General features: G+C 50.7%; 2 protein-coding genes and 1 long non-coding RNA gene across 4 annotated transcripts; 2 read left to right on the top strand and 1 right to left on the bottom strand.

Moving 5' to 3' along the window:
• Nucleotides 1–27288: 27288 nt before the first annotated feature.
• Nucleotides 27289–32860, top strand: LOC119093564 (dnaJ-like protein 60). 2 transcript variants are annotated; one of them, XM_037216533.1, is made up of 6 exons: nt 27289–27321; nt 28506–28605; nt 28938–29031; nt 29452–29645; nt 30063–30233; nt 31907–32860. In XM_037216533.1, the coding sequence occupies exons 2-6, from the start codon at nt 28532–28534 to the stop codon at nt 32058–32060; spliced, it is 687 nt and encodes a 228-aa protein (XP_037072428.1). In that variant the 5' UTR covers nt 27289–27321; nt 28506–28531; the 3' UTR covers nt 32061–32860. The 2 variants fall into 2 exon arrangements, with proteins under 2 accessions (XP_037072428.1, XP_037072427.1); XM_037216532.1 differs by having other exon boundaries at nt 27321–27430.
• Nucleotides 32861–33318: 458 nt separating this feature from the next.
• On the top strand, nt 33319–50586 carry LOC119094505 (Golgi resident protein GCP60). Its single transcript, XM_037217562.1, has 12 exons — nt 33319–33409; nt 35761–35933; nt 36289–36430; nt 38009–38149; nt 39119–39229; nt 44012–44099; nt 44419–44505; nt 46243–46282; nt 46755–46879; nt 47286–47451; nt 48835–48962; nt 49362–50586. The coding sequence occupies exons 2-12, from the start codon at nt 35795–35797 to the stop codon at nt 49443–49445; spliced, it is 1251 nt and encodes a 416-aa protein (XP_037073457.1). The 5' UTR covers nt 33319–33409; nt 35761–35794; the 3' UTR covers nt 49446–50586.
• Nucleotides 50587–64939: 14353 nt separating this feature from the next.
• LOC119093700 (uncharacterized) lies at nt 64940–66454 on the bottom strand. Its single transcript, XR_005093662.1, has 3 exons — nt 66303–66454; nt 65838–65933; nt 64940–65377 (listed from the first exon to the last, which is right to left on the bottom strand). It is a non-coding gene; the product is annotated as an uncharacterized LOC119093700 (long non-coding RNA).
• Nucleotides 66455–71291: the final 4837 nt, after the last annotated feature.

Here is a 71291-nt window from a genome sequence, read left to right as displayed (position 1 = left end):
GTGTCATACGTCAGAACCGAAGGGAACTGGCTATTGAGTGGCACCACGTTTTCAGTTACATGGGCCACATGTAGCCCTCACACGAACTGGCAAGGTGGACTTCGCCCTTTTCGAAAAGTTTACACGTCTTTTTGCCAATGTGTGTACCCAGAGCACGGACGAACTCGAGAATGGCATGCATTGGTAGAGAGTCGACAGACCATCACGTGGTGTAGATTGCAATGTAGCATGTGCCGCGTGCGACGTGTGTACTAGCCAGCGGGATGGATTTGTCCGTTACCGGTCGTTATTCACATTTTGCGCCATATCTAGGCCCATAGACCAGGTAGAGGTATAAATCTAGCTGCAAAAGATGCATAATTAAAATTTGTGCATTTTTCATTGGCGCAGCGAAGCAAGCGCTAAAACGCTAATAGTTACTCCCAAAATATAAGATATGTTTTAGTTAATGTCTCGAGGTAGTGGAGTAGGGGCGCCGTGCAAGTTTAACATTTTGCACATCTTTCATTCTTTATCTTTTGATAATCTTTCCAAGAAAACATCTGTTTCATTTTTGCTGTGGTATGTGTAAAAGGGACCATTTCACAGTTGATCTATCGACGTAACCCTCGGCCCGGTTCGTTGTTTTTCATCACACCGTTTTAAAAGGGGAGCGACGTCGATCGACCCCCTCCCCCCTCCCCGTTTCCCTACACGTTTTTTGAGGTACGAGGGTAGGGCGTAGTGGAAAGGAAACGGGTGGGTGGTCTCACGAGACTACACGATTGGTAACAAGCTTTACGCTGCGTCAATAATTGACCCTACGAGGTGAGGTTAAAGATGAATGCTTCACAAAAAGCAATTTCCAGTTTGATTCAAACCTTTACCCGAAGATCGAACTACTTCAGTGTTACATGCCCATCTTTACAAACCAATGCCACAAACAACATAGAACTTAAAAAGACGCATCTTTGTAATTTTCAACACCGCAACATACCTATGAAGCATAGCTCCATTAATGTAACAGCATAGGCCCACCGCGCGTAATTGGCGGATTCGTCGGCTGCCGCCCGCGCCTGTGCATGCCGTGGGTTGCTGCGCAGTGTTCCTAAAAAACTGTCGCTTCCCATAATCCTGAAAAGCTAGAGGCGTGCTTTGGATATCAAAACACGCACAAAAAATTCACCGGAGGCCAACAAAAATTCAGGCGCGACCGCAGAACATGCCGGAAAGGCATCCTTAAAAAGCCTTACGGGGTCTCATCGACCTTTCCATTACCAAGTGCGGGGGTCATCTGCTTACTGCTTACAGCTGGTTTATTAGCTCGCTACCGCCCAGGCCTGGACAAAAACACCATGGTGTACTCAAACGTGCACCGATAAGTGTGGTGGATGCATGTCGTCTTTTGCATGCAATTGGAAACGCTCTTTCATGAGCATTTGCTGTGTCCTTGCATAATGAGTCTTCTAGATGATTCAAGGTGATGTTGACTTTTGCAGTTCCTTTTATTGAAGCTGGATAACTCCTTGGAATGCAAATTCCAATGCAAATTCCACAAAGCACCAATTTATCTAGCTTTACCACCCCTGGCAATGTTGCTGATGTCTATCATACCTAACTATCCCTTTCTTGTCTATACCACGGGGAAGTGTTGAGCCGTTCTGACTAGTTTTCTGATGCCAGAAATGCACCTCCAGGTACAGTTGCAGTGCAATTTTACCTTCACACGTGTTTCAGAGAGAAGCAGACCAAACCAGGACTTTATTGCGGATGTACAGACAAAGATGAGGACCCAATAAGGTGGGTCTGACAGACTATGAAGTATCGTGTTCGTGTTAAATACTGTGTCATGGGCGCCCAACAGAATCCCATGGCTTACACTCACAATTGACCTCTCCCACACCTTGACAGAATGCAGAATGGTTTCTTGACGTGTTAATGCAAATTTCCCAAATATTGAGATGAAACGGAGGACATGTGCTCTTGACCGCCATTGGTGATTAAGAGCCAATATCAATATCCAAAGTGTCCCGCAAGCTTGTCACAGTCAAATGTCAAGCATTTGCAGGCACACATACACACACCAGCAAACCTTGTTGTGGGCACCAGCAAACGGAGCTATTCCACTTAATGCGTAAGAAATTCGTGACGCGTTGGGCCACATTGAGCAGGAAAACAACCTTAGCTTATGAACGGTAAATCTGTTGAAACCGTGGGGGTTGCTGAACCGCCTCAGCGCGAGCCTCTGAAACGAGCCTCTGTGCACCCCACTTTTATTTGGGAATAAAAACCAGTGGCGCAGCGCGGGCTTGCTACGCGCCGGACTCATAGTGAATTGGTGTCGGGCGCGTGCCCCGGAGCGCGCCTCGGTTTTGCCTGACTCTTAAAAAATGCCCACTGAAAACCGGATATGTTGGCAGCTGGCCAGACTGAGGCCATCCTGACCCGTGCGGCCGTGCCGAATCGCTGTGCGGCGCGTCAAATCTTTTGCAGTCATGTCTGGAAAGGTCATACCGAAAGCTCTTTCATGAGCATGACGGGATAACTTCGGCTGGTGAGATCAAGGAGCAGGCTACAAGCCCAGCTTGGTATGTGCTTTGAGCATAAAACCGTCCATGCAAAACCTTCCATACAGGAATGCTTATCCGAGACGCTGATCTGTTCGGATGAATGCGTCCCAGTTAGGTGTACCTGGGCACATCTCTGCACGCTCCGTGCGCTAGTTCTGTTCCGAGCCAGTGGTGGCGCTGGGGTCAGTGTGTATCTCGTGCCCGGCAGTTTGATTTGGTCTCAAATGTTACAGAGGCGCGGAACAGCGGGGCGAATTACCAGAGCATGCAAGAAGGAAACCGCGTGTTACAGTTGTCATTGTTGGTTCAGGGAACTACACCACGGAAACGGGCAATTGTAATGGGTGTCTCCTTATTCCTCGACGCCTCGACGACTCGGACGTGGCTGCCAGATGCGTGGCCGTCTTAATGCGAGCGTCTCGCGCTTCGGCGGGGGGCCGGGAGACGCGCGGTGGGACAGGGAATGGGGTTTCAGCTGGAGACGGCGGGCGGGGCGAGCGTCTCCGCCTCGACGGAGGGCCGGGGGACGCGCAATGGGACAGGGGGTGGGGTCCAGCTGAAGACGGGCGGGCGGGGCGAGGTCTCCCGCCTCGACGGAGGGCCGGGGGACGCGCAATGGGACAGGGGGTGGGGTTCAGCTGAAGACGGGCGGGGCGGGGCGAGCGTCTCCCGCCTCGACGGAGGGCCGGGGGACGCGGCGGTGGGCAAGGGCGTGGGGTCTGATTATCGGTCAGCTCATCCACAAGCGTGACCCTGTGTCGTGGGCAAGGAGGGGTGGTTTGAGGGGTCAGCGTGAAAGGGCATGACAGCTGGGCCATCGGCGTGGAGCGTGCAGGCGCCAGCGGGCGGAACGAGCGAACGAGGCGGCGGTTATACCAGTAGGTGCGGTAACTGGGGAACTCCACGAGACAAGGTATATGTGTTTATCTGGACATAACGAATGTCTACCGATGTCTCTGTAATGAATCAGGCGGGGTACAGGCTCAACACTTCTTGGTAGCTACAGATACAGAGCACTTTTAAAAAGCTTGCATTGTATATTCAGTATCAAATTCAAAACCCTGACAAAAGGCAGGTGTGCAAAAAGACTGGTTTCACCAGTCCAGCATAGCAGCAGCATTACTACAATAATTTCAGCATGCATACATCATAAAGGCACTCATAGTTTGGTGCATAATTATCACTGGCTGCCATCAGTTTCAGTCAGTAGATAGCTACTATTTTATAGAATTACCATGTTGGAATGGTATTTTTCAGGCAAATGTATCACAAAAACCTTTTGACACCAACAGAATCTGAAACCTCAGCTCAGTTTGGCCTGGCCTGAGCTTAGCACATGCGAGTATGTGGTCCACCGCACCAACTACTTGTAGGTGTCCAAAAAAGTGGATACATTCATAACAGACTAAACACAAAGTGAAATCATCAGGAGGGTCATTTCACTAAGCTGGGAGTTAGGGAGTTCGGGAGATACTAGCAAGATATGGTTTAACTTGCGGTCTTCTTTTAGCTTCTCCTGGGATTGAACCAGTACCCCGAGAGCAGAGGGACTAGAGTCTCCAAACTGACTCTACGCCCATCTACCCTGCATGCTTCAGGTCTTCCATAGTTAGTTTTAGCAGTGGATCAGGGCCTCGGATGACATGTTAACTGGGGGAGGGGGGGGGGGGAGTGCCCCCGCAGTGACCGAAATTGCCTCCCCCCCCCCCCCCCCCGATGCCAACTATTGAGTCTATGGGGATGTACTGAAGTTGGCCAGCCTTCAGCTGCTTAAATGCAGGCTGGCCAGCCTGCCCAAGGTCCAGCCACTGTCAAAGGAGGAAATGACCGGCATCAGGATCATCATCCGAACTGTCGCGCTGAACCTCAGCACTATATATCATGACACGCCGGGTTGCACTGGTGTGTGACGGAGGCATTTTGAGACGACGGAAGTGATGTGCTGCCTAGTAGAACATAGGACATTGTGGATATTGCACATTGCATCAGCTATGACACGAAACCTGCGAAGGTCGTGGCGCGTGGCGTTGATAAAAAATATCCGTCACGCCGTGCAGCCAGTTCATCGAACACACGTATGACTCATAATTCACCGTATTCTACTAAAACGATTCTTGCGCCCAGCATACACTTCATTGTGCACACTTGGCGAGGACACAAAGCTAACAGGTAGGGGGGGGGGAGGGGCGGAGAACACAAGTATACATTTTCATCTTAAATCTAGAGTTATGCGACATGATAACCAGTCTGAAATAATCCAAACGTTTATCTGACAAGGAACCGTCTATGCCTCACACAGACACACAAGCATACAAGACAAAGAAGGGTGAGGATACTCACTTATGGTCACTTACGTATGCTCACATAAGCACAGAGATGTTCACCTAACGCTGTCCACCTGATGTCGCACCTGTTTGGCTGCGCGCCTGGCAGCAGCTCGCTCAGCCCCAGCCTGATTAAGTCATCCGAGGCGCAGATGGATGCGCGTCGTCATCAGCTTCCCAGCAATCCGCTTGTCCATCCAGCGCAGAACTTTCTCAGCAGGAGCTTTGTGAGGCGGTCGACGATACCAATGTCTCGATCCATGCCTCGGCCCATCCCCAGCTGGAACACGATCTCGAAAGCCTTGACAACGCTCGTCCAGGCCGGCAACAGTACCATCCGACCACCTTGGCTAATCGCGTGTATCCAGCTGTCTGGCACACCGCTGGGTGGTGCTTCTCGGGTCGTCAGCCCCATACTTGGATCGAGGTATTTGCACTTGGCCGCCACGAAGCTGGCAACGAGGGTCAGCGCCCCGTGCTCGATGTTGACCTCGTCCATCTCGTCGCCGTGGCGGGGGCCATTTTCGGTCCTCTCGCCGTCACCGATATGGAGCTTGCTTCGCCCGACTCATTGACCCCGTCGTCCTTGCCGAATTCGTTCAGGGCGTGCACCGGACACCTCGCGACTGTTTGCTGGTAGGCGGCCTCCACGTCGTCCGCATGCCCTGCCACTTCCACCACAGCTGGATCTTAGATCTGCGACACAACGGAGCACAGTCATTTCCACGTACCTAACAGGCGCAATAATTAGACCCTAGTACAAGTCACCAGTGTTGTTTCTCATTGCGACAGCAAAACGTGTTGGACCCGGACATGCTTTTTCTTTCGTTGCCACATGCTTGTTTTTATACCCAGACACTTTTTGTGGTCCAGCGTGACATAATCCGAGCGGGTAAGAGGGACGGTGAATGGTCGACGAGTACTGCAGTGCGTGCACCGTTCTGATATCTACCGTTCCTGGCTATAACCACGGATTTGTCTGGATGGCCCCATTTCATGGTCCCATTTCAGTGCATCGGCTGCGCCAGGGGGGGGGGGGGAGGGCGGCGCCGCGATTACTGTTTTCCGACACAAAAATCACGAGAACAACGCGAATCTCCGAGCCCCCCCCCCCCCCCTCCATTCGTTTCTGCTCGTGAGGTTGAAGATCTATGGCTTAGGCACAGCAGCAGTTTTTTACCACGATATTACTGTATGCAATCCTGAACTTTGGCGACCAGGCAAATAGCTTTTATTTGAAATCTCAGACACTAGCATGGACAGTAACACGAAGAGGCCAAAAGTGGTTCATGAGTAGCAAAACTCGCATATAGGCGGGCGAACATGTACGGCACACAGCTGAAAGAACTGTTTACGGCACCAGAGCAGACCAATTTTGGTAGCTCATTGATGCGGTAGGTACTGTACCTATTAGCGGTTGTGGGGTTTGTTAGTCAATTCACAGTGCTTAGATGTGTTGTCAATGGGGCTGGGACTAGCTCGTGCAAACTTGCTCTCCCAAGTCGCAAACCCTGGCTACGCCCCTGACAATCACCCCTTCGCCCGTGTAGCACAGATGGCTGTGCCACTTGTGTAGTAGTCAGGCCCCACTTTGTTAACAAGATTATGGTTGGAAGAATCTCGTACTGTAGTCTACAAACTGCACAGAGCGGCATAGATTATGCATGCATTGGACTGTGAATTGGGTTGAAAGATCTCTGCATGAAACAGACCGTAATTTTCCTTTTAAGCACACGCATACTCACTTCGGCGTGCCGGCGACGTCCAGTTGCATAGAAGGAACTGCACTTGGTGGAAGGCATGGTTTAACATTGGGTGCGGGGCTGGTCTTAACCAGATGGCCAGGACTAGTCATGATCTTGAAAATGATCAGATCAGATTGCCGCATTCTCCACATTTATAGTTAGTCCAAGGGCAACGGTGCACTCATGATTTCAGGACAGTTGGGTCGTTTTTTAGAAACATAAAAAACTTAAGTGCCTTCATTGCGCTGTTTAATATTCTTGCAAGAGGTCGACTCACGGGATGGCATCTCGCTGCCAAAAAAACCGCCTTTGATGCTCACTCTTGTCCAACGCTCGCACACCACTTCGAATTTCTCCCACCTGCGACATAATAGCACGCACCAAGGCCACAAACAATACAAACTTGATGCCACGCTGCACGATAATAGACAGGACCGACCACAGCATTTCTGCGTGACTACTGGTTTCCAAACGACGCAGCCGACGTTGCCATGCAACGCCGCTGCTCAAGCCAGTGCGGCTTTGTGACGTCGCCGCCTAACGTTAAGGAGTCGTCCGCCCGACCAATTTCTCAAGCTGTGATGATGGCCCCCTGCTATAAGCATTAATTCAGTTGCCTGCAGCGGGTCCGTTGTCGATTGGCAACCGATTGGTGTTCTCGTTCAGGTCGCTGTGTTCCGCAATGGACATATGGTGGTTCTCTGCGAAGAAGGTAGCTATTTGATTGGTCACGGTACACATTGCTACCTCATGTTAAAAAAGAGCATTGTACACCAATCGCCGCTTTTAAGGCAGAACATATTGTAATTAATCGCTAAACAGGTCGTCTAAACGCTTACCGTGGAACTTAAATAACTACGATAGCAAACATCCGGGCGCCGCACACACGCGGCAACCGCGACCCCGGCGCCATTGCTACGCGTGATCACATTACTGCGCACCAAGAACCACAAAAATGTACGGGGCCAAGGTAACAAGAATCCAATGAAATATGTTTCTTGCGTATCCAAGCAGTCTTCCGTACTGATTGTAGATTGATCGACATGGTGGGCAAATATGACGTCTTTGAGTGGGGAATGAAGAGCAAAATGAGAATATGGTGCCTAAACAAAACTTCTTTATACGGTACATATATATGGGATGGAGCATGGGTGCCAATGGGACACTGGGTTGAAGGGCATAGGGTGGGGAGGTTAGGTTAGGTTAAGTGAGGTGAGGTGAGGTGAGGTGAGGTGAGGTGAGGTGAGGTGAGGTGAGGTAAGGTTAGGCTAGGCTAGGCTAGGCTAGGCTGGGCTAGGCTATGCTAGGGCAGGCCAGGCTGGGCTAGGCTGGGCTAGGTTAGGTTAGGTTAGGTTAGGTTAGGTTAGGTTAGGTTAGGTTAGGTGAGGTTAGGTTGGGCTAGTCTAGGCTATGTTCGGACTATTCTGGCCTGTCTGTTTCAAAAACGTACCTACACGCGATAAGAAACGCATTTCATTGCATTATTATTGTTAACCTTGGCCCGTACATTTTTTATAGTTCTTGATTAGCAAAAATATTGTAGCCACGCAGATAGCGCAGAAACGGCGCTGGAGAGTCAAGGCGGTGCAGTGTGCGTGGCGCTCGGGGGCTCGCTATCGTAGTTATTAAAATTCGAAGGTAGGAACATGAATCTACCTGTTTTATGATTATTTATGATATGTCCCGCCTTAAACACGACGAATGATCTAAAATGTTTTTTAACATTAGGTTCCAATGTATACCTACACTGTTTATTGCAAACTATTTAAAGACAGGTGTTCCATTCATTCCTTAGCCCGAATTTCAGTTGGTATGACCGATAGAAATATACAATTTCCTTGAAAACGGCATTCAGCCAGCTTTCGAAAGCTTGTGCTAATATATTTGATTTCATTCATTATGTTGTCCAGGCTCATTGACCCTGTTCCCTTGTTGAACCTCCAGTCTTCACTGCCAGAAAGAGCTGGTCCCCGACCCAGGGGAATGTTCATCGTTCAGCACGGCCACGTAGAGGCAAGGGGCTGGGACTGGATAAATGGCCGCAAAACAACTCCCGATTCTCATTACCCCTTCCTCCCCTCCCCCCCCCCCCTCCCCTAGTAGGCATGATAGGACCAGTTGCACGGATCCTGGAAGGCACAAGTATTACCAAAATCTCAGCGGGTATTGCCACTCCAGAAAAAGGCTGTCTTCCGTTGCTGAAGTTACACGACACTCAGAATTTTTCAACGGCGGTGGCAACCTATACAACGTACGATGGATCAGCATTGAACTTGTTTAGACTTACAATGAAACTTACCAGAAACCGTTACCATAGCTTACACTTACCAGAAACCGTTACCAGAAAGGCACGATTTGAATGGGGGATGGGGTGGGGGTAGGAGGAGGGTCGTCCCCGTTTCCGCCTTTTTCGTGAGTTGTACACGGAAAGACTAAATGTAAGAGGAGGTACCGCCACTCACCAACCGCCCCCCCCCCCCCTTCTTCCCTCACACACACTCGCCCATTTGGGCGTACGTACATCCTTGCTAATGTAGGGTGGCTTGCGCTGGGTGTTCTGGGGATCAGGTGCTGGTAAATAAATACCAGTTCAAGTGAAACATGCCGAGTCCGGTTAGCATTATATGTGGATTTTAGGATGGCGCTGATGTCGGATCAGTATCACCGTCGAATGTTTGCAATACCTCTCAGTACGGTTTTCGTTAGCTCCTGTATCCATGTTTCCAGCCTCCATCTGAGCCCATTCCCGTTCCCGATTCCCACACGACGGTCGCTGATGATGGCGAAGGGGACGTTGACGAAGGACAACCTGCTGCAGAAAGATGGCTGTGCTCGGTTAGTTAGGACAACATTTTGTTTCTATTGTTTTGCGTTTCTACCCATCAAAGTATTTCAGACCAAAACAGCTGGGCATTTGTTGCAAGCCATCTTTTCCCGACACGTGATCACCACCCATTTTTTGTTCCTGTGTAAATGTTGCGTTCCCGATCATGTCATCACGTGAACCAGCAGCAAAGCGCCACTAGGATTTGATTCCGGTGATCATTGGCACGTCCCGCCGGGCCTCAGATGGCCCTTCGCCCGGCCGAAGAAAGGGGGGGGATTTCCGCCCCCACTCGCCATGACCTCGGCTCCTTCCATGGCATGGAAAAGGCACCGGCGGAAAGGTATCGGCGATGTAAGGCGAAAATACGTTATTTTCTACCCAGGTCAATGTTGAGGTCACCATAGGTCACGGATAGATCAAGATGCGTGAGTGGCATTCAATGAGCATATGCCATATTCTAACCGGGAAAACTGATGCTGAACAGTAACTACTGAATCTTGAGGCTATGGAGAGTCAAATGAAACAATCTTCAGGTGGGTCAAGTCAAGCATGTGATTGTTCCGAAACGGCCCACATGGACTGGGAAAACATATTTTCTTTCTTTTTGCCCGTGACCAAGCTTTTCTGGCTGAACTATGTTTATGACTATCTGAGGTAACAAAGCACCGAGGTGAGGAAGTAACAAAGCGCAGAGTGCCGTTTTAGGTGACGCAAGAGTCAAGCTAAAGGTCAACTGAGGTCAAAATTGCAAATGCTCAGAATGGAAGAGCTCGGTGTTTTAACAGGGGTATTATAAAAATGTTTTTTTTCAGTTAAGAGCACGGCCAGTGATGACTGTGAGAGGTCAAGAGATGCATTTTACGTGTCTTGCACTTCAACGACCTCCGGTTCCCAGGACTACTTTTGCTGCCCACGGCATGCGCAAGGAAGTTCTTATGTCCATCTAGCATCTAATTTAGCATCTTAGTTTGCTTCTAACATTGTTTTTACGTACTACAACTGCCCATTTACGACCGAAAGATATTTCGCGCACACATGATGTCAATACAGGTCATCGACCTCGGATGACCTCTGATAACGATTATTTGATCTCCACTGTCATTAAGGGCTATTTTGACCGTGAATTCGAATTCAGCGTCAGTTTTACCTTGCAGTCTAACAAACTGCCGGTTATGGACGAACAGGCCATGTTTTACGGCATGTACCCATATCGTTGAGTTGTGACCTTACCTAGGGTTACGGTGCTCTGACGACGATGGTGGTAAATGTTGGTGCCATACTGTTGATAACATATCAGCATCAGCAGGCCGTATAAATTTAATAGTGACTTGTGGAGCTTTGAGCGGCTGTATTCTTAGTTTACATCTCACTGATGTTAGGTGCATTGCAAAACAAGTCGATAGCTCATTAAGTTGCGCTTCGTGTCGTTTTACTGTAACCTGCCATAAAGTCCACATTTTGAATTAATACAATACAAAGCATATCCCATTGATCTACCACTGAAGATAGCGTACAAAACGCGTAATCATGTTAAGTGGCTCTTGTGGTGATAACCCTGGCGTAACTGACCTGCGGCGAGATATTTATGCCCTGAAAACCTGACGTTTATGTAGAATGTATACGAGCGTTGTCGTGCTTTATTATCAGGGTGTTTGGCTAAACATGACGCGACACACGATTGGACCTCAAACTCCCTACAAAGGAGCAAACCACTTGCTCAGTATTTGCATTACTGCCATGCCATGATATCTCCGAAAATGATATCCCGGTCTTCATAAACAGAAACAAAAGGTTGGTAACTTGATACATACAGTCAGAAAATGTCTGCCTTAATATCCTTGTGCCTTCTGGTGATAATTGTCTCCTGTTCGGTGGTCAGTTCTAATCCTTGCAACTTCCCTGCTCCTGGATTCCATCCGGTGAACTCAACCCGCTTCTTCTGGAACGCTTCTCGCCGTTTCGACGATCTACCCTACTGCTTCGGAGACGCACTATGCCACTCCAGCGGAACCGAGCCAGAGCAGTGCGACAACTGACGAGTGGTACAAGGGAGCCAAACTGAATGTTCAGTGGTTGTTGAACGCTCTGCACGAGCAGCGAGTCTGGACAGCTACAAGCGAGGACAGTTGGGCAGTGGATCTGCAGCCAACAGAGCCTCCTGTAGCTCTTCACTACGGAGATCTGAATATGTACCGGGAGATGCTTAACGTCGTCGCCAAGTTAGAGCGGGCCAAGATCGGCGCCAAGATTGCCGCTGAGTTTTGTACAGCGTACAGGTCGACGGAAGTATGGACCGTCAGCAGCAAGACAACAAATTCGTCGCTGCCAGAGTAATCGATGTTGACGCTGAGCTGCAGATCTACATTCCAAGCGCGGTGGAACCGGAAGAAGATGGCGCAAAAGGCCTGCTAGAGGCGGTCAAAACTGCTGTTGAAGGGCTAGATCTCCCTCTCGACAAGCTGGCTTGCTTGACCACGGGTGGAGAGAGCGCCGACAACGGGTCGCAGCAGTGGTCTCTGGAAAAGGCTCAATGACCTTCTGGGACGTGACCTGATCACCATCTGGTGTGTGTGTCACAGGAGTGACCTAGTTCTCGAGAGTGTGGAGAGGACGGTATCGGAGATCCTGCACTGGAAGACGGACCTGTGTGCTCTGGTAACGCACTTCAGAACATCGAAGTCCAGGAACAAAAAGCTCCGTGAGAGCAGCGAGAAGGTGGTTACTTCCCCCAGCACTTCGAGGTCCGTTTCGCCGAACACCTGCTGTCGTCAATCAACGGTGTCCTGACGAACCTAGCGGCCTGTAGAGAAGTATGGCGGGAGACGGTAGCAACCGGCAGAAAGAAAGAGAAGGCTGAAGCCGAGGGCTTCATCAAGAAATGGGCCGCGGGCGCCTGCGCAGTCCGTGTGACGAGCGTCATGGCCGACATCTGCGGAATTTTCCGCCACCTGCCGAAAAAAAATCAAATGCGGGGACCTGGTGCTACCAGATGTGCCGGAGACCCGCAATGCTACGCTGCTGCAGCTGGACGTAATGAAAGAGGAGCCTCGGCCTGGTCGACAGGAAGAAAAGTTCGTCGCAGCTGCAGACGTACAAGCCGTCAGAGCGCACAACAGCCTCGTTTTGACGAAGAGGACGTTTGAACCTATGCGTAATGAAATCCTTCAGGCCGCGACGAACTTCCTGGGCGACAGGCTGGATGTCGAGCAGGAGGAAGGTGTGCAGGGCATGGTCGCTATGATTGAGTCCAGGTCAGCGAAACAGTTCATCGCTGCCGGCCGCAACTTGGCATCCGGCTGTTCGGCAGAGATAGCGTGGCCCAGTTCACGAGAGACGCCTGTGACCAGTGGCGCAAGATGAGCGACGCCAGAGACCGGCATCCTGACATGAAAGGCAAGCTGGTGGCGATGACGAAAAACGCTACAGGCGTCTGCAAGCAACTCTTGTCGTCGCTCTTCTGCGTCACCCCGCACAGTATGGGCACCGAGCGTGCCGTGTCGCACTACAACACTGCGCAGCAGCCATCGCCTGGGCATGAGTCTGTCAACGGTGAACGACCGAATTGTCACCAATGTCAGCTGCGTGGGCAACGCGAGGTCTGACCCGCGTCCGGCGGAGCGGCCTTCCTGGCAAACAAAGACAGGTGCAACCGTCGGCCGGACCCGGAGAAGTACAAGCAGCGTGAATTTGCCAATAAGTTCTTCCGCTCCGAGGGATTGCTGTAAAGTGTACTGGTTCACGTTGGGAGCACGCGTGTCAGCGAACTGTGGCGTCATAGAAGTTGTCTGGCTCCAGTCTGACCATGGCCGCCTGCAATGCATGTGAATGACCTACTTTGGACTTTTCCTTTGGATGTTTCCAGCTTTGATGCCACTCTTGGCGTGATTTGCTTCATTGTCATCCAATTGTCAACACTTCATATGCAATGATGCACTGTCATGTGCATGACACAGGACGTACAAAAAGCAAAGCCGTCCTGGGTAAAACTGCCCGTGTTTAACCATTAAGTTGACGAGCTCAGACAGGTCGTAGGTCAATTGCGGTGAGGTTGTAAAACAGCTTGAAAATATTGAAACCTGATGCACGACATCTATCACTACCATAGCAGCTTTGGGCCTCAGCAAGATGGCATAGGCGTCCGATGTACTAAGTCTGCGCTCATCCATTGCCATGCATTTACGTCAAGACGTGAAGCCGGATTGCTGAAAATGAGTTAAGTGAGATGCACCGTGCAGGCTATTATTGTATTCAGATCAATTACCACGTGACAAAAGCTCATCTGCGGTTTCTCCAGTGTTTGTAGAAGTAGAACAAAGGTACGTCGTGCAGATAATTGAAACTCATCAAACATGTCTCGTTTTTGCTCAGCTGACGGCTGCGGGTAAAATCGCCTGAAACGGAGATAGCTTCGAAGTTATTTCACTTCACTGATTTGGTCGATAATTCTAGGCGCGGAATCTCATGTAATGCTTTTGGAGAGGCCTGGGCTCATGAACATTTTTGGAGAAGCTCCACCCATGGCTGTTGCATTGATTTTCCGGTCGGAGCTGTCCTAGAAATTCAGGGAAATTGACTGAGAGGTTTGCTTAATGAGGGATGGGCCTATGATAATTTTGTGGATTGCCTATCACCCTCCCCAGTGACAATTTCTTATCCGAGGCCCCGCAGTACATAATCTAATATCTATTCTGACAGGAACAGCCGCTTCTTTGACCGTGCCTGTTAATGTTAAAACCTTTGAAAAAGGCACGCGCCTTCTCACCGTGGAACGAAGCATTCAGTGCACACCGGCACGTAAGTTACCAAACATTCACGCGCGTATCGTGTGGGGTAGTCGAAGGCTTTGCGGATGCATATGTCTCGATTCCAAAATCATGGTACTTTTCTGTTTACTCGGTGCCTAACCTTTCTTTGTAAAGGAGATATGATGCAAATTTCTGAATATGATAAAACTCCGTAGCTTTTGGTACGAATCGGCACTAAATTCCGGGCCCCTCTTCGTCAGAATTCTAAATGTTCTCGATGATGTGTTGCTGTTGCCTGTCACGACCCCGTCCGCACTTTGGTGTCAAGGCCACAGCTGCTGAGTGGGGATACGTGGGTGGTTGAACAACATTTCGAATTTCAAAGCTGGTTGGTTATCTTATAATAGTTATGATAACATGAGCCAGGCCATAAATAATCGGCTGCTTATAAACCCCTCTCGAGGGCAAGTGCTCAACGATTTAAGTCTTGAGTACTGTCGGTTAGGTGTTCTTTGCCTTTCAGACGACAATGTTTTGCGGATGGAAGAGCGTCGGCTTAGGTCTGTAATGAGGACCGGCTAATCAGCTGACGAAACGTCGCTGCCAGGCCGGGTAAATCATTCCAATGACAAGTTCTGTGCTGCTCATGACGTCACTGGGAGACATGTGAAGATTGGACCTCTTTTGCTTCTCACGACATTACAAGGATTCACAAGCCACTTATGATAACAACATTGAAAACCAACCAGGTATTCGTAATAACACGGGTCCTGCATCCTACTGATGGCGTCGCAAGGACGAATGAATCAGTCATCAGTTGAAAACTTTCAGTGGGACACGTTTTTCGGAGGTGTGTTTTCCCGCCGCTCACGACGTTCGGGGAAACTGTTACGGTGTACGTACATCTGCCTACGTACTCGTGGTTTACATTATTATGGTGATGCCATTTGAAAAAAAAATGAAATGAAAAATGAGCTGCGTTTTACCTGCTGCTCATGACGTCACGTGACACGAGTCATGGTCTTCGTTTGATATCACTAGGGAACCTGATAATGGCGGAAAACCACCTTTCCCAGCAGCCTTCCTCAAGAAACTACTGCAGTAAGGTCCAAGTGGTCCATGAACAAACCGCATTTAGACATGTCCACGCTGAGTTGCCGATGGGGCCGGAGAAAGGCATGAACTGACTCAACGTTTTCGGTTACCGGCATTATGTGTCTCTAACAAACATTCCAAAGTAGTGTCCATCGGTGCAACCACTGGTGAACACCATTTTGACACGATTTAAATGACAATGGTTTGTCCTAGACTTCAAACAGGTTCCGTGAGTGTTGTGGCACCCTCACCATTAGACACTTTCTGAGAATGTATGTAGAGCATTAGCGTTATGGCAGTGGATGGGAAGAATTGACTACAATGTGACTTTGAGCACCCTTACTTTTTGAGACGTTCCTCCGTCTCTGTTTCGGGTGCCGACGCCAGACCATGCATTACATTTGCAGGCCAACTCTTCAATTTACCTTCCGGCCGTCTGCTATGAGTTCTCCAATCTCAATGTGCGACTTTGCTTTGCTGCGTTTGAAAACGGCTGCGGGGTGTTTGAAATCGTTCGTGAACAAAATACCTTTCAGGTGAGTCCACTTGGAGTTAATATGGCCGCTGATGGGCATAATCGTAGATTTTACCTTTCGGTCGGCAGCCTTACCCCCCATTTCAAACGTGCCGATATAATTTCAATCTTTGCAACTACCAACAACACCACTCTAAGAATATGCAGATAATTTCCCTCATATGGTGGTAAAATGACCTTATGATTCCCAAACAAGATGTCATTCGAGTAAGCCAATTTCAAATTACCAACAAAGTCGTTCATAGGCATAAGCGGACTCTTTACGTTTCGGCCGCCAACGTCATATGGTCATATCTGCACACCACCATGGCCTATAAAACACATGCAGCGTACATTGAGGCCGACAAAGGACCTAGTCTCCTGCGAGCGTGAACAAGCGTTATTTTGCAGCTATAGGAATATACCTCCCACGGAGCGTGTTTATCCGACAAATGATGGAAAGTGGTTGCACATGGCGAAGCAGAGGATTATCCTATGGAAAGGTGCCTGTGGCTTCTATGCCGAGGAAGGTTTGAGTGCAACGGCATCCCCACTTTCTGAGAATGTAGAGCATTAAGCTTATGGAATTGGATGGAAAGAATCGCCAACAATGTGACTAGGATCACCCTCCCTTTCTGAAACGTTCATCCGTGCTATGCTATGCTACGGGTGCCAGCGACAGACCTTTTATCATTTTTGCAGACAAACTCTTCAACTTGCCTTGCGGCCGCCTACTTTGAAATCTCCATTTGCACTTCATAACATAGCTTTGCCGCATTTGGAAACTACTGCAAGGTGCTCCTAATGATTCCTGAACATAATGCCACTAGCGTGACTTGGGCTGTGGGATCTATTTTAAAAATAGGACGTGGCTGGGGCCTGCGATTTACATTGACTGGGACCCCTTAAGTCAACTAGCGGCCTACTGTGTCGGCCAGGGACTCACCGTGACGTACAGTGAAACACCATTTAATGGTATAGGCACAAAGCCGCAGACACGCATTGTTGCAAGCTCGCGTGCGGTTAGGTATTGCACCGGCCCTTTTTGTCGTTTTGTCGTTTTGTCGGCTGTCGTTTTGTGCCTCATAAGCCGTGGCGCTCCCCGTCAATAATCGGCCGGGGCTAGAATATTGTTATTGCCCTGACCACGATGCTCCAATTTCACATCAGCACATGTTGCATGGTGTCTGCACATAGGCGCATGCACAGCTTGTTTCAGTCTCGCATACGGTTGGCCGCGTGCACACCGTGTTTCGCGCTCGAATGCGTGTGGGTATTGCGTAGACTTTCACGCATGCTCTGGCTATGTGCCCAATAGGCCATGGCACTGCCCGTGAAAAGCTACCCGGGGCTGGGGTATTTCAGATGCCGTGTGAACAGCTTTAGAATGATGTCCACTAGTCGTTGCACCGATGGAACTACACTGACACGTTTGAAATGGACAAATGCTACTGGTGGCCGAAACGTAAGGAGTTCGGTTTACGCCTATCATCGGCCCTATTGGTAACTCCGAGTGGGCATACCCGAATGACATTTTGTCCAGAAAGGATGGGTTTACTGCCTCCATGATGATGGCGAAATTGCATGCATAGTTTTAACACGGTGTTGCTAGTGATATCATCAAATTAAACTACACTGGCACGTTTGAAATGGACAGACAATGGTAGCGGCCGAAATGTAAAGAGTCCGCTTATATCTATCATCAGCCGCTATTGGTAACATCGGTTTGACTGATTGTAATGCAAGTTTATTCATGAATCGTTTGGACCCCCAGTACTTTCTAAATGTAGGAAAGTTAGGTCATGGGGTCAGATTGAACATTTCATGGCAGGCGGTCGTAATGGAAATGAGTATTGGCTCGAAGTGGTGATTTGGCGACAGGCGCTACCAGCCGGAAGTGGACTTTCTTATTCATTGTTCTGTACTGGCGTAGCGTTTTCTCTGTTTTGTATTGCGTGACCAACATGTTTTATTGTATATACACGTAACCGCATACAAGCCTTGTATCAGGCTCGCAGGTGGATAGGTATTGCGGTGGCCTTAACGCACACTGTGGCTTTGTGTCCAATAGGTCATGGTGGGCCCCGAGGAATAATCTCTCGAGGCTGCAATGCTTGCAGGGTCCTGACCATGATATCCGACGCAAAACCCAGGCTGTTAGGTATTACGTCGGACAACTGGGCACTTGGCACGCTGCTCCTATTTGCCCAGTTAGCAGCGCTGGTCCCCGGGAATAACCCGCCAACAAGAATGCATTAATTATCATTTAGACAGTTTTGGAATAGTGTCGGCTAGTGATTTCACTGATGAAAACTAAACTGACACACTTGAAATCGGCAGATGCTGCTGACGGCCGAATCGTAGAGTCCGCTCATGCCCATCACCGACCCTATTGAAAGCCCCGGTTAGCTTTCCACGAGCAGTACCACGTCCTCCAGTGCGCATAAATAGAGCGTGCGTTAAGGCCTATGCAATACCCACACGAACCTTCGAGCGTGAAACACGGTGTGTATGCGGCTAAATGCATTTACCATGAAAGGTATGTTTACCTGAAAAATCAAGTCCAACGGTCGCATATGACACGTTGAAACGGAGCACACATTCCAACGAGCACACGAGAGAAGCAGAGTTAACATACCTTTCATGGTAAATGCATTTAGCCGCATACACACCGTGTTTCACGCTCGAAGGTTCGTGTGGGTATTGCATAGGCCTTAACGCACGCTCTATTTATGCGCACTGGAGGACGTGGTACTGCTCGTGGAAAGCTAACCGGGGCTACAATATTTCAGATGTCATTTATACAGCTTTACAATGATGTCCACTAGTCGTTGCACGGATAGAAATTATACTGACACGTTTGAAATGGGTCGATAGTGCTGGCGGCCGAAACGTAAAGAGTCCGCTCATGGCTATCACCGGCCCTATTGGTAACTCGGAGTGGACTTACCTCAATGACCTTGTGTCCAGGAACCATTTGGAGCACCTTGCAGTAGTTTATAAATGCAGAAAAGCTATGCCATGCAGCAAAATTCGAGATTTTACAGGAGACGGCCGGAGGGTAAATGGAAGTGCTTGGCTGGAAAGGTGACATGTGGAGTGGCGCTGCCTGCCGAGACCCAGGCAGAGGATTGGCTCAGAAAGAGGTGTCGCCCATATTCGTTTTGCATTTAATTTTCCATCGGTTACCAGAGGGTAAATCTCAACAATCCTGGAAGGGGGGGGGGGGGCGGAGTGCCATGAGACGCAGAGATCCCACGTTTCTACGCTTGTAGCACAAAAGGCACAACGCGATTGATTTTCCCGTCCCAAATGTGATGGCTTCTCTCTCATGTCATGCGTGACTATTACACTGGATTTTTCAAACAAACACGTCTCATGACATTCACACATAGCTGCATGAGAACCTTGTATCATGCTCACAGGCTGGTAGGCAATGCGTCGGCCTGGACGTACGCTCTGGGTTTGTGCCTAATAACCAGTGTTTGTCCGCGGTAGTGATCTGCCGAGCGATGCATTTTGCAATGTTTTCTAACCATTTTTAAAATGATTTCAACGTCATTCAACATCATTCAAAATTACTTAAGTTGTTCAGTGCATTGGCGAGGAACATTAACTCACATAAAGGACAGAATTAGCCTTATTCCTCGGAGAAAAACCAGGACAATGAAGATATAGTTCGGTCGATATTTCGGCAACAAGCTTTATTGAAAAAAAAATAGCAGAAGCAACCTTCAAACAGCAATAACAATAGCAATTTAAAAACAAGAACAGAAGCAAACTTCTGGTGTTGTTTCGAAAGAGGCATGTTGCCGAAATATCAACTGAACTATATCTCCATTGTCCTGTTCTTCTGCGAGGAATAAGGCTAAAACTATTGTCTTATCAACATCATTCAACTCTGCGGATTAATGGCTTTTTCTATTTGCATATGTTTGCGGTTCCTCACTGAATAATGAATAGCGCATGAATTATGATCTGCCATTGAAGCATGTAGTAATATATATATATATATATATATATATATATATATATATATATATATATATATATATATTACTTCAACTTCAGATTGACGCAATACCTAACCGCCTGAAAGTCTACAACAACGTTTGAGAGGGGTTATATGTGTGTACCATAAAGCGAGTGTTTCTCTAAAGCAATCAAATATGATTGTTGCACATTATGTTGCAGAGAAAACAACAGACATGGGACGTGGGAATCAATTAAGATGTTCTTTGTCTCAAGTGGGAAGGAACGGCGGTTACATGGGTATTGCGCCCCTCCCCCCGTCCCCTTCCGAGAATGTTTAGCACGAATCGTTCTAATACGAAATGAGTTTGGGTGACCCTTACCTTTCTGACACGTTTCCCCGCCCATGTGTCCGCTGCTAGCACAAGCCAAGAAATCACGTCCAACCAAGCGTTTTTTGTAACCTTACCAAATCTTACGATGTCTGCAAAAAAATTCAAATTTCACCGCATAACCAAACTTTGCTGCGCTTAAAAACTTTTGCAAATGGGTCCAAATGATTGAGGAACAGCTAGGTTCACTCTGAAATATCAGGACCGGTGACAAGCATGGACGAACTATTTGCGATTCGACCGCCAGCATTATCTGTCCGTTTCAAACGGTCAGTGTAGTTTCCTCCGGTGCAATCATTCGAGGCCACCATTTGAAACTGTTTCAATGTAAATGAAATAGAGAGGTATATATATATATATATATATATATATATATATATATATATATATATATATATATATGAAGCCTTAAGCAAAAGAAACCTTTCCAGACAGGGGTGCCATATGCGTCTGTATGTAAATGCATTTCGCTGCTCAATGAACATGTGGCTACGTCATGCATCAGACTTCGCGTCGAGGAGTGGTCTAGTGCCGACCTAAAAGGCCATGGTAGCTCAAGCGGATGGCATTCCGGGTAGAAGCGTCCCGTTAGCGAACGGCGCCAGCATTGTGCTCGTGTGAAACTTCTCGAAAGTACTTTTTCTTGCTGTGTCATGCACTTGATGTTATTGCTGCATGAGGTATCAGCAGTGATGCCTCGTGACAAGCTAATTGCTATGTTGTTGATAACTGCAGCCATGGCAGGTGATATATTTGCTTCCCTCCATATTTGCTTGCTCCTTGCTTGACCTCATCTAGATCCCGCCTCCAAAGATCAACCCATGCGCCAAGTGGCGATCTGTTTGCGGTCCGGTCCAGTGACTGGCTTTGACGCTTTTGAAACCTTTCCCGCCCGGCCAATACGAACATCTTCATGCACGCGCCAAAATGCACGCGCTTGACCACAGGCGAGTTGGCGCGAACGATCAGCTGATCGGCCAAGGCCGTCGATCGCCGTGACAGCAAAGGCCAGATTGCGGTGAACCCGGCATCGAATAAGACCGAGGGATGTATAACAATGGTACAGGAATGTAGAACGTGGATGAGATAGCAAAAGTTTTGCATTAGCACAGTTCGCTCCACTGTTTTACGAAGTCTTTAGTAATGGACGTATGTTCAGGGCAAGGGCAGCAGAGAGTAGTTTTGCGGTGCTTACTGCAATTCTCTTGAAATAGGATGCGCGATAGAGTAGGTGTTAGGCGTCTAGCAGGGGACCGTGTGTAGCAACGCCGCGTCAAATTCCAGAGTATTATGATGCTGTCGACATTAAATATAATGCGCCACGAGAGAGGGAGCGAATGGTGCGTTCCGTTAATTTTGAGGATGCGTGCATTTAGAGGCTGGGTGGGGAGAGGGCAGAGACACCATAGGCCAGTGCACGCATTGCTCGTGCCAAAGAGGCACCAGTTGTATAATACGTAGAAATAACACTGTGAAATACGTAAGGGTGATTTCCAGCAATAGACCCAAATGATACGCAACCAGGTCCACACGGAAAAACTAGCAGACAGGGGCTGACGCATGGAGGCAAATGACGAATGACGAAAAAATGACTAGTTGCGCATTGAGGCGATGAAGCGTGCTTTGTTAGCCGGCCTTGAATAAAGTTGTTAACCTTGATTTGATTTACGGTAGGTATTTGCGAGTTGAGATGGCCCATCGTGTGTCGAATAGTCTATGCACAACCCAGCATCGGAATGACGAGAATGGCTGTACGGGTGAGGTCTGACGAATCGCCAAGTATTTGGTAGTGCTCTTTGTGTGCTGTTAATGCGCTTTTATGGTGTTGACATCCCATGTTGATGGCTGGACTGCCATTATGGTGTATTTTACATTGCAGCACCCTTCGACTTCCAATGCAACGGCAGCAGATATGAGGTTAGTCAACTGACAACGACATCGCGAAGTTCATTAGCGTGATGTGTAATGAGACATACAGAGGCGTATACTCCGTTTGGTCCAGAGCACCATGAGAACACCATTTCCACTGACCACCTACGACACTCCAACCCGTATCGCACCAACGCACAGCGAAGCAAGCGTGCAAGTTCTGCAAGATCCGTCTGTCTTCAAAAATAACACTACCTAGATATACTAATATACACATGCATGTATATATACATACGTATATATATATATATATATATATATATATATATATATATATATATATATATATATATATCGCTACATGCCACTGCTATACTAATGGGTACGTTAACATCCATGTACATTTCATTATTTAATGGGTGGCCGTAAACATTAATAAACAAGAGAAATAATTAATTCGCAGAGCTGAATAATACTGAAATGTTGAATGATTTTGAAATCACTTTAAAAAAGGTGTAGAGAACAAACGCACTATACATCGCTCGGCAGATCACTACCGCGGACAAACACTGGCTATTAGGCACAAACCCACAGCGTACGCTCAGGCCGACGCAATACCTACAAGCCTGTGAGCATGACACAAGGTTCGCATGCAGCTATATGTGAATGTCATGAGACGTGTGTTTGTTTAAAAAATCTAGTGTAATAGTCACGCATGAAATGAGAGAGAAGCCATGACATTTGGGACGGGGAAATCGATCGCGTTGTGCCTTTTGTGCTGCACGCGTATAAACGTGGGATCTCTGCGTTTCATTGCACCCGCCTCCGCCCCCCTTCCAGGATTGTTGAGGTTTACTCCCTGGCAGCCAATGAAAAATTAAATGCAAAACGAATATGGGCGACACCTCTTTCTGAGCCATTTCTCTGCCCAGGTCTCGGCAGGCAGCGCCACTCCACATATCACCTTTCCAGCCAAGCATTTCCATTTACCCTCCGGCCGTCTCCTGTAAAATCTCGAATTTCACTGCATGGCATAGCTTTTCTGCATTTATAAACCACTGCAAGGTGCTCCAAATGGTTCCTGGACACAACGCTATTGAGCTATTTCCGCTCCGAGTAACCAATAGGGCCGGTGATAGCCATGAGCGGACTCTACGTTTCGACCGCCAACACTATCTACCCATTTCAAACGTGTCAGTATAATTTCCGTCTGTGCAACGACTAGTGGACATCATTGTAAAGCTGTTTAAATGACATCTGAAATATTCTAGCCCCGGTTAGCTTTTCACAGGCAGTACCACGGCTTCCAGGGCACGTAAATAGAGCGTGCGTTAAGGCCTATGCTCTACCCACACGAACCTTCGAGCGTGAAACACGGTGTGTATGCGGCTAAATGCATTTACCATGAAAGGTATGTTTACCTAAAAAATCAAGTCCAATGGTCACATATGACACGATGAAGCGAAACACACATCCCAGCGAGCACACAAGAGGAGCAGAGTTAACAATAGGGCCGGTGATGGGTATGAGCGGACTCTACGATTCGGCTGTCAGTATCATCTGCCGATTTCAAGTGTGTCAGTTTAGTTTTCATCAGTGAAATCACTAGCCGACATTATTCCGAAACTGTCTAAATGATAATTCATGCATTCTTGTTGGCGGGTTATTCCCGGCGACCAGTGCTGCTAACTGGGCAAATAGGAGCAGCGTGCCAAGTGCCCAGTTGTTCAGCGTACGTTCAGGCCAACGCAATACCTACCCGCCTGTGAGCATGACACAAGGTTCGCATTAAGCTTTATGTGAATGCCATGAAGCGTGTGTTTGTCTAAAAAATCCAGTGTAATAGTTACGCATGACATGAGAGAGGAGGCATCACATTTGAGGCGGGAAAATAAATCACGTGCCCTTTGCGCTGCAAGCAGAGAAACGTGGGATCTCTACGTTTCATGGCACCCCCCCCCCCCTTCCAAGATTGTTGAGATTTACCCTATGGCAACCAATGACAAAATTAAATGAAAAATGAGTGTGCGCCACAACTCTTTCTGAGCCATTCCTCTGCCTAGGTCTCGGCAGGCAGCGCCACTCCACATATTACCTATTTAGCCAAGCATTTCCATTTACCTTCCGGCCGTCTCCTGTGAAATCTCGAACTTCACTGCATGTCATAGCTTTTCTGCATTTATAAACCACTGCAAGGTGCTCCAAATGGTTCTTGGACACAGCGTCATTGAGCTATGTCCACTCCGAATTACCAATAGGGCTGGCGATAGCCATGAGCGGACTCTTTACGTTTCGGCCGCCAGCACTATCGACCCATTTCAAACGTGTCAGTATAATTTCCATCGGTGATCATTTCCAATGATGTCCACTAGTCGTTGCACCGATGGAAATTATACTGACATATACGACACGCGGAAAAGCGGTACACATCCCAACAAGCACACAGTAGAACGAGAGTTACCAATAGGGCCGGTGATAGGCTTAAAACACAGCTCTTCCGTTTCAGCCGCAAGAATGGTCTTTCCATATCAAAGGCTGCGGTGTAGCTTTTATCGGTGCGATCATAACCGGAAACCATTTTTGTTTAATGGGGTAATTGAAATATTTCATCATTAGCAGGTCGTTCCCGGGGAGCACCACGACCTACTGCGCACATCGCAACAACATGCTTTAAAGCCGACGCAATATGTAACCGCACGCGAGACTGAAACAAGCTGTGCATGCGCCTATGTGCAGACACCATGAAACATGTGCTGATGTGATATTCGAGCATCGCGGTCAGGACAATAACAACATTCTAGCCTCGGCCGATTATTGCCGGGGAGCGCCACGGCTTATGAGACACAAAACGACAGCGTGTATTGAGGCCGGTGCAGCAGCTAATCGCACGCGAGCCTGCAACAATGTGTGCATGCGGCTTTATGTCTATATCACTAAATGGGGTTCAACTGCACGTCACGGTGAGTCCCTGGCCGACACAGTAGGCCGCTAGTTGACTTAAGGGGCCCCAGTCAATGTAAATCGCAGGCCCCAGCCATGTCGATAGCTTAAAATGGATCCCAGAGGCCAGGCCACGTTAGTGGCATTATGCTCAGGAATCATTTGGAGCGCCTTGCAGTAGTTTCCAAATGCAGCAAAGCCATTTCATGCAGTTCAACTGGAGATTTCAAAGCAGGCGGCCGTAAGGTAAGTTGAAGAGTTTGGCTGCAAAAGTGATAAAAGGTCTGCCGCTGGCACCCGTAACATACACGGAGGAGCGTTTCAGAAAGGGAGGAGGGCGCCCCTAGTCATATTGTTGGCGATTCTTCCCATCGAATTCCATAAGTTTAATGCTCCACATTCTCAGAAAGGGGGGATGCTGTTGCACTTGAACCTTCCTCGGCCTAGGAGCCACAGGCACATTTCCATAGGATATCTTAATTCCTCTGCTTCGCCATGTGCAACCATTGTCCTTTATTTGTCACATAAATACGCTTCATGGGAGGTATATCCTATAGCTGCAAAATAACAGTTGTTCATGCTCGCAGGCGAGTAGGTCACTGTGTCGGCCTTAATGTACGCTGTGTATATGTGCCACATAGGCCGCGGTGGTGTGCAGTAGAAATCTGCGAGGATTTCGCATTTTGATTGCTTATATACACTTTTAAAAAGGCATCCGCCGATGATTGCACCGATGGAAAATGTACTGACATCTGAAATGATCAGATAATGCTGGCGGCCGAAATGCAAAGAGCCCGCTTATGCCTATGAACGACTCTTTTGGTAATTCCGGACTGACTTACTCGAACGACATCGTGTTCAGGAATAGTAAGGTCATATTCTCCACGACATGAAGGAAAGTATGTGCACATTCTTAAAATGGTGCTGCTAGCGGTTGCATCGATTGAAACTATATTGGCACGTTTGAAATGGGTGGATAACGCTGACGGCCGAAAGGTAAAAAGTACGATTATGCCGATCAACGGCCATATTATACCAGAAGGTAAGTTGTAGAGTTGGCCTGCAAATGTAATACAGGGTCTGGCGTTGGCACCCGAAACATAGACGGCTGAACGCCTCAGAAAGTGAGTGTACTCGTAGTCTTATTGTAGTCGATTCTTCCCATCCGTTGCCATAATGCCAATGCTCTGCATACATTCTCAGAAAGTGTCTAATGGTGAGGGTGCCATGACGCTCACGGAACCCGCGCTTCAAGACTGGGAGGAACGATTGCCATCTAAATCGTGTCAAAATGGTGGCCACCAGTGGTTGCACCGATTGACACTGTTTTGGAATGTTTGTTAAAGACAGATAATGCCGGTGGCCGAAAACGTTGAGTCAGATCATGCCTTTCTCCGGCCCCATTGGCAACTCAGCGTGGACATGTCTGAATGCGGTTTGTTCATGGATCACTTGGACCTTCTTGTAGTAGTTTCTTGAGGAAGTGGATTCGGGGGTCACATCTCGGCTGGACCACCCTCACGCAGCGGCGAACTGCCGCTCGCAGCGCCGACAGGGAGACTTACCCTACGCGCCCGAGCAGCACCTTTTATACTCCTTCCAAGTGTCATCCCCGCAACATGATCTGCGTGCGACTGGCCGGCGCCACCGTGACGCATCCCTGTCGGCGTGCCTACGGGGTAACGCACCGCCCCGAGCCGTGACTGTTTTCCTCACTCAGACATGAATGATCGCCCCACTCGGCTTACATGTTGACACACTGTCCCGGGGCATGGCCTATCGCTATAGGAAGCCTGCTAGGAAAGGTGGTTTTCCGCCATTATCAGGTTCCCGATGATATTAAGCAAAGACCATGACTCGTGTCACGTGACGTCATGAGCAGCAGGTAAAACGCAGCTCATTTTTTTTACTTCATTTTTTCAGATGGCATCACCAAAATAATGTAAACCACGAGTACATAGGCAGATGCACGTACACCGTAACAGTTTCCTCGAAGGGCATGAGCAGCGGGAAAACACAGCCGAAAAACGTGTCCCACTGAAAGTTCCCAACTGATGACTGATTTATTCGTCCCAGCGACGTCATCCGTAGGATGCAAGACCCGTGTTAATACGAATACCTGCTTGGTTTTCAATGTTGTCGTCATAAAGAGCTTGTGAATCCCTGTGATGTGAGAAGTAAAAGAAGACCAATCTTCACATGTCTACCAGTGACGTCATGAACAGCACAAAATTTGTCATTGGGATGATGTATCCGGCCTGGCAGCGACCCTTCGTCAGCTGATTAGCCGGTCCTCATTACAGACCTAAACTGACGGCCTTCCCTCCGCAAAACATTGTCGGCCGAAAGGTAAAGAACACCGTCGGTTGTTACGTAATGTGTTTCAGGCTGGAAACGTTGTTACATCAGATGCACTTCTTTATGACCACGTAATTACTACGCCATTTCCTTGTGATAGGTAAGTCTGGATGTTTGGTTGTATTCATATTGTGATCATAGGGCTTTTTATTTTTCTCCACATGCTTGAGGTTATTAAGTCAAGGATGTAAAGGTTGTTTTTTCAGGGCAGCAGCAGTGGCATGGATGTGGGCAAGCCTTGAACTCTGTGGTCGCACTTGCTCATAAATGGTTTCTCCCTCCTAGGACTTAAGTGAAGGTTTTAATTCATTCAAGTAAGGTAGCAAATGGTGGGGTGGAATTCCAAATCCAGCTTGCTCATAAATCCATTAAATTTGTATTGTGTAAAGCTGAAACTGATCCCTTTCAAAGGTTTTAATAAGCAGACTCAAGGAGGGATGAATGGCATTCTCTTAAAGCAGCCATGAATGGCCTCAAATAAGAATGCAAATAATGAGCAGTACCAATGAGCTGATAGATCTTGTACATGAAGAAAGTAGTGCACAATGTATGTGGTACTCTTTAAAACTGAATGTGCATCATTTTTCATTGTTGTATATCCATTGGTTTGGTTTGTTTGGTTTGGTTTGGTTTGGTTTGGTTTGTTTTAAATTTTGACACTGCAACTAAGTATAACAATCATGTTGGGGAGTGGGATGTCAGATTCAGTTATAACTAAATTAATTCAAAATTTGGTGATGTTACTAGAATCAGGGATTTACTTAGTCTCAGGCTTTGAAGGTTGAAGTGAAGGTTTGCCCCACAAGAGCAAAATGAGATGCAAGTTTTAATGCATCACACATATGATTGCTGAAATAATTTTTAAGTATGATATCAGAGATAATTGAGATTTGATTCCATGCATTACCTTAGGGCTAATTGTCAGGTATTATGGAAAAGTGGGGATGTTGTGGCACCAATTAACTGCCACCCCTCCGCTTACCCCCATTCCTATCCCTATGGTGATTGGGATGCTTAAATGTGAATTATTAGTATGTATACTATGTTTAACATTGCATCATGCATCTACCCCAATAGATCTCACCTGATTATGTATTTTTGCATTAAAGCCATCCAGCAAATATGTCATGTTAATAAGTTTGTCATCAATAATTGTTGTCATCCATGATTTACAGAAGGTGAAATATCTCAAGACATTGGTATGGACTGCATTGGCAGGATTGGGCACTGTAGCAGCCTCCTTAAAGGTAGATTATGTCTGCTCCAAACTATTAGGTAAGATATTACTTTGAACCCCTACTGTTAAGGCTAATTACAAAAGTCTATAACTCAAATAGATAACCCTGTGGTTGAACTTCATTTGGTATACTCATGTATTGTGTATTGTTCATGTCTTTTGGTCTGCACTTGTGCCTTTTACAGTTCAATTGAAAATTAATGTCAAACACATTGCTTCTTTACAGTGTTTCTGATTTCCCTGAAGCCTGCAATTTCCATAAGTCCTTTGTCCCCACAGGAGGAAAAATAACATGATGCTCTGTAAATTGCATTGTCAACTTTTGGGATAAGATTCTTGGAATTTTCAACATTACATGTGGTCTTTGCAGGCATGAGAGCAAGAATCATTACCAAGTTCTTGGACTTCCAAACACATGTTCAACCAAGGAAATAAGAGAGGCATACATGGTGTTATCAAAGAAGGTTTGGTATAGTAAAACTCCTTCCTTGTTTGACTGTGTGTGTCTTGTTTGAAAATAAGGTCTTATCACAGTTAAACATGTGAAATCTGCTGATACCCAGTCACTTTCCTTGCCAGTTCTATTATATGTTGAATGTGCCCTGGCTTGATCACAGTCTGTAATGCACTGTTTCATTCAGATAACAGCATTCTAGAAGGACATGCTGAAGCTGCAAACATAGCTTCAGAAAGTTTCCAACAAGTAAATATGGTCATGTTACTTGACTGTGACTGATGATGTGGCTCAGAAGATTCAAAATGCTGGACTGCCAGGCCAGTTCAAGGATATCCCCCAAAGCCAGCGTGCGATCCGCGTCCGGCCGCGCGCGGCGCGTTCGGCGCGCGTCCCTCGCCTCACACCATCCTCTGCCGACCGCCACCAGGTGCACCCGGACGTCTCCCCGGGTAGCCACAGCGAGTTCGTGCGGCTCAACGACGCCTACCAGACGCTGAGTCGGCGGCAGTCGCGAGCGCTGTACGACGCCAGCCTGCTGCGGCCGCCGACGGTGGCGCCTCCAGACGGCCGCGTCTGGCGTCGCCACGGCGACGTCGACACCACGGCGACCCACGACAGAATGTGAGCGCGGCCGCGAAGGCCCTGACGAACGCCTTGATTCTCACGCCCAGCGGCCGTGCTGTGTGTTTTGGTGCAAAAGTGCGTGCGGCTTCTATAGTGATCCGATAACGTAGTGCGTGCTATTCCTGCTGTGAAGCCGGGCAGTTCTCGTCCAACGGTCCTCGGTTGTGTCTACAGCGTTTTATCATCACGGCAAGAAACTTTGCCTGACCTCTACGCGTATGGAAAACCGGTGGCACAGGGCTCGATAGCCTCGAGAGGTACGCCATATAACCTCAGTAGCTAGGTGCGTCGTAAAGCCCCAATGACGTCAAACTCGGCCTGGTTTGAAGATGTATTTGTCATCTTTCTGCTTGCATTTAGGAGATATAGTCATTGTACGTTTTGCGACTTATGCTCACCATCTTCCTTCTCCAGATTCTGGGACGAGAGCATATTCGGCATGCGTTACCGGGCCGGCGATGAAAAGTTTGAAAACAAACCGTATTACGGCATTAGGGGCCTGAAGCGCCAGTCGAACGGACCCATCGCCTTCATTTGCGTGTTGTTCATGGCGCTCGGGATCATCCTGCACGTGCTGGCGATCAGGTGAGTGTGCCAGTGATGCCGTCTGTTGTTGCTCACGCACTGGTCAGCTGGGGCGCATCGGAACGTTCAGGGTTCGATTGGTGTCGCCTGTTTGTGGTTGCCGTCGTTGAAGCCGGCGGTATTCCAGCGGAATATTTACCGGGAAGAGTAGTTGTACAGTAAAGCACCGGCTTAATGAAAAACCTACGTGGCCAGAAACGATGTGCAAAGCACTTTCAAAAACAGGACTGTAAGGGCACCCGTTCTGTCGAATGGTGCTATGGAGGGTGCTCCCATGTGGGCATGACGCGTTCGTTGGACATTGTTATGGCTCGGCGTGATGAAAGCTGGAGATTGACCCAGTCATGTCCAAACTTAAACCAACTTTTATTGGTGTGTTTTTGGTGATTGCAAAGTGAAGTTATTAAGTTCGTCCTGAAGAGCTCCGATTTTCCGGTTGAGATAGCAGATTTGGCGAAATTCTCCCATCGGACGCTTTGCTCGTCATTCTAAGACAGCTTTCTCCGCGGCGTTCCCTCTCATTTTATCCACGTGCTGTCAGTGACCACCGCAGCCACCAAGTCATACCGGCCGACGGAATACGGAGAACGTGATTGGTTGAAATGTGAGCGAGTCACGCTCAGTCGTGCGCAGATCATGGGTCCGGCTATTTTTATTTTTAAGGGATGGTAACAGGTATGGGCAACCGGAATAGGCAAAAACCAGAAACTAGCTATTCGGCGTGATGGAATGTACCGCCTGCAATGCTTTAGGCGATCTGAACCCGCCGTGATAAATTAGGTCAACGGAATTTGACGTCAGAAGGGAAGGTTTGATACTGCTGCTAGAGGCAGCCAGTCCTCGCGTCCCTGTCTTACGTCTATCATGTTTGTTGTTTGTGCGCTAATTTGTGTGGTGTTGTACTATTCGTGATCAGTTGTACAGCACCGTGACACTGCCAAGTTAGGTCAGTAATGAAAGCTTGAGGGCTGTGTGTTTCTAGAGACAGCTAAGTCTTTGTTTTCGCTTCTGTCACGTTGTGGGTGGTTTCTGGCAGTGCATTGGTTGTTTGGATACTATAATATCAGCATTACACCAAAGCTATGATATCGTCGTAATGTATGGGACACATCAGGTCACTTACTCGACTTCTCAGATCATTGTATAAAAGAGACCAACGCACAAATGGCAAGTTTTAGTTGTGTGAGCTTACAGTTAATGATAAGTCGATCAGCACGCCTAACACATTTTCCCAACGTACTACCAGGTCGTCGGTCATAGCGTACTGTGTCGTTGGAAAGGGTAGAGAAAAAACGTTAAAATAAACGGCGGCTGGGCTTGTTTTTCATCCTACCTTGCCCGCTGGCCTTTGCTATCAATTTAGCATTTATGACACGTGTATGGAGACGCATGTGTGGATGCATGCATGGCACGTGTGTTCTGCTTCCTGCTTGTCTGGGTTTTAAAAGCTGTACAACTCATGTCGCTTACGCTACGGGGTGGCGCGAACTTGTACTTCGTGGGGTTTGTGTTCACCATCAGTAAATGACTGGTGTCAGTATTCATAAAAGGTTCCCATTATTACATGCCATTTCCCTGAGCATTACCAGCATTACCATTTACATTTGATCTGCTGTCTGGCGCCGTTTCCTCTCGTTCCAGTCTTCAGCCATTTCCGCCTGTGGTTGTTTCAGATCCTCTCACCAGATGGCGACAATGCACGTTGATGAAAAGAATCGCCGTCTCTTCGCCGTGTACACTGACGCCAAACAGAAGGCGATCGACCCTAAGGACAAGGACAAGATTGGGGACTTCCTGAAGTCATTGAAAGCTGACCCAGTCAACTGAGTGCTTCTAGGAGATGCTAGATATATTTAGAATTGGGCATAGTGTCAAAACACTGCTCTTATGCTCCCCACGCCGTCAGTCGTTGATAAGCATCCCTTCCAGGGCGGCGACAGTGGGAAATGCGTGCGATTAGTGCTCTTCACACACGGCGTTGAGCGTTTGTGAGAGGCAAGCTGACATAGACTGGGATGTCAGAATTCTTGTATCCCGAGTACCCGTGGGACAGGGATGTTGTCAAGGGTTTTCGTCGGCGCCAGATGTATATTTTAAAATGCGGTGTGCGTGCTGCTGTTCGACGGATGATTTTCGAAGTGATTGCTTAAGCTTGTTGGTTTGCATCAGGTGCCTCAGTGCGCGCTCTTGGTCTAGACCAAACCTCAGGACAATTTGTGATTCCTGAATGGCATGCACGGAATGACACAAGGCTCGTCATTCCTTTACCACGTGCAATGTAATGTGCGCATCAGTTGGTTGCGATGCGCACGCGTTCACGTTGCGCACGTGTCGTCCGCACGGTTGCGCAGTGCAGTGCAGTACGGCTGTATGTGTCCGCGGGAAGGAAAACCGTTTTGAGTGTGGTGCGCCCCCGTGATGTATGTGATGTCATCATTCGTCCGTTTGGCGAAAGCTATGCGGGATTATGGCGCGTTACTGTGATAGCGATGTTCTGCGTGGCACATGATTGTAACACGGTGGCGAGCGTGTGGAACGTATGTGTTACGTCGTGTGGCTTATTGGTCACTGTACTGTAATTGTACGTCTGCGCCCGCTGAAACTATATTATAAAGCTGTGGATCCCACTGTTTTGTCATTGCTACGTTTTTAAGGATTGTGCAGATTTTTTTGCACTGACGAATGATTCTGGACGCTTTGTCGACCTTAACCGCGGGACTCTTTTGCCAGTGTGGCGTTACTGCGCGTCCACACTCGTCACTCCATGATGGCACCTGCCGTAAAAATACTTATGTTTTGCCTCTAAAAGAAATTGGACTTATTGCATTTCTTCACATGGAGCGCCGTGGGTGGTCCTCGATTTCGAAAAGTCGGTGGGTGATGGTTGCCTCCTCATACCATACTGTCTTCTCACTCCTTTCTGAAACAGTTGTATTTGCAAGGGCGAATTCTCATGTAGAGCAAATGGTACTCCGGACAGTTTCTGTGCCCCAAATTTTCCACCATGGCTAGATATGGTAGCTGAACTGTATCGTCCACTTCTTCTGCGTCACATCGAGCAGCACTAAGGAAAGGCAAACAAATAGGGAAGTCAACGTGGCAAATCACTAAAAGTCGCTTAAAAACATCGGAGGCTCCGGTTTGTGGGCGAGCGGGGTGAGGTCGGTGGTGCGCAGGTAGGGAAGTGTGATAAATGTGACCAAGGTGGTGGTGGTGGGAAAGGGCCATAATGTAGTTTTATCCGTTTTGTGATGCGGTTACGCTATTGAAACCGGCTACGCCCGTGGGCGGCCGAACCGGTGAAACATTGGAGGCGTTGCAATATGACGGCAGACCAGACTAAAAATACAAGCCGTGCTCTGCATGTCCAGGGTAGTGGTAACACGCCTTCAAAAATTGCAAAGCATGCACCTAAATGCCAGAGCTATGAGCGAGATTTTGCTTTATTGACATCGATTGCATAATTTTGAAGGCCAGTGTTTTGAGTAATAATAAGTTTTGATAGTTTTTTTTTGCAGAATGTCACTGTCCCAACTTGATTTGACAGGCTACTTAACCATTTGGAAGCCTTATTCATCAGATCAAACTTTGTAGGCAGTGTTTGCTAAGGTTATTCTGACCATCCTCTTCTGCTATTTTCATTCATCATCTAAATGTCAGGCATAATGTCAGGTGGTAACACGGGCCATTCTAGAGTGTTTACTTTGCAAATTTGTTTTTCAAGGAGGAATTCATCTTACCTGGCTGTACCTGTGTCTCATGGTGGACCTAAGGTTCATGTTCTTAGAGGCCCTATTGTTTTCTGCCAGCTTTTTAATGCACGTATGGAGAAATTCACAAAACGTCATAAAGAGTTGTCAAAATGCTGGCATGTGCTAGGATGTGGTGTGGAAGCATGTGGTGTATTTTTTCTTGCAAGCTGTGCCATGTTGTAGGGTGTCATTCATAATTTGGATGTGATTTGATTGATCATGATTTGGATTTCCCACTGTGGGTGGTATTCACCTTGCCTGGTAGGATCTAATGTGACTGGAAAGGATCACTATGGCTGCAAGCATTGCAACACATTGCGTGGGGATGTAGTTTCACCAAATAAGTTCTAGGGTTGGGTAAGAAAAAGTAGCTTAGCCTACCTAAATGATAAAAACTGGGTTATTTCTGCATTTCACCCACTTCTTAAAGTTTCCCTGGGGGTGAAGCCCCCCGCCCATTGCCCCCTCTCCCAACTGGAGAGCAAACTATGTCTGGGACCCCTGACAATGGGTAAGGCTGGGTTGAGTCAGTATAATGCCTGGTATGCATTCATTGTATGTGGTACCAAGCTGTAAAATGCATGATTTCATTCATGATATCCTTCAATGCCTGGGGATTTTGTGGATGTTATCGCCTGCAGAGTAGTTAAAACTGCCAATGTCCTCGGTGTTATCAGAAACTAGCTTTTTTTTCTCAAGATCTCAGTTTCATGTTCTGCTTTGTATCATACTGCTGTAAATTCACAATTTTTCTGTTTTGGATGGAACAAAGTATGTATAACTTTATTTGTAATATCCATGGTGAATGAGCCATCATTTGGATTAGCTGTGTTATTATTGTTATGCAATGGCCACTCACTCTGTGGTTTCAGTGTGAGTGTGTGCTCTGGATGTCACACTGATCATACCCCATGTGTTTTTCATATTTATATCTATGGTTTCATATGTATTTGTTTGTTTACATTATATGTATATGTTTTCTTAATATAGCACAGCCTTTTAAAAAAAGAAGTGTGTGTGAACCCATTATACAGCAGGGGTTTGAGCTACAAAGTAGTTTAAAGAGCTCAGAGTGGTCAGAAGATGACATTTGTTGGCTTTGGCAGCTGTGGGTGCTTCAGCCAAGTACCTTGGTAAGGTACAAGAGACCATGGATGGAAGTTGTAGTGAGGCGAGTGTGACAGTGGTCACATTGATATCTGCTGGTTCCATTTAATGTACATATATGCTAGGGGCAGTGAATGGCTCAATGATTATTTGAACAGTTCCTTGGCCTGAGCACATTTGTCCCTGGTCCCAACAGCCTGCTCACACCAGGTCTTGGCAGCATTCTCCTGATCAAAACCCTCAGAACCCTAAGTGAAACTCAGGGCAAAAGCATAATATTGTGTTTTCAGTTCAGTTAATGCTCCCTGATAGATCACCAGGCTCTATCAGGCTGTCTGTGACATCACACCTGTTTTTGTGTTGTCACATTTTCTGTACTATGTCCATATGGCATGTGCTAACATGTTGCCCTGTAAAGTGTTGAGGGTTCAAGTTTAAAGTTAAAGTTGTGGAAGTTTGGGGGTTTGAGGCCAGTGGGTTCCAATTTCTTGCTAAATTGAGGTTTTCAACCTACGAGTATACGTGCCTTAACTCTGGCACGTTCGTAAACGAAAGGCGCCCTGGCGTCCTATGGGCGGCCATCCACTGAGGGGTGTGACCCCTGGTGTGCCCTTTGCAGCTAGGTGTATCAAGTGCTGGGGGAGACTCATGGGTGTGCTGCTCCACAGGTGTGTCTCAGCTGCCCCTCACTATTGAGGAATTATGGCATCTGATGACGTCAAAGAAGCGGCGCAAGCGGTCCAGTCCATGACTCTACAGGACAATGTCAGCAATGGTACCGCAGAAAAGTGGGGACTCCAACTTCCGCATCTTTATCAGCTTGCAGTGAAGTTTTACAAAGGTGAGCATTGCTGATAGCACAGTCTGCGTGCAAACGGGGATATGTCAAGTCCACGTCAATTGCAAGAAGTTTCCTAACCAGATTCTGCCTTGTCATGCTTGGCCAGTGGCTATGCTAGCTAGAGATGTTGTGTCACTTCATGGTTTTTGTACCATGATATGAGGATATCCAGACAAAGGTGGGGTTACATTTGCGCAATGTAACTACATCTATATAAATAAGTTGTTAATTGCCCTTGCGAGGAACATTATTCACATAGATAAGACGGTAGTAATAGGAATAAGGCTATTAGAGGAATAGTGCTTTTGCTACTGTCTTACATACATCTAGACAGGCTTCCAATGGTAATTTTCAGAGAAGGAAGGCAAAGTGATCCAGCAGACGTACGACAACAAGCTTCAGTTTGTGGCGCTGACTCAGCAGGTGGCGCATGGTCCCTGCCGGCCCGAGAATCTGCCGCCGCTCGGTGTTCTTGACGTCATCGGACGCGACAGAAGGTACGGTGACGTCACAGCAGACGCGACGGAAGGCGCGGCGCCGCCACCTAGCCGGCACAGAGTGCAATAACGGACACGGACCGGAAGGGCAGAACAACTGATAACGGAATAAACAGTTATTAGGACATGATCACAACTGTGACGTGTTGTGACATCACTCAGTGCGACAGGTGGCACACCGAAGTAATGATATGATTAGAGAACCGTTGCTAGGGGATGTATGCTAGCGTCATCAACGTCATCAAACCCTGGCCGGAGCTACTGTGACGTCATTGAATGTGTCGTCAGATGGTATGTTGGCTTGGCACGTAATGGATACAATGCGCAGGGATGTTATATGATTGATCCATTAACTTGACGGAAGTTTGTGCTGATGCCATTGCGTGTGTGTGGTCCGATGCCCGCTTCTGTTTGTGAAAAAGCTGGAGAACACGGGTCGGAACCTGGTTCAGATTTCGAGGAGCCGTCTTCGCAGCGACACGGGATAATATCGATATACGAGCAAACAGACAATCGTACCGGAAAAAATGTTGGTCAAGGTTTGCATATCAGCACGCGCTATTGGGTACAACAATGGAGCCGTCCGTTTATGAACGTTTTTTTTTTTTGGAAGAATTGGTGTCATACCTTTCAACCAGAGCAGCTAAAGATATGCCACCGAATGGTGTTGGCGAATGTACCGACCCCAACGCATAAGCGATGTCAAAACTGCGGTACACATAAGTGTGCCAGTGGTCAGCTGGAGAGCCGCCAGTGTCACCGAAACCCACCTCGAATGTAAGGCCCGTGGCTTATTTATATTGATTGGTTGGATCTTCAAGGCTATACGTGTTTACCGTGCTCAATATTCACCCAAAATTGTCGCATTCTACGAAATACTTGGCCCGCGACCGTCAAAACCGTAAATCATTGCAAATGAATCAATTTCGTGGACGAGTGCAAATGGACAACAAAATTGCAAAACCTGACCGGGGTTATCGCCGGACGGCTTGCAAGCCGTGTTAACCACGAATTAGCACCCGAATGCCACATCGGTTGACGCCGCCCGACAAGTCCTCGTTAAAGGTATTTTCATAGGTATTGACTGAATCCATGGTGCTGGTTAGTCAAGATTTCTAGCTTGGTTAGCGTAGTTTTTTATATATCTACGTGATGACAACCGGCAATTCGCATATCTGTTATGGTCTTGCTCGCCACGCCGCTTGAGTCCTTTCACGGGTTTCGTTGAGTGTGTTAGCAGCTCCGTGGGGTGTACAATTATAATGGCTTGGTAGTGTTGAGAAGCAGTTTGTCTCTTGCTCCCTAGCTGGGGGCTCAGTGGGACCTCTGACGTCGCTCCCCAGGCAGGCGTGGCAGGCGCTGGGAGCTCAGCGTGGCTGCTGACGTGCGCTCCCTAGCAAGGGGCTCAGTGTGACCTCTGACGTGTGCTCCCCAGACAGGCGTGGAAGGCGCTTAGGCTCAGTGTGACCCCTGACGTGTGCTCCCCAGACAGGCCGGCAGGCGCTTGGGGCTTAATGTGGCCTCTGACGTGCGCGTCCCAGCTGGGGCTCAGTGTGACCTTGGATGTGCGCTCCTCAGGCAGGCGTGGCAGGCGCTGGGTGACGTGAGCAGGGAGCAGGCCATGACCCAGTACGTCGACCTGCTGGACTCGCTGTGTCCGACCTTCAAGCCATACGCGGAGGCACACAAGTTTGACATGGAAGCCAAGCAGCTGAAAATGTGAGCTGCTTGGGAAGGGGAAATGGGGTGAACGTAGGAGGCGGCGTAGCGTCTTGTTCTTCGGGAGTTACTTGGATACGGCCTGTGCGCAGCTCTGAGAGGAGTTTTATTAATCAAGCCTGTGCCTGACTTTAAAGGGAGTGTTCCACGTTTATATGGGATTCTGAACTGAAGTATCCATATTAAAAATATTTCGGTGCTGTTCACAATACTGCCCTTCCGAAGATCTAACCTCGTCTAGTTTCTGAGCTACGCGCTCAAGAAAATGGGGAAGGGTGTGGGGAGACTTTCAAGGTCACCTTGGCATTCATGACGTCATAATGATGTTATTCAAATTCTGTCATTTCAAAGTCACGCGGTAGTCAAAACAAAAAATAGACAATTTTCGAGGCGTTCATATCGGGCGTTCGTGAGCGCGATTTCCAGATATAATGGCCATCAATTGGCTCTCAAAACCATGACGCATTGAGGAGTATATTACGAAACAGAATTGTGCTATTTAGGGCGGTCTTTTTCGCATAAAAAGCATGCTACTATTGGTAAGTGAGTCTGCTCGATCATATCTGATGCTTGCTTCAATATCTTCGGATGTGGAACATTCCCTGTGAGTTATTTTGTTAGGGCGTGGGGGGGGGGGGGAGGGGGCTGCTGATTGCCGTAACGCCGTCCCAGAGGTGCGTCGGGCGACCTTTAAAAAGATGCTCCTGCTAGAGCACCATCTGCTCCAGCATCTCACGGCCATGCTCCCACTCCTTTCGCTTCTATGACGAGCCAGCCGCTTTTGTATCGCGTGCGGCGGCGTGAGCTCTCACGTCCCATCTGACGTCGGGCGAGACGTGCGCCGCCGGCCGCTCTGTGCGGCGGCAGTGCCCCAGTGACGCCGCGCTCACGCGTCCTGCGCCGATGTGCCGCGGTCCGCTGACGGCTCCGATGTGCCGCAGTCCGCTAACGGCGCCCGTTGGCCGGCAGGGAGGCGGCGCGGCGGACGGAGCGCCAGGAGCAGGAGCAGGGCCGCCAGCTGCTGGAGCAGATGGCGCTCCAGCAGGAGCAGGAGGAAACCAGGCGCCAGGAGGAGACCAAGTGAGTGCTGGCTGGCCGTGCGCGTTCTGCCCTGACCTCGGTCGTCGCGACCTGGGGCGTCTCAGGCGGACGAGGCGTGGTCTTCAAGACGGTGCCACTGAGCGCTGCGATCGGAGTTGCCCGAACACATCGCCGCTCGGTCGGCAGCGGCGCCTGTCGCGCACCCTGATCATGCTAAGTACTCCTTTATCGGGACACAATTTAGGATGAGAGAAAGCAGCTTCGGGTGCCGGTAGTGTAGTGGTAAACGCGTCTGCATTAACCACTGCGCGTCAGGGAAACCAGAGGTGCGGGGCTCGATTCCCCGCGGTGCCCGCCCGTCCTGCCAGGGTGAGAGGCAGGCGACGTCATATAGCCTCAGCAGCTGAGTGCGTCGTAAAGCCCCAATCACACATACACACGCAGAGAAATCAGCTTTGTTGTACCAGGAGACACTGATCAACACGCAGGGTATTCAACAAAATCCTATAGTATATTGGAAGGGTTCGGCGACTCGACCAGAGGCGTGGGGTATTCAACAAAACTCTAAAGTATATTGGAAGGGCTCAGCGACTCGACCAGAGGTGTGGGTGGCAGCTCCCGAAGGTAGATTGCTGTTATAAGCATTGCTGATTGTGGCCATGATAATCCGTGTAGAGAACGAGGGCGGATCTTTGGATCCATCCTCCTTTGCGTGGATCAGCAATTTTCGAGCCTCATTGAGAGTGCTGGTGGTTCCATTGGACACGTCTAGCCGAGGTTCGCAATGCCCTCGCCAAGCCCAAACCGAGCAAGGTTCGGACGATCGACAAATATCCTGTTACAATGGCTGACGTCGCCAACGGCGCACCTGAGAACGGGAGCGAGACTTAGCGGAAGCGTGACGTGTCGCGTGCGCCGTCTGCCCATTGGTCGGACGGGCACACCACCATTCAGCAGCCGGTCCACCACAAGTATTCCCCCGCGGGGGGTTGGCAACCTATGGCTGGCATGGCCCAGCGCCGACTGCCAGGTAGAAGGTGCAGCAATTGGCCGTCGCATAAGTGTGTGTGCAAACTATCGGTCAGCGCAGATGTACATGGACTGGCCAGCAGCTGGAGTGTACATAAACTGTACGCCAGCTGGGTCTCGCGTGAACTGACGCCGGATGGGGCTGTGCGGGATCAGGCCGCCAGGGGCGCTGTGGTCGGCTGTCGTCGGGGGCAGGCGGGCGGCTCGTATGCCAGCCGCTCCAGTACATGCGGTGGCTGGAGCGCGGGCAGTGCCGGTGAGCGGGTGCAGCAGACGTGATCGAGGGGTTCGCCCGTCTGAGGTTGGCGGTGCTGGAACCCGACCGAGGCAAATGTGGCGCAGCTCCCGTTTGGTTATGTGCGCGTCTTTAATCGAGTTTAGTCTCGGGTGTATTTTTGGAATGAATTGAACGGAGGAATCTGCAGGACTGTAGTCTTATGCATACATAAGTTGTTTAGTGCATTAGCGAGGAACAACATTCATATAGACAAGACAGCAGTATTAGCATTATTCCTCGGAAAAGTTAGATGGATATTTCGGCAACATGTATTTATCGAAATACATGTTGCCGAAATGATTGAGTCTTTTGCTGTTGTTTTGATAAAGTCATGTTGTCGAAATGTCAACCTAACTATACCTCCATTCTCTTGGTTTTTCCGAGGAATAAGGCTAATACTGTCTTATTTATGTTCCATATACGGTATTTTCTTGTCATCCCACAAATATGTTAATCAGAATGTTCAGATCCGTGGATAGGGTGGAAGCTGCTATTAATTTAAGCTCCTTCAGAACATTGGTGGGTCTGAGGGACAGCGTGGCCTAGGTCAGGCAAAACAAAAAATACAATGAAAAGACGGAACGTCTGCAGCGATGCTTGGTTCCCAGGGCTTTAATACCATATTTGTACCCCCTCCCCGGATACGTTTGATCGGCCCTCGCTTTGAGGTGATCGAACGAAAGAAGTCTCACGTAAGAACGCGATAACTGGCGAACCCATTCCAAAGTGCAGGCATTCTGTTACGACGCCCTTGACATCACCTGCCATTAACCAGGCCGACTTTCGCGCGTGACGGTTGACAGCCACGTGCAGCTGTCGCGTAGAGGCGACAGTGGGGTGGTGACCACCGGCCAGCGCTGCCGCCGTGACTGCCGGACAGCCAGCTCCGGGTCCAAGTGCAGTGAGACCTCGGCCGTCATCTGGGGCCCTCGTTTGTGGCGAGCTCTCCGTTCCGGTGACCGCGGGTGGGGGGAGGGGGGAGACAGCGCGGCGCGCTCGTGCCGCCGGCGGATCGGCTGCTGCGTCACGTGGCGCCGGACAGGAGCGCGTCGCTGCGCCGCGTCCCCAGCTGCCCGGCCGCTGTTGGTGGCGCGAGCCCCGTGAGCGGCGCTGTCGGCCTCGCGCGACGTCGCTCGGCGGGCGGCCTGTCTCCGTCGGGGGCGCGCGGTTTGTTCCGGCGCATTAAGCGTGCATTTGTACGCCCCTGATGCGCACCGCTCGGGCGAATTCTGTCCCAGATCTGGGCCGGACGTGTCCGTGGTCCGGTGGCCGGTGAGCCCCGGCGCCCCGGCGCCCCGTCCCGCGGCTCCCGCACGCACGCACGCCGGTTTTTGTCGGCCCGCCGCCCATCGATCGGGCTTGCGAGGGGCGGGGGTCGATCGGTGGACGCTTCATATGTGGTCTCGGGCTCGAGCTATCAGCGCTGTGTCGCCGAACCAATATTGGCCGCCGAACCCAGAGCGTAGGGCCGGCGACGGCACGGCCGGCGCGCGGCGTGCGTGCCGGCGCATCGCGACGCCTCGGTTCGGCTGTTGCGGATGTGTGTCAGACGGGCGGCGAGCGGTCCCAGGGCCGTGCGTCCGTTGCCAGACAACCGGGTCCGGCACGGAACAGTCTGGGTGCGTGCCCAGCTTGCGCGGTTGTGCCGCTGGTCCCCAGGCTACTCCGCATGGTCGGTGATTATAAACTGGTGCTTAATTGGATTGAGGCATGGCCGAAGCATGGCATTATGATCAAAGACAAAAACCAAACAAGACCACTTTGTCCTGTTTTTTAGCCTACTTATTAGACTATGAGGCTTATGGTTATTGGTCCTCCTGTGGTTATTAACTGCCCCAATGGCTCCACTGGCGGAAGCGCTTTCGACGTCGTTGGCTTCATCAGTTCCTTGTCTGGTTGCATAATCGGCCCGTCGCCTGTTGTCACCAGAGACGCAACACATCTGTAATGAATCAAAGCGAATCATCAGGAGGCCGCCGTCCCCATTTGTTTTGCCTCCCACGGTGCGTTCGTGGGGTTTGTTTGCGCCTCCCATGATGCGTTCGTGGGGTTTGTGTGACCGGGGCCTAACGTCCTCTTGTCACGCATGCCGCTCCGGTCGGCGGCGGTCGGTGGCCGTGTGGTCGTGTCCGATCGCCAGTCCGCGCGCTCGCTCGTGCCCTCGATTACCCTCCGTTCGCTTGCGTTTTCGTTCGTCCGCCCGGGCGCCCTCGTTCGTTTTCTCGCTCGTTTGCTTGATCGCTCGTTCGTTCGTTCGTGTGTTCCTTCGTTCGTTTGCATTTTTTTTTCCGTTCGCTGTGTCGTCTATTCGTTGAGGCATGCTCCCCTACAGTCTCTCGTCTTTCGTTTATTGGGCGGGCCCGGAGCGTGTGGTGAGCTTAGCCGGCGTCCGGCTCTGAGGACGCTGACGCCACGGGGTTCAGCTGACCTGCTGAAGTCTCCTTCCTGCCGGGTCCGGCGTCCCAGGGTGCCACCCGCCAGCCGCTGCTGCCGCCTCCCCCGCCTGTCCTCCGCCGCCGCCCGCTCGGCACCAGCGGAGGTTCGCGGTTAGCGAGCCGTGCGCTGATGGCCGCTGCGGCAGCTGATCCCCGGCCGCGGCCGGCCGGCGGCCTCACCGGGCCGTATTGATCACGGGACAGACAGGCGGGCCTGTCGCCGCCGCTCAAGGAGTGTCTAATCCACGGTCGATGCCCCTCGGTCGGCCGACCGCCGGCGGTCTCAGCGCTGGGCCCGCCGGCACCGCTCCCGCCGGCACCGAGCCCGCCGGCACCGATCCCGCCGGCACCGAGCTCGCCTGCACCGAGCCCGCCTGCACCGAGCTCGCCTGCACCGAGCCCGCCGGCACCGAGCTCGCCTGCACCGAGCCCGCCGGCACCGAGCCCGCCGGCACCGAGCCCGCCTGCACCGAGCTCGCCTGCACCGAGCCCGCCGGCACCGAGCTCGCCTGCACCGAGCCCGCCGGCACCGAGCTCGCCTGCCCGAGCCCGCCGGCACCGAGCCTGCCTGCACCGAGCCCGCCGGCACCGAGCCCGCCGGCACCGATCCCGCCGGCACCGAGCCCGCCTGCACCGATCCCGCCGGCACCGATCCCGCCCGCACCGAGCCCGCCGGCACCGAGCCCGCCGGCACCGAGCCCGCCGGCACCGAGCCCGCCGGCACCGGGCCCGGGCTCCGGTTGCCAGGCGGAGGACGTTGCCGCGTGCTCCTTCCTCTGAACGCGAACGGCACATTTGCGGAGCCGGCTCGGCCTTTTTCGCGGCGCTCTTTTGACGCACCGCGTCGTTTTGAGTTCTCAGCGAGGCTTAAGATGTGTTGACGCCTTCTAGCCTTCGCAGTGAGAGCTGGGCTGCGTGTTATGTTCCATCGGAGCCATTGTCACCTCAAGGGAGCCGTTGTGTACGTCGTGACCGTATGCCCCTATACCTCGGTTGTGCATCGGCAACGTGCGTAACTACACCGCATACCAAGGCGTCGTTCCCCGCGCCTGTGTTAGCAGTAGCGTTCTCTCCTCGCAGAAAGCACATCAAGGAGGCGCTGAACCAGCAGACAGCCACTCAGTTCCGAGCGTACGCCGAGCAACAGTACCCGGGCAGCCCTGAGCAGGTGAGCGTCACCGCTGTCGTCTCTCCGCGGATGGCGGACGATGTCGGGCAGCCCTTCTCTCTTAGCAAGCCCCCCACCCGCCCTCAGCGGCACTGGCAAGGTCTGGCCCTGCCCGTGACGAACGGCTGCTCCTGTATCGGCAGATGTGAGACGCACCCGTTGCGCGAGAGACGTGCGGGCGGCGTTGAAACATTGAAACCCGCGCTGTTGTAATCGCGCGCGTCGTAGTAATGTTCGCCTTGTTCGTTCGACGGGCCTCACGTCGTCTTGTAGGCGCGCGCTGTCGCTGCTCGTGGCTGACGCGCCGCGCTGCGCCCAGCAAACGCTGCTGATCGGCCAGCTGCAGGAGCAGCACTACCAGCAGTACATGCAGCAGCTGTACCAGCAGCAGTTGCAGCAGCAGACGGCCGGGCTGTCGCAGCCGACGGCCGCGGCCGACCAGCCGCCGGCCGAGCCAGTCCCAGCGGCCGGGGCGACGACCAGCACGGCGACCAGCACGGCGGCCAGCACGGTGACAAGCGCGACAGTTAGCACGGCCGGTACGTCGTCCGTGTGTGCTCGCTTGCGGGCGGTGGGTTGGCTGTTTGACGCTGACGTTGGCTTCAGAGATGGCTTGGCCGAGACTGGCCGAGTATCTGATTGGCTGACAGTCTGCGTGGGTGGTGACTGATTGGTTGACGGTCTGCTTGGGTGGCGACTGATTGGCTGACGGTCTGCCTGGGTTGTGACCGATTGGCTGACGGTCTGCCTGGGTGGTGACTGATTGGCTGACGGTCTGCCTTGGTGGTGACTGATTGGCTGACAGTCTGCCTGGGTGGTGTCTGATTGGTTAACTGACTGGCTGGCGGAGAGTTGGGTGGATGCAGTCTCCAGTGACGTGGAGTATACCGGTGTGCGGTTGGAGAGCTGTGCAGATAGGTGCGTGGCTGGATAATTGTCTTTGATGGTGGCCTGTCTGGAGGGCCTGCTGGATTGCTGTGTGGGAGCGGAAATGGCGACTTAAATGATGATGACGTTAAGATGTTGATGGAACCTACTGAATGAAGGAATTAAGATTTGAAGACTAGACAGAATTTGACAAGGAAGTGAACGGATTAGGCATGGAAACTGGCAATTTCCACTTCACGCGACATTGTGTTTCCGGCGTAGCACACTCCGCATACGCGTTTGTGTGTGTGTGTGGCAATTTTCGCACGGACGCCACCGCTCTGTGGGTGGCATTCATCTCAGTCGGTTCGCCTCTGCAAAGGCATGCGGCGTGTACGCGCGCTAACTCGCAAGCTCACACATGCATCCATAACAATGGCCTGTACACTTGAACATTGATGATAATGATGATGATGATGATGGCGATGATAATGACGGATGATGATGATTCAGGCTTTATGGCGCGTCGACTGCGCTGGTCTTGTGACCCCCATGCGTTACTTTGATTAGTGTCGTATTAATTACCAAGGCGCAGTAATTGGTGCCTTGGCTGGATGGCTCGACTTCTGGGGGAGTTTATAGCCGGCTTTTTGCCAGCTTTTCGATTCGTTAAATTATTTCTGTGGCATCATTGCATGCTTTTCCTCCAGCTGTGTCGAACCGTGGTAAATATCTTGGCCGAATTAGTTGTGGGCGTTTTCAGTCGCCACCAGTTTCCTCCCTGATGTCGGTGGGGCTGCATGCATTGGCCTGCAATCACGGGGTTGAACACTTGTGTCGTCACGAACATTTCACAGTACGGAGTAATATGTGCTGGCTGGTGCCATTACTACCCGGGCCCGTCAGTGCCCTGGGCGTGTCCAAAGCTTGTCCACCGGTGTCCGGAGTGCGCGTCCGCTGGTGTCTTGAGTATGCGTCCGCCCGTGTCCTGAGCACGTGTGCACCGGTGTCCGGAGTACGTGTCCGCCGGTGTCCTGAGCACGTGTGCGCCCGTGTCCCGAGTACGTGTCAGCCGGTGTCCGGAGTACGTGTCCGCCGGTTTCCTGAGCACGTGCGCGCCCGTGTCCTGAGCACGCGTGCAGCGGTGTCCTGAGTGTCCGTGCCGGGTCGGTGCGCAGCGGCGGCGGCGGCGGCGGACACGGGCGGCGGCGCGATGTCCACCCGGGAGACGGAGGCGCTGCTGGAGGCGGCGGCCGAGGGCGAGACGGACGGCCTGCTGGACGAGTCGGCCGGCGAGGAGACGGAGTCGGCCGACGGTGAGCGCGCCGCTCCCGGATGAGGACGGGAGGACGGCGTGACGGACCTGACCGACCTGACCGTCCTCCACCGTACGGGACGTGTGCTGGCTGCTGTGGGGTCTTTTGGCAAAACTGCCGAAGTTGTGCAGCAATTTTATATAAGATGTCAGAGTATTTTGAGCAGTGTTTAGACGTCCTTGTGAGTGTCAAGAAATGACTTCTTACGTACGCCATACCCCGATCCTGGCCATTTTGCACTTAAGATGTCTTGCATTGCTGAGAGCTGAGGTAAGAATTGTCATTCATAATCGATTGCCTGTTTGTATCATGCTCTCAGGAGTGTTTTGCTCTGAGGGATAGCGTCATTGACGTATCGTTATGTCGCAGTGGGTTGTTCGTACTGAACGGAAACGTTCACCATGTCAAATCGGAGGGCGTGTACAGTGTGCCTTGATGCGGAGCACTGACTGTCCTCGCTCGGCCGCCGCAGAGGCCGTGCCCGAGGTGGGCTCCGCCAGCATGTGGACCCGCAAGGACCTGACCGAGTTCAAGAACGCCATCCGCGCCGAGGGCGGCGACGCTGTCCTCAAGGTCGGCCACGGCGAGACAGTCACGGTCAGTGAGCGAACCTGACGCCGCCCGGCGGTACTACTGGTGTGGGCCTCCGCCGTGCGATGACGCCTCAGGCGCCCGCGTCGCCGTTATCGACGCGCATTGAGTGGATGCAGAGCTATGGGCCTGGACGAGTAGGTCCTAATGCTCTTAGTTTAAGAAGAATATGAGTAAAAATACGACGTGTTATGTATATCCGTATTGTTTCTATCGCGGCTGATGTCGCTCGATACCGTCCGAGCTAAAATATACAGTGCTCGTCAAGAAGAAACGGTGACACCGCTGCAGTGCAGAGCACCATCGTGTGGTGCTCTGCCAGGCCGTCGCAGGCGTTGTGAGCACCGCCAACGCGACCGGCGGCGGCGGCCAGCGTATGGTGACGGCCGCCGTCCGTGTCACCGCCCCGCAGATACGCGTGCCCACCCACGAGGACGGCACGTGCCTCTTCTGGGAGTTCGCCACGGACAGCTACGACATCGGCTTCGGCGTGTTCTTCGAGTGGGGCCCGTCCGACGACAACGAGGTGACAATCCACATCAGCGAGAGCGAGGACGAGGAGGACGACCCGGAGAATGGTGAGCAGCGCTGGGGGGACGGGCGCGTGGGCGGGCGGCCTCCTGGTGCTGCGTGAGCCGCCGGGGCGAGGTGGCACGCCTGATGCGTGGATGGGACTTGGTGCAGTTCTCTTCCTAGGGAACCTCGGTGGAACAGGGACGTGACGCGTGGCTGTTGTTGGGAACCTGGTCTGCTTTACTCCGTCGCAGGGCATTCAGCGCATGTATGCCATTAGTGTATTAGCGTTCTCTTTGTACCCTGCAGTGAAATGTATAGAAATGTGAATTTTGTGATGCATACTTTTCCCCAGCAGTGGACATATTGCAGAAACGATTGTCTCATAACTTCCGATCACTCTTCAAGCGTGTGTGTCGTACGCTGCTGTATGTTATGCGTCACCTTAAGGCATCCATTATGTCGCAATCAGTGTAAAAGAGGTTACCTACTACAAAATATCGTCCAATTTTTTCTTCATTGAACGAGGCTATTTTTTTCTTCATTGAACGGGCAAATAATTCCGGCTCCTCGAAGTAGTTCATTAGCCCCTGCCACTCACTAACGTCTGAAATGGGACCGCTGTTGCGCTCTGTCTCCCTCCGTAACGCTGTGGACCAGGGCGTTGCTGCAGCGAAGCTATCATTGGGTGACTTCGACCCTCCGTTGGCCCTTGTTAAGGCTCCGTTGCACTGCCGCACCGTGCCGAGAAAACGTCAAACAAAAATGGTTGCATGAGGTGAATCAGGAGAGTATGTGGCAACTTTCTATTTTACGCTCAAGTCTCGGTAGGCTACACGCCTTCAGAAGGCATTTTTGGAACAAGCGTAGGAACCTGGTCCAGTTCCTTCGTTAGTTTTGGTAATTTTTTTTTCTGAAGCGTCTTCTTTTGACGCTATAACTCTGCAAAATTTTGCTCTTAACGTTGACCCAGTTGGATGGAGGAGTGCCACGTTGCGGTGCTTCGCTATTAAAGCGTTGTAGTCAGTAGTGTTACGGCCGGAGACAAAGCGCGAAAGAGTCCATTTTTCTCCTTTTTGTGCAGGAAGTTTGTACTGAAACTTTTTTTGCAAAAATTATCTGCCCACTGCAGGCAAGATAGGACCAGAAACTATTTAGCAGCCTCATGCCCCTGAGCAATTCGTGAAATACATTTGTCCATGCTTTAAACGTACAAGGACCGGGGCGAGCCACTTTGCAGATGCGTGGCATGTGCGACGCACAGGCTGTGTATATGCAGTAACACATGCCACGCACGCGCTGAGTAACAAGCGAACAAGAAAGCGACCCCAAGCCGAAACCCAGCCAAGGACAGCGTGCGCGGCGTGTTGTCCGCCACCCGCTGGGCCGGCGGCGGCCGTCGGTCCGGCCTGGCCCGGCACTGACGCCGTGTCGCGTCCCGCCGCCAGCCGACGACCCCGAGCGGGGGCCGCAGGGGGGCCGCGAGCAGCAGCAGCCGGCCGCCTGCGTCATCCCCGTGTACCGGCGCGACTGTCACCAGGAGGTGTACGCCGGCTCGCACGTCTACCCCGGACAGGTGGGCGCCGCCTCGCTCGCAGCCGCGTCCGGTGCGGCCCGCAGGGGAGGCAGCGTCGGCGACACGCGGACGTTCTGCTTCGTGACGGTGGCCTGTCGCGCGCGAGGATTTTGACTTTGTCGGGCGTCGTTGTGTCGTTTGTATGCCGTTTTTTGGTGGTACTTAACGGGCTTTGAAGCGAGATCAATGTCAGGGCATCGTAGTCCTTGTTTCACACGTCTAGCAGCACGTCTCACCCCTGCAGAGGCTTCGACTGAGCCGCCATGGCAGACTTTACGTGGGCTTGCGTTCGTAGAAAGCCAAATGCGCCACATCGCCACCAGATGACAGGCGCTGCGTATCCTGGCACCGCCGCGTACGGCTCCCCGCGCCGTTCACGCCTCCTCGTCTCCGTTGCAGGGCGTGTACCAGCTGAAATTCGACAACTCCTATAGCCTGTGGCGTTCCAAAACGCTCTATTATCGGGTCTACTACACTCGATGAGTTGACGCGTCCCCCCGCTGGCGTGTCTACCACGCACGTGGTGAGAACGCTCTCGCTATGCGCATTCGACTTCGTGACGTAACCTGGTGTTGACGCCGGAGAGCCCCGCCGGCTGTACTGTGCGCCAGTTGGGGGCGCCTCGTAGGCCTGCCAGGCCTCGTCCTGTTGTTTGTTACCTCCCGCCGGGCTGGCATGAGATGTCGCTGGGTGACGACAGTGGCGCCGCCAAGCGGGCGGTCGTGGCGTCTCCGCGGCGCTGCCTGAGCTGTATCTGGAGCTGTGAACTGCCGTCTCCAGACCTTCTCGCCTTCTTCCCGGTGCGTTGCGGTGGGGAGGGGGGGGGAAGGGGTCACGTGTAAGTGGCCCTGGAGCTGGTTGGGTCGGGTGACTGCCAAAAGCATTGGATATGGTGGTTTTGGGCAACTGAGTAGGCATAAACAACTGTTGTGGATGACTATTTCCCAGTATCTGTTGTTGCTGTAAAGTGTTATGTGGGCCTGTCACGTTTACTAATATGTTTCCCAATACGGCCCGGAGTGTCTTGTGTTCGTTGGCTTTGACGCACCTCCTGACGTGTTTGGCAAGCGTTTGTTTTGTTAGCGTTACTGCATATGGTCGCCTGGCAGTTCGGTGTCTGCGCTTACCGTGCTACTCATGTCTCGTTCTCGTGTAACGAACCGCGGTCCCTGCGGGGATGCGCCGCCCCCGCCGCTCGGTCCCGGTGCGACGGAGCCCGTGCGTGCGCGAGGGCTGGGTCAGGTCACGCCCGGGGCGCCACCGGCTGTCTCCCGCCACGCCGGCCTGTCGGCGGCCGCCGCCTCGCCGTATGACGGCGGGGCTGCGCCGACTCACGGCGCTGGATATTACGCGTTTTAACGGGCGAACGGCCGGTAGCGCCGGGATCCCCTGCGCGAAGGACCCCGGCGGAGGTTAGCGCGCGCTGAGACGGTGGGGTGGCCGAGCTTCGGCCGGTGTTGGTCGTACGCCAGCCTCACGGCACGCCAAACCCCCATGTTCGGTCCCCCACGTGCCGCTGAGCGACGTGGGCTGGCTGTCCGTTGTTTGCCCAGTGCAATGAATTTCTACCGGGTGGGTGGCTGCTGCTCGGATGGGCGTGTTTAAGCCTGGCATTGAGGCAGATTGCAGGTATGTGTAATAAAGCTGTGTTGTCGGGATTGTCTGTTCTGGGTGGGTGTCGGTACTATAGATGCCTTCTCGAAGAAGACGCCACACGTATCTGTGCAGGCGCATGTGGGAAGTTTTGATCGTAGCCTGTTATTTGCCACAGTGGACAATGGTGGATTAATTCAAGCTTGCGAAATATTTTCTGGAATTTTGGATTTTGGTTGTTCACAGCACCCACGCGCCGACATTTTTCTTCATACGTTTGTCTGAGCTAGCGTTTCCCCGTTATGCTTTAGCGCATGATAAGCTATTGTGGCGGTCGTTTGTCATGGAAGCGGACTGTGTGACGTTGAAGAACGATTCGACTTTTTTCGGAAAATTTTGTGTGAGTACATGTGCTTCGAGTGGCTTCAGGTCATGTTCTTTTCCTCGCATTTCTTGCAGGCATTTAGAAAGTCATGATGGGCGCTCGTAATTCACCATCCCCGTCCCACACAACGCCCGAATTAGAGAAGCGTGCATTGCTAAGACGGGGTGTGTTTCAGAGCAGCCATCGGTCGACTGCTTGACCGCGGGGCCGGCTGGTCAGCGGCGAGGGGAGTCACTCTTGAAAACGCACGCCAGGACATTCCGACCGTGGATCTGGGATGCATAAATGCATTCCGTTCACGATGTGGTCGCGACTGCGGATTCGCCGACGGTGCCCGGCCCTGCTACCTATCGTCCAGAAAACGGGTTAGCTAGGCTGGGCATCACGGCTTGGCATCGCCTAGGACTTTATTTAAAGGAATTGTTTAAAACTTCCTAAAACGATCCATACGTGACGCCGTCGTCAAAACAGCCATGGAGACGTTATAGCGAACTGAGGGACTCCGGGGCGAGCCGTATTCTCACTACGGTCGCAACGGCTGCGGAGATCGGAGTGTGACGCCGTCGGTGTCTGCTGTCTTCAAGTCACGAACAGATTCCTCGTGGCCGTGTCCGGTAAATCGTGTTTGCACGCTGCAAGTTTGAGGTCCTCTACTCCGAATACGACTGGTCAAAGACGCGGACTCCAGTGGTTGGGGTGCAGGCTGGTCCGAGAACCCTGCCGTAGAGGCCCGATTGCCTCAGCGAAACAAATGCGTGCCTCATCTGAAGTTAGCGTTATTGCCAGCGCCAAACCCCTTTCCTGTCGAAGTGAATTTATAGGGCGGCAGCAGCATGGGCCTGCCGTATTTTTTTACAAAAATTGTCGGGGCGAAGTCGGGTAGCAAATCTTCCATGAGCTTGTAATAGTCCAACCTTTTATGAATTTGTAATGTAACCGTCCGACTTGACTTCGATAGGGGCTTTGCTGACGCGTGGAATAATGTCACGTTTGCGTTCGACCAAACGCACCCCACGGGATGGACTCACTGACCTGGGCGAGGGCCGCTCCTGCTACGTCTACCTTGTCATCAATCTTGGCGCCATCAATCTTGGCGTCAGACCACGTATGTTGGCTGCGCCAGCTGCAGCCCGCGCCAACGGTAGCCTCTACCTGGGTCACATCAAAAGAACACCTGGCAGTCTGTGGGGAAGTGTTTACTTCCTGTTCATCTTATGCTACACCTTGCGTCCAATGCAATGGAGCTGAACGCACAATCAGCCTGAGAGTATGGCGCAGCGAGTCGTTTCGCGTCGACGGTGAGACATTAGAGACAAATTAGAAACATCTTAGAGACACGTCGCGCGAGCAGCACCTGGTCTGGCAGCGCCGAGCCCTCCCAGCCCCGGGAATTGCCGCACCTGTACTGAGCACGCGGTGTGTCGGCACCAGCCGGCCGGTACGACCGCCAGCCGTGGGCTGTTGCGGGCTGACATCCGGACATCTACCGTTGGATTCAAACCATGTTACTCGCCGTTTTTTTCCTGAAGGTTGTTGGTGTTGAAGTTGAAATCCGACTAAGGTGTGTGCGAAGCCGGCGCTGTCGCCAGTGTGACCATGAAGCTGATCATGCCCTCGGAAGCATGAAGCCCTCATGCTTCCGCGGCACGCTCCCGGTGTGACGGGGCATGTCACATGACATGCCCCGATGTCCTGCCCCCTGACACGCCTTGCGATGAGGCGGGATGAAACGGTGAAGGGAGGGTACAGCTCATCGAGAGGGTGTGTGATGCCGATGCCAGGCTGGCGCGGCGGCAGTGCCGACACCACGCTCCTGAAAAGGAATGCATCTCATTCCTCCATCTGAATGACGGCAAGCCCGTTCCATCTCCCGATGTCTATCCCAATGGGTTCAACGTCGATGGTGGTCTGGTGCGGCTTCGGTGATAGCATCACGCTCCTCGAAAATAATGCATCGTTGATTGTTATTCCTATATCTGATCGAAGGTGACGGCAAGCAAGTTCAGTTCCAAAACATGCACCGTTCGCCTGCTTCGGTGATTCATTATCGTCGTCCCCGCACCCCACCCTCCTTCCACCGTGCACTCACTTTACCCCACCGCTTTGCACCGGCTTGTTATCGCTACCCCTGACTCCCCTTGCCTCTGCCGAACGTCCACTCCCCACCAACCTCAGGGCAAATACGTAGTGCAATATTAGTTTGGACGTCGCGCCGGTGGCGGCGCCTAGTGGACGCCGTCCCAACCGACGAACCGGTTTCATCCGGTGTGCGCTCGGCGATTCGGCGCCGACGTCGGCGGCGCCGGCCGCAGTCATGGCACCAGCCCGTTTTGACGGCCGCCCTGGCAGCGGAGCAGTGACATCTACCGCAGGCTGGTGGCGGCACCTGGCAACTGCCGGTCCCAACTGACGAACCGGTATCAACCGGCACGTGGCGCGCTTGGCGCTGGCGGCGGTAACCGCGACCCCGAGCTGCGCGCTTTCGTCAGCGGGAAGGGACCCGCGCCGTCGCCACCTACAGGAAACGTGCAGACGCTGATGCGAAAACCTTTTCCGTAGGAATAGCTGCTAGTGTATATCAACGGCACCAGCGGAGTTGCACACACACAGATGATGCGTTATGTGCGAACCCGACTGCAGAACATAGTGGTGTACCTTGGTAAGCCGAAATCCAAAATCCAAGGATTGGATGCTAAAAATAACGCCTTCGTGCGGCATGGGACGACGTAAGTGGTATCAGACATCACAGGCGTAGGAATGTTTTAAAAAGTGGAAGGGGGTGCAAGCTCAGGGCGTACTTCACCAACTTTTTCTGGAAAACAAGCCCGATGACCGGGGGGGGGGGGGGGGAGAGGAGGGTAGAGGTGGTGGTTATCGCTATTTATTCAGATGTAATGACAGCTATTCCATATATGCATCTAGAGCTATTTCCCACTGGTGTACACTCTTGCCTATGCCAATCATCCATGTCATCCGGGAAATAAGGCTATCCAGCTTCCCAAAATTATTCGTCCATTTCAACGTTGTCTTTCCTGGGGAGCCGAAATGTCACGAGCGGGTAGGCATTTTGGGACATTGAGGAGGCGTCTGTATCCACAGGGCAGTTGCCAAAATATGGCCTGAGCATAGGCTGGTGAAAGTTTTGAAAGTGATTCAATAGCTCACAGCCCCACAAATTTTGCATGCGCCTTCATTTCGCTGCCTGCTTTTCAGGAGATAAGACTTGTCGCGGCATTTTAGGCGGAAACGAATTCGGAAGCTTTAAACTACCAAAAACCATGTGACAAAAGCCATAGAACTGAACATTGTCTTTTGAAAACCAGGCCACAGAATGAAGGTCCTTCTGTCATATATTCCTTGTCTCAGCCCTGCTCCCGTCCGCCATCTGTGGCCACTGTCCTGGCCCGGCTGTCTCCGAATGCCTGACCGCGAGCTGATGGTATGATTGCTTTGTTGCACATTTTTGGTTCAGCATTGCTACTGATTGGGATGCAAAACATGTGCTGGCCACCTGCAAAGAACGTTTTTCCGAATTATCTTCCCTTACACCACACCACCCCAGAAAAATGCTGCCGGTAAGCTGCCTGCTTTAGATATGAATTGGCCCAACGGAAATTTAATTGCCCGTCATTCGACGTAGATGACTTGATCTGTTTTTGTGTGTAGGCAGGGGGTAGCCAGAGGCTTGCTAAGAGGAATAAATAGTTGACAACATGGTGACCCCCCCCCCCCCACCAAAAATATCCCCGGATATAGTTAACCTGTTAACAAGGGATATGGTTTTCTTCGTTTCATTGTTATTTCTACGTTATAACCAGAACAGAAACCAGAGGCTACCGTGAAATCAATTCTGTTTACATTTTTATCACGCGCCCGGGTGGCCGGCTACATACCCTTCACTCGAGCGAGAGATCAATTTAAGCCCCCTGGGATCTCGGGAACTAAAAGAGCTAGAGACACCAAATTCACAGTGTGTTGGCCTGTACGTGAACTCACTTAGGTGAAAGTTTAAGGTTTCTAGATTATAGCTTTCGGGTCAAATAAGGTCAAACAAGGTCAAATTCCAGGTTGGTTTTTAAAGTGCCCCAGATCCTAGATAACTATTTCTTAGCAAAAGTTCACACGTTCAGTTAAGGTCAGTGACCTTCTTCGACCTTTTGAAGGTCATGGTGACCAAAATCATACAAGACTGCTCTGAGTTTTGTATTTGAATAAGCGAGAAAGATTATGCTAGACAGTATGTTTCTAAAAACAAAATGTTGACCTAGGTCATTTTAGGTCAATGACTTATTGTGACCTCTAAGAAATCCATGGTTGATGTATACTGCGGTTCCTGCTATCAACAAATTCGAAATGAACGCAAGAAACTATCCAATACAGCAAGCCCTAGAGTAATAAAACAGGTTGGTTTTGACCTTGGCCTGACCTTTATACCTGACCTTAGGTTAACGTAATTTGCTCATGCAATATTTGTGTTGCCTAAGAAAGCATCTCAGAGACGTATGACTTCGTCTAATACTCCATTGCTGCATTATATTGAACGATTCCTTAGAAGTTGACTTTGCTCAAACCATGGCCTGACTTTGACCTGCCATAGGTCAGCTGCCTTAAGAGGTGCATCTAAGTTTTTTATACTAAACGATCCGCTATTCAATTGTCTACAGCTATGCAAAACATGGCGTGGCTGCGCCGCGCTGTTCGGAAACCATTCTGGAAAAAGCTTTGGGGAGCAAGTCAATCTGACCCCCACCCGAGCGCGTGTTAAGGTTAATGAGCTGCAGCAATCAGGCGTTTAACGACCGCATGGAATAAATCACCGGTGTCTTTAATTTGCAAGGGCTTAGTAGACTCTTTTTAATTCGACAGAATTCAGGAGGTTTTTCATAATATGTCATGTGTGTTCTACAGACATTGAGGACATCGCGAAGGTAGACTGTAGATCGATATGCTTGATCGAAATTTAGGGGTGAAAATTTTGGTTGTAGATCGGGTGGTCAACAATGCGTATTGACATCGCCAAGTCATGTTTGTCTGGAAATATTTGATATTCAGTCAGATTCGGTTAGTGATACAATTCATGTAACATGGTTTTTAACATGCGCTCGCAAATCTTAGCAACAAAAACCTCGCCATCAGGCGTTGCAGTCTCTATAGTCCGCGGAGCGCCAAGTGGTTAACTTTTCGTCATGGTCCACCGGTGGACGCAAATGATAACGGTCCTAAAATAGTTAGCTTTTAAGACTTGAATCGGTTAGTAATAAAAGTCAGGTGACATAATTTCAAGCATGCGTACTCGCAAATCTAAGTAAAAAAAACTTTGACTTCAGGCACTTGCAGTCTCCGTTCCCCGCGCCACGTCGGTTCAACAGCTAATACTGAGCCGTGGTCAACGGGTGTACGAAAATAATGACGCTTCTGTGAGAAGTACGTTTGCACGCTTCAGGACATTAAATCTTACATCTACAAGGCATTCTGGGCGCATATTTCACGCGTGCAATTTTTAGACTGATGATGAGACCGGATTGGCCCTTAAAACACAGCGAAGTGGTGCCGGAATCTGGTAGTGGAACTGGAAGAATAAAGGTGGATTGTCTATTTTTTCATGTTTCTGTAACTATTAATTTGTCCAGAAGATAGACTAGCGCGGCGCCCGCCGTTTGGTGGCACATGCAGGGGCCGAAGCCGTTCGGTTTTACGGAAGCTGCAATCCAGACCATCGCTGACCTTGCTCTTGAAGTTGCGGGCGGGCATGTTCAAACTTTTTTATGCACTTTTTCACTAATTCATTCTGAAAAAGAGCGTTTTAAGCCAACATGGGATGGCCTTGCTCGCTTTTTTTCAAACTCATTTCGACCTACTCTATTCAGCGATAATGAGATCTTCACTCTACTCAACAATAATGAGGCCCCTTATTTCCTTCCGGGTAAGGGGCCCCTTGAGTAGAACACCAGGGGCACATTACCGGTTCCGATCAAGAGCTGAAGGTTTACGCCGTCCCATCGCGAAGCGTCTTCTGGCTGTCATTCTAGCGACACGGGGTGGGATCTCCTGGTCAATCCGGAGGCCATTGGAAGTATATATCATGTCACATTGTTCCCCTCCCTCACACGGGAGGCCTTCTGAGCCACGCAGTTGGCCCCGGATCAGTACAGGAGCCCTCATTGACGCAAGAACGTCGCTGATTGCCAAAGGTGGTCCAATAATTGTCACACAGGCTCCAGTTCCGTGTTTTTCTATTTTCTTCAGAGGCATTGAGGAATCCCTGAACGTAGACTGTAGATGAAATGGGATCCTAAGCTTGTAAAACATGGCTAATCGCTGTTCGTCTTAAAATGTTCGGGATCCAGTCAGAATTGATTACTGATAAAAACTATGCGATGTGGTTTTGAATATACGCGCTCGCTAATCATAGCATCAAAAGGCTGAACGCCCGGCGTTGCAGTCTCCATAGGCCGCGTGGCGTCGGCCTGCGGCTGTGATACTAAGCGATAGTCAATAAGCAAACGAAAAAGATGACGCATCTTGAGGAAGATGGCTGTTGAAATGGGTACATCGTCATGCATATTTTAATGTGGTGCAAAAGTAAGCTAAACACAACCATAATCTGAAAAGTAGGGGGGGGGGACAGTCAACACTGCTGCCCCCCCCCACCACCTTGAAAAGTGATGGGGGCATGGCCCACCTGCCCCCCCCCCCCCTGTTCCTATGCCCATGTCAGACATCAGATACCAATGATCATGTGCGCACGCATCTTTACCACACCGAAGACTGATGGACCCAGAGACATGTGGATCTGATCAGTGACCGGGGAAGCCCCTCTTTCACGTGCCTGACAGGCGATGTGGGCAATCTTGGGGATGACGTTCGGGTACTTCTCCACGGACTATCACTCCACGATTAGCTAACGATGGGTCTGCCCTGTCATGGCAATTTTAGACGACGAAACAGAATGGCTCTTATCATTTCCGCTGAAGGTAATTGTGATTAAACTTGAATATTTGATCGGTTATTGGTGAAAGTGAGGTGAACGACAGGCATGTGCAGTTTTCATGGCTGTTTCCTTCGATTCATTCCACAGCATGTAGTATTCAAGATTGACTTTCAAAACGCGAAATTAGTCGCATCCTGTCGGTTGTCACTTACAGACGTACCCTTAGAAAGAAAATAATTGAAGTGGTATATTGATTTGAGCGCGTCTGACTTTTCATCTTGGTTCCTTAACACCTCTGGGCGCATAGATAGGACTTCCAAAAAACGTTCCGAAACGGGTAGAACCATAGCCTGCGTTCTCGTGCGTGATTGGCTGTACGCATCGATCCTCAAGGGTCGTCAGACCGCGTTGGTTTTGAAATGTTACGACTGGGGTCACCGGTATCTGGGCTCCGTCTCCACCCGTGTTGTGCGTATTTTTTGCATTTGGCGAATATCACGTTTCTTGCATCAACTGCTTCTGCAAGGTCGCATTTTGATCGCATTGCAGTGTTGCAAGAAAACTACACTTGATCAAACGGCTTGAATGCAAGTACCTTGAAGTAAACATATCAAGCTTGTAGGTAATTGCGCCTTTTATTGCGGAAAACTCAACGCGTAGCTACGAGCAGTGGTTGCGAAATATCATATTCTGAGATGCACTTCTTATTTTAGAAAGTTGCGTGAAGTCGCGGTTAGAATGTGCAAAGTATCAGCTTTTGAAATTCGTCACTGCGCAGGCCTGGTTAGGATAGCCATTCAAATTCAATCAAATCACCGTCTAGGTGAAAATAATCATGGCTTCACGATAGCATGAGGTGGTTTCCAAACAGGACGTGCTGCCTACTACGCCTTATTTTTTCCTTTATGTATGCTGCTACATGGTTGGAAAGGAAGGAAACGATCCGCTTTCCTTACTGAGGACATCATTCAAAGATTCCCGCGCAGCATACATCATAGACAAATGTTGGCCGCAATTGCCCCTCCCCCCGCCCTCAATCTGTCAATTGTATTGATTCTGGAGTCGAGTGGTCCGGTGCGCTTGGTCACGGGGAGAGGGGTGGGGGGGGGGGGGGTGTCGCCAACTGCGCGGCGATCGACCCAGGGGTCAGAAGCGCACATACGGCTGTATGCAGCTTCGCTGTTTGTCGGTGAAGACGGACATGGTTGGCAGGGCAGCCGGGCTGGCGGCAATGTCCATGATTTGTTGATGAACTGGTATAGAATCATCCATGTCAATTCGCGTCAGTCGCGCCAGTCCTTGCCATTCTGTCAGTTCTCCAACCTGGTAATCATGGTACCGCCGTGACATTCGTGAGATTGCAGTCAATTTTGACCTGTTGCTGTGATTTCTGCGTTTGCCTCATGGATTTGCTCTGTTCTGAACGATCCGCTTTCTTTACACGCACGCCATTCGTCAGGGATTTATTCTTTTGTGGAGCTGCAGCGCTCTCGCGTTTGATCATTCCAGCACAATTCCCGCTTCAGATCTTCCGTTTACGAAATCGGCAACGCCTCTGTCCAGCCCTGATGGTCCTTCATGGTATCGTAGTGACAGTGTCAGTGTCAATGTGTCCGTCATTGCCATCAGAACTGCTTGAGTCAACGATTTGGCCTCAGCTGCGGTGGGTGCCGAAATCAGAGCTGTTTGAGTCGGCGATTTTGTCTCAGCTGCGGTGCATTGACAGTCAGCTTTGGCAGGCCGTTTGGCAGCGCCGAGCAAACGACGGATTTTGATCGCTAGGACCTGGAATCACAGGGTTAAGTGACACTGAACCGAGAAATACCACCGCATTAATGATTGCCAATCTACTGTAATCTGAGTCGGCTGAACAGAGATGACCAGTTTCAGTCCGTAAACGAGCCGATTCAGAAGCAAGCTGATCATGCGATGGAAAACGGAGCCGAGGCGAAAAAGCGCTATCTGGTTCAAGGCTATGCATGTTCGTTCATTCTCAAGCATTTTCCCGGATATTTTGCTGCCCGCCTACATGGGCCCAACCTGTGGAAGGGATTTAGGTCATCAAGAAGATCGTCGGATGTATTTGTACTGAACGAGTTGATTGTTATCCCAACAGGGCCTATTTACGCATGTTATCTGAGGGAAAACCCACTAACCCCATAAGTGACCGTCAAATTTCTCACCAGTAAACCGGGTTCCCCCCCCCCCCCCCCCCTCCCAGTGAACACCCCGGTATCGAGTCGTCAGCTGCGCATGCGCGCTGTGAAAGCTCTTAACTGCCTTCTGCTTGACCTGCACATGGGTCAGAAAGCGAAAAGCGACAAAAAATAGGCGTACCTACGGACAGACGTACGTTTTTTTTGTTTGTAGATAGCATGTTACGTGACAACCTCATCTGAACACGGAACAAGTGTAGAAATGCTGTACACTTCCTATTGTAGCCAACTCCATTTTGCAGTCCGGGTCTGAACTTGGTTTTGACGAAGATAACTTGGTTCTAGCTGAAAAACAAACCGGAAGTTAGATATCGTCTGCAACTGTCAGCATGACATCAAGGTCGGAAAAATACGCTGATTTCATTTTTTCGTTATCCGGAATTCGACTGGCCCAAATTCCCTTTCCCCTGTGGCTTGCTCGCAAATCCCCCCGTGGTTTGCTCTCAAAGTATGTTCTGGATCTCAAAAAGCACATTCAGCCCGAGTAGGTGGAGCACGAAGGAAATATCACCACTCACCTTTTATTCGACGTACGTCTTGTGACGGTTTTAAACTAACGGCTGTCATGTCTCGAAAACCACTGAATGTTTTGCCGCCTTACAGATAGATTATCATTTCCCAGACGCTCTGGCAAGAAAGAGTGCTAGGTTAATCAGCAATATATGGCGAAACTTCCGTGTATCTAACGTGAAAATTATTATCCTGTGGGCCAAATATCCTGTTGTGAATGAACTGTTCGAAACCGAGAATGTATAGCTCAGTCATTTTAAGGACTGACCAGCCACCAGGGCTGCTGTTTTGCAAGATTCCCTGGCAACCCCAAGCTAGTGAAGGTGGTGCGCAGCCCACCGCCAAAATCCAGCAAAAACGTGTGTCTTCGCGAATTTGGCACACTTTGCTCTCAATGTTGGGGATGGGGCGAGATCTCGTCCCCCAACCGAAAATGGGACTACACCCCTGCCAGCCGCGTACTTACATGCGTTAAAATGATGTCAACGATTCAGGTGTCAACTCTCCATTCATTTGGTCGCATTGTTGAACACTGAGCAGACATGGCACACCTTCTTACATGTAATAATAATTGTGTACAAGCTCAGCGGCCTCCGCGATGATCAAACAATGCTGCGCGACTGCGAGCATAACCACAGTGAGCTGGAGTTATTTCATCCTGCGATGGGTGGCAAAGAAACAGCAAACTCACCACAGCCTTGAACCCAACGAAATGAGGCGAACAGCTCTGTCTTCAACCGGCTCGGAACGAGCTCATGGACGCGTTGTGATGCGTCTCAACCACGATCGGTGGCGAAACCAGGAGCGCACCACCCAGTGAAGCCAGCGTATGCGGACGCCGTGGTACCCCGATTCGCCGCTGTCGTTTCTTGCCACCTGCAGCACACCAGCTGTTGAAGATGCCTGTCGTCGAGGGGTATGCGCATACTGCGAGAATGCAGTGCCGCCCAAGCAGGGACACCCATTAAGACATGTGTTATGTCGCCATGTTGTAACGACAACCGCGGCGGATGCTTTGTCCGTGGGTAAAACTTGCCATACTGATAGAGGAGCTAGAAAGCAAGGAGCTTTCTCTATTTCAAGAGTGGGCCAATGCGCAGTGTTTAAAAAACTTCAAGCACGCATCCATCCATCTGCACTGCATCCAAAAGACCTTCAGAAGTTCTACCTCCGAACGCAGAAAGTTATCCGAATGTTGATGCAACAGGAGACCCGTCAGAGCCCTGGCTACACTTTGGAACTCACGCCGAAGAGCAAACAAAGCGAGTCGCTTCCGCTGTTGGGATTAGCTTTGCAAAAGAGAAGAACCGAAACCTATCTCAGTGCGCCGACTCCCATCTCGCACCTTTCTTTCCCGCCTCGGCCTCCTTAAGCGCCTGCTCTGTCTTCTTCTGTTCACAATTAGAGGCCAGAATGGCGGCATCGGCTCCCTTCTCTGCAAACGAAGGCTCGCATTAGCTGTGTGTAGCCGACCGGAGCCTGCACATACTACGTCTCCTCTGCGGGCCTGACTCAACGCCTCATAGACCCCCATAGACGTATTTGGCCAAGCTTCTCCAGTGGTTTTAGCGTCCCATTATGAAGGTGGCGTAAGTATTGCATTGCTCCGCCGCCAATATGCACGGAGGTTTCAAATTGGGGTGAGTGTGAACTGGAAATAGAGCATGGAGGAAGTTCATCATGGGACATGGAGGAAGTCGACAACGGTCGCACTGGGCAGGGATATGCTCCGCGGAAGGTAGTCTTATTTAAATATTGGAAGACACGGAGGCATGGGGGCTGGGGCAGGAAGGAGGCCCGCAACACCACATTAAGTAGAATTAAATTCTAGAACTATGGCGTTGCAAGTCAACAAGCATGATATTTCGCACACCTTGCATTTCAAATAGGAAACGACCTTGTGGTAGGTCAACTGTAGCTTCTATCTGCAGGGTTTTCATTCAGTAGCAATAGTCAACGTCATATGTGTGTGCATACTGCCACTTCATCAAAGATTGAAACGCTCAATTTGCAAACGAGGAAGCGCTAACTTGCAAACGAAGCTGACTGCGATGAGCGCAGGCCGCGCGTCTAGCGACGCCACGCTGCCACAAACGCACCCCGGCAGTCGACAACCAGGAGGCAGAGGACCAGCTCGGCGTTTTCGAACAAATCACTCATCATCGGGTTGAACTCACAGCACATACTATACCCGCACACGATGCAAGGTAACAACGTTATGCAGTCTGCAAAACGAAACAGGGTAGCGCTTGCCCGCGCGGACCCCGGACGGAACACGTGAGTGCTCAGTCGATCCTCCTTTGGCCGTTGTTGCGGCGTGATTGCAGTCCTGTCGCTGTGGCGTCCCTCCTGAAAGTCCATCTAGCAGCGAATGAGATCCAGGACGCCGCCGCTGCCCCACACAGCTCGCGCCGCGCCGAACCCCACTTCGATCGCCGGCGAGCTCCGATCCGGTTCTAGCCGGAAAACGGCCGCTGCGGGGGGCTCACAGTGTCGAGCCGGACCTCCGAGGCGGAAAGGCTCGCATTCCCTCCGCTGCGATGAGGCGGCTCGAGACCCTCGTCGTGTTCAGGACTGCAAGCCGAGGCCTCTCTTGTTGCGGCAATGATGTGGGCCTGAGCCATCGGCAAGCCAGGGAGAAACCGGCCGCGGAAATAGAGCTGTCCTGTCATCGAGACCTTCGAAACCGCGCTGCACTGCCTGACATGTTTATCTGGCATCAATGAATGTGGTGTTTGTCTGGGCAATCCATGACAACACTTCCTAAAAACTTAAATTTTCACCCACCTTTCAGAAAATTTGTGCATGGGCAAATGAGATAATGATATCATGTCAGGTCGCGTGATGACCTTCAGCAAGGAAGCACAAATCATGCATTTCCGGACAGCAAATGTAATGCCGAGTTGAGTGGTGCCCATTGTTCGATCATATGGGGCATAAAAAGTGCATTCAGGTGGTGTGTACATATAAATAAAGCAGGTGAGTACAGGTTTATATCGGCCAACAACTAAAACATGTTTATATTGTTTTCAACAGGCTAGGTTGCCCCGCCTACCGATCATCACGTATTATATTTGTACACAACGGTTACCGGTCTTGCACGCGTTGATGTCTAGAGGTCACAGTGTTTGATGTCACGTAAAGGCCAAAAAAATTCCCCCGTTATTTGAGTTATTCCCACTTGTAGTGTTTTTGAAAAAAGGGTTTTTCAGGTCATGAGGTCTCATTTTCAAGTTAATGGGACATTATGCCTTGCGCTAAAAACTGACAATTTTCAGATATTCACGACTTATCTTTGAATAGGTTGCATTTGATCAAGTGGTTAGCCATTTGGACCTGGCATTGCATTTTGTGTCCAAAATGTATCATTTGTACTTGCGTGCACAAGGTCATCACAAGATCTGACATGATTTGAAGTTCACTGCAGTCGCCTCACTTTTTCACCTGAAGTGTACTTAATTGTTGTGCCAATTCTATTAAAAAGACTTAGATGAGTTGATGAGACACGTTGGGCTACCTCCCTATCACCTAACATGTTGTGTAAAGCATTGATCTAAACTTATTGGATTTTATTTGCCAAGCCATTTTTCAAAATAAGGTTGTCTTTGGCCGCTAACAAAAATCGCCGGCTGAGATAATAGAGCGTTTCATGTTTCTTGATTAGCGTCGGATGGCCGTAAGTCAGCTGAACGAGCCTCGTTGACCCAGCCTCCATTCAGAAGCACATTCACGTCGCTTGGGATGTGAGTTTAGATTTAGGGGGGGGGGGGGAACGAAAAAAACGCCCGCCACGGCTCAACCTAGCCGGGCCCAGAATTCCGCACCTACATCCGGGGAGCAAAATGTGTGCGGCTCCCGTTGAGCGCGGCGAAACTTGATTTTTTAGCTTTGAGGTTACATATGGCAAGGGGAAAGAGTCCGGAGGCGATGGTGAAGATGATGATGATGGCAATGATGGAGGCGATGCCGAAAAATAATTTACTTTAAATCATCAAAGAGGCGACATCAAAATTTGCAGCTAGTTTTTTATACAAAGCCCGTAATTCTCCTGTTGAGCTCATTAATGTCGCGTGGCGCGAGCCTCACTTAAGTATGTAAGGAACCGGGAACACTTCGTCCACGGACTATCGCGGGCCCGAAGCTGACCCCACGGTAAAGTTTACCGAACATATCCGTGTAACTATTGATAAATGTTGTCTATTCGAGCCAGTAACCTTACTTCATTGACCACTTGTGTCTTTGTGATGCTCGTGCTCCTTACCACTCGGTAAGGAGTAAGAGCATCGTAGAAATTTCAAAACCTGACCATATATGCAATGGCGCATATCTGAAATGATAACCATTCAAGTACCAACTCCTCATTTATTTGGTGACACTGAACACTGGACAATCAAGGTAGGCCATCTTGCCTGTAAGAAGCACTACACACAAGCTCAGTAGCCTCGGCGATGAGCGCACAACGGCCGTTCGACTGTGAGCGTGACCACAGTACATCGCGTTTGCTTCGTTCTACGATAGACGCCCGCGTGCCCCAACTGGCACTCGGCAGTGCCTCTTGTGCCAGACAGGTACGATAGAGGAACAGCAAACTGTCACACAGCCTTGAACACAACGAAATAGGGCGAACAGCTCTGTCTTCGACCGGCTCGGACGGAGCTCACGGGCGCTTTATGATGCGTCTCGACCACGATCGGCAGCGAAGCCAGGAGCGCGTCGCCCAGTGAAGCCAGCAGATGTGGACGCCGTGGCATCACGACTCGCCGCCGTCACTTCTTGCCACCTGCAACACATCAGCTGTTGAAGACGCCTGTCGTCGAGGGGTATGCGCATGCCGCGAGACCTTGTCACGGTACAACGATGGCCGAGTTATCCGGACGAGACCATAGAATGATTGGAGCTTTCCAAACCGCCAGAGAGGCTAAAACGTGAGAGGGGTTAGGAAGTGACGTGTTTCCCAGACTTTAAAATGGGCCTATTTGCATTGTAGACAAATAATCGCTGACAAGTTACAGCACATCTTCCCATGGGTTGCAAATTTAGTGTTCAAGACAGGTGGCAGCCCTGAGATTAATTCACCAGGAGTGTCTTACCTTTTGACATCATTGAGGATACATCATCGATGCCTACCTTGCCAGATTTTGGACCTCACACAAACCAACAAGCAAAGCAAGCCGCTTCCACCACCGTTTTTTTTTTTGTAAAAGAGGTGAGCCGAAAATGATCATAATCAGCTTCCGTACCTTTCTTTCCACCTTTGGCCTCCTTGGGCGCCTTCTCACCCTTCTTCGCTTCGCTCTTGGTAGCCGGAGCGGCGGGTGCCGCGGCGGCTCCCTTCTCTACGAACGAAATTAGCTGCGTTCAGCCGACCACAGTTTGCACGAGCACCGCCACCTCTGCAGGTCTGGTTCGACTCGTGACGCCTTCCATTCGCGGATTAGTTGAATAGCTCCGGTGATGTGGGGCGACGTATGACGGGGGTCGCGCACAGATTGCATTTTCGGATAAAATGTTACAGCTTTTCCTTAAACCCACCCTGGTGGTCGCCAACCCGATAGGAGTCTCGATTTTGGACAACTTTTAGTTCTATACTCACAGCCCACATAACACGTGCACACGATCGACCGCAGTAAAGTTATGGTTATCGCAAAACGAAACAGAACAGCCCATGCAGGCGCGGGCTTTGCAAAAAATGCGCGAGTACTCACTTGGTCCTCCCTTGCCCATCGTTGCGGTGTGGTGGCGGCGGTCCTGCTATCCCGATGTCCTTTCTCGAAGTCTCTCCTACAGCGAATGAGCCGGAACGCTGCCGCCGACGCTGATCGTCGAGCACTGATCCGGTGCGGGCCGGTACAGGGCCGCTGCGCAGAACGTCGGTCGGCAGCGGCCTGCTCAGGACCGGCCCTGCCCAGAATTGCAATCGCCCGCGTCCAACGACCAGAATAGCTTGGCAGGTGGCGTGTCCCATCGTGGCTGTCGGAGACGTGTTTTCGGCAGTTTCGGAATGTTAGTGCCCTTGAAGTTCCTCGTTGGGTACGTGCTGCAGCCTGCTATAACTGGAGAACATTTCGGTTTCTTTGGGTTAACTGTCGTCGGTTAAACGACGAGAAGTCTGTCGGGCCATACTATTTCTACAGTATGAGATTACGGGTAGAGAGAACGGAAGGAATCCGAAGGTGATGCCACAGCCAGCAGAGTATTGCTTTTCAATCATCGCAGCTCGCATCAATATTTCAAGCCAGTTATTTCTACAGAGCGTTCGCGATCGCCGTGTCGAGCCTGTCCAGATGACGGGGTTCAGGCGGACGCCTCGCCAATAGCGGCCAGCCGCGCTGAGCCCATGCTAACTACGGAGGACACGTTGCCGCATTGTAGAAGGGCGACCTGCACGTGTCCTGGCGAGGGTGGATCATCCCAGTACGGGGAACGGTTTCGTCACGCAGATGAGTTGGGTGATTTCAAGCCGCTGTACAACAGGAGGCAGCTCTCCGGACGAAAATGAGGTCCCATTGATTTCGAAGAGACGTTTTGTTCTGGAAGACAGGATGTTTCAATTACGTAAGGATCCGGCGTGACGTAAAGCCAATGTGATCGAAAGCATTCCTCCAGTAAATTGGGATCAGTGATGCATAGGTGTTGGGAGGTTCATGAAGGTATATGTGCGTACATTTTGCTGACATCTTACGATCTAGTATGTGTTTGATGACGTTTTCATTCTTATCTCTCAATATTTTCATGGTAATTCAAAAACGATGGCTCATTTACTTGAAGAAAAAAATGTTTACCTTAGCGATAGAAAGCTGACTGATGGCTTAGTATGAGATGAAATATGGGTACTTTTCTACTACATGTTCTGTTACAAAAATATATTCATTATTCATTAAGAATTGGCTCAACAGTCAACAGTCTATGTGCCAATTATTGGACCACCTGCTGCGATAAGAGATCTTGTTACGTCAACGAAGGTTCCTGTGTCGGTCCGGCGCCAACCGCGCCGATCAGGTCTCCCGCGTCTGAACGGAGACCAATGTGATGTGATGTATCCCTCTAAGGGCCGTCGGATTGACCAGGGGATTCCGCTTCGTGTCGCCAGAATGGCGGCTTGAAAGACACCCCGCAGTGGGACGGAAAGGCCTCTCAGCTCTTGACCGGGAACAATAATGTGCCACCTAGTGTTTTACTCAAGGGGGCTCTTTGCCCAAAAAGTAAGGGTATCATCATTAGTGGTGAATAGGGTAGATCGAAATGTGTACAAAAGTGAATAAGACTATCCCATCTTTGCATGAAAACATTCATTATTTTGCAGAATCGATTGGTGAAACAAATTGCATCACAAGATTTGATCCCGCGCGCTCGCGATTTCTGGAGCGAGGGGCACCAGAACACTGCTCCTGCGCCACTACGTCCCAGCCACAAGGGTGGTGCTCCGGTCACACCGGCTCGACTGCAGCAGCGTTGCTCTGGTCACCCCCGGCTCAGCCGCAGGAGCGGTGCTCTGGTCACTCCGCTCGACTGCAGGAGCGGTGCTGTGGTCACCCCGGCTCAGCCGCAAGAACGGTGCTGTGGTCACCCCGGCTCGACTGCAGGAGCGGTGCCGTGGTCACCCCAGCTCAGACGCAAGAGTGCTGCTGTGGTCACCCCGGCTCAGCCGCAGGAGCGGTGCTCTGGTCACCCCGGCTCGACTGCAGCAGCGGTGCTCTGGTCACCCCCGACTCAGTCGCAGGTGTGCGCCCGAACGGGATGCCTCCGACGGTTGGGTGGCAGCGGTGTTGGTGCCGGTAAGCGGCGTGCTATGCCGCGGGACGCAGGCCTTTGTTCCCAGCGCCGTCCTTCCCAGTCGGGCGTGGTCGCGGGCAGGGCTTGCTTCAGGGATGATGACGGGCTTGTATACGCCGTGTATGGTGAAAAGTGAGCAGCTTCCCCTTCGTTGCGTCCTTGATGGCGGCGCGGTTCGTTGAAGTAGGACACGCTTGCCCCTGTCCTCAATGGCGTCCTCGGAAAATCTCTGGCGTACCAAAGCGATGTGATCCACTGACAGGTACGCCGGTCGGCTCAGGTCAGCTCCGGTCGGCTCCGGTCGGCTCCGGTCAGCACCGGTCAGCTCCGGTCAGCTCCGGTCGGCTCCGGTCAGCTCCGGTCAGGTCCGGTCAGCTCCGGTCGGCTCCGGTCAGCTCCGGTCAGCTCCGGTCAGCTCCGGTCGGCTACGGTCAGCTCCGGTCGGCTCCGGTCAGCTCTGGTCGGCTCCGGTCAGCTCCGGTCGGCTCCGGTCGCCTCCCGATGTGCCATCGGCAGAGCTGGACGGTTTCGCCCTTGCTGGCTCGTGGTCGCCCGGCCGAGTCCAGCTGGCGCCCAGGCGATTGATCTGGCACCGCCGGGGCACTTTCTAAGCGCGTCGTGCCCTGGTGTCCTGAAAACGAGCGTAGCTCTGTTTTGAAGCTGGGCGTGTCTCTGTCACTCGAGCGGGCTCGGCGCCTCGGTTCCGGTCGGGTGGGCCGGCTCTGCAGCCTCCGGAGCGAATTTTTCTCATACGTATGTGCAAGGTGTCGGAGACCACCTATGTGCTAGCCAGTGAATGTTTACTTAGTTTGGCGAGCGCCTCTAAGCGGCGCTCGCGTTCTCCTCCTCCGGCACCAGGCGTCCCATGCGGGGGACGCGGCCACGGGGGCCAGGATGGGGGGAGTAACGAGGAGAAGACTCGGAGAGCCGCCGGCGCGAGGGCGGACGCGCCCGCGGGATGGGCTGTTCGTAGTGCTGTGACGTGTGTCAAATACAAAAGTGACTTTAGACATACTGAGTGTACCAGTGAGCCGGAGGCGAGACACCGGGACGGCAGAGCTTACATATGTAGCTGAGTGTGGGCTGCAGATAGATGGCATCCCTGTAGCGGGAATACGTAGGGTCAGAGGTCACCTAATTGAAAATATGACATGGCATCCCTTGCGAGCACCGGCAGTAGCAGTTTCACTTCCGGTACGTGGAACGCGGCCTAAAGTTTGGGCCTTATTACTGAAACGTATAACTATAAGTTATAAAGACTGTTGTTAGATGTCGTCAACAGGACATATTGAGTCTTATCTGACGCATGTGAGACATATCATTGGATGTGACCAATTGACAACACGACTGAGCACGTGTTCCTCAGAGCCTTTGGCGTTGCTGCATGTGAGGGAGAATCTTATCCATTTTAAATGTTTTTTGTCCTTTTTTCTTCTTCTAAGTATTTGGGTACAGACTTTGTGCTTGGTGATAGGCCAGAGATGGCTAGATGATCGTGAATGCACGTGCAATGTTATTTTCGTAGTGCCCGTTGTTACCCTTCCCATTTAGGAGTGGTTCTAGTGATGTTCAAGATTATTTGTAACAATTGTTTGATAATAAGTCATATTGATCCTAAGTTAAAAAAGCCTCTCACTGGCTTTTCAGCATGCTGGGTGGTCACGCTCCAAAGTCTGAATCCTTGGGCTTATGGTGTGCACTGGCTGAACATGTTGCTGTGTTGTTGCTGTTGTGTCGGGCATAATCAGCATATCATGTTCAAGGATCATTTTTTTGCAGTCTAGGCTGAGAAGGGGTCCCACCATTGTTTTTCCTCTTAGCAACATTGCATCCATTTCAGTTAGCTGTTATAAGCTTCCTCTTAGCTTATGTGCATCACTCAAACCTTTTATGCTTACCTCATGCACCTGTTATCAAACCTCAAACTTTGGGAGATGCTTTTGACTAATTTGGAAGTGGTATATGTTGTACCCCTCCCTCTCCCTCACATCTATGAAGCATCCATCCATGCTTGTACTTGACTCTTATCCTAACCCTACTAATAGCTCTGGAATTCATAGCCCCATTCCTGCTACTGATGCTGTTATCTCTGAATTTAGCAGAACATGGTGTTAAATGGTTCAACTTGCCCAATGTTTTTTATCCTGTTCTGTTTCATTGTCTGAACACTATGCTTTTGTCTGGAAGGAAACTACTGGAAGTAGAGAAAGATGATGTTACGTAGCCCTTGTCTGGTTCTGGAGTCATAATAATTCATTCACTATTGTGTTCACATTTCTTCTTTCTTATAAGAATGGGACATCATAGCAATCAGATATAATCTACAGTGTGAGATCTAAATGGATTGGGTGTGCCATGACCTTATACCTGTGGCATGGAATTTTTCTGCCTGTTGAGCTATGCAGACACTGATTTGTGGTCTGTTAATTATTTAATAACTTCCTGGTTAGCTGCAGCTCCTTTAATGTGGGGAGGGCACATGAGCAGTGTGTCAAAATCTTCTCAGCCAAAGCTGTCAAGGAGACTCTTTCTCAATGGCTCACTGAACAACTACTTCACTCATGGAAAACTCATTCTTTACCATGAATGGATTTCTCCTTTTTTATTAAAGTCAAGCAGCACACTGGTTGCATCAGCTGTATACAACAGTACCTGTGCAAGTTGGCCATTGCAGGACCTCTGAAGCTGAAGTGTCCAAAAAACACTTTTTGTTGTAGGTGCACAAACATACAATGCGCAGAAGCCTGCATTGTCACTGTTTCAGTTTTGGTTTTGGTTTGTGCTTGCAGTGGTAGACAGTCAGTGTGCGGGTGCAGAGTTTGGACCGGACACCTCAGTCCCATCCTCCCAGCCAGGCCAACATGCCAGGCCCGCGCGGCGGAAGAAGATGCACCACGGCGACACGCACCTGAAAAGCGCTT

This window comes from Pollicipes pollicipes, unplaced genomic scaffold, assembly GCF_011947565.3.
Source record: "Pollicipes pollicipes isolate AB1234 unplaced genomic scaffold, Ppol_2.1 Scaffold_4002;HRSCAF=4701_pilon_pilon_pilon, whole genome shotgun sequence".
In the NCBI taxonomy this organism is placed as follows: domain Eukaryota; kingdom Metazoa; phylum Arthropoda; class Thecostraca; order Pollicipedomorpha; family Pollicipedidae; genus Pollicipes; species Pollicipes pollicipes.
This window is presented reverse-complemented; position numbering and strand designations above follow the sequence as displayed.

Bases quoted from the DNA above. Each gene is read 5' to 3' on its own strand.
- LOC119093564 (XM_037216533.1), top strand. From the start codon at position 28,532: ATGGACTGCATTGGCAGGATTGGGCACTGTAGCAGCCTCCTTAAAGGT. The intron at 28,606-28,937 runs GTAAGATATTAC...TGGTCTTTGCAG, and splicing joins TGTCTGCTCCAAACTATTAG to GCATGAGAGCAAGAATCATT. The intron at 30,234-31,906 runs GTGAGTGTGCCA...TGGTTGTTTCAG, and splicing joins CTGCACGTGCTGGCGATCAG to ATCCTCTCACCAGATGGCGA.
- LOC119094505 (XM_037217562.1), top strand. From the start codon at position 35,795: ATGGCATCTGATGACGTCAAAGAAGCGGCGCAAGCGGTCCAGTCCATG. The intron at 36,431-38,008 runs GTACGGTGACGT...TGCGCTCCTCAG, and splicing joins GTCATCGGACGCGACAGAAG to GCAGGCGTGGCAGGCGCTGG. The intron at 44,100-44,418 runs GTGAGCGTCACC...CGCTGCGCCCAG, and splicing joins ACCCGGGCAGCCCTGAGCAG to CAAACGCTGCTGATCGGCCA.